General features: G+C 43.3%; 3 protein-coding genes across 3 annotated transcripts; all 3 read left to right on the forward strand.

Moving 5' to 3' along the window:
* Positions 1 to 1,936: 1,936 nt before the first annotated feature.
* Positions 1,937 to 5,058, forward strand: LOC142861022 (disintegrin and metalloproteinase domain-containing protein 20-like). The gene has a single exon (XM_076003622.1). It carries the CDS (start codon positions 2,198 to 2,200, stop codon positions 4,694 to 4,696), a length of 2,499 nt encoding a protein of 832 aa, XP_075859737.1. The 5' UTR covers positions 1,937 to 2,197; the 3' UTR covers positions 4,697 to 5,058.
* Positions 5,059 to 35,616: 30,558 nt separating this feature from the next.
* On the forward strand, positions 35,617 to 38,042 carry LOC142861059 (disintegrin and metalloproteinase domain-containing protein 20-like). The gene is made up of 3 exons (XM_076003904.1): positions 35,617 to 36,385; positions 36,732 to 36,801; positions 37,975 to 38,042. The coding sequence occupies exons 1-3, from the start codon at positions 35,648 to 35,650 to the stop codon at positions 38,028 to 38,030; spliced, it is 864 nt and encodes a 287-aa protein (XP_075860019.1). The 5' UTR covers positions 35,617 to 35,647; the 3' UTR covers positions 38,031 to 38,042.
* A 15,753-nt stretch (positions 38,043 to 53,795) lies between these two features.
* Positions 53,796 to 56,025, forward strand: LOC105880282 (disintegrin and metalloproteinase domain-containing protein 20-like). The gene is made up of 2 exons (XM_020285704.2): positions 53,796 to 54,355; positions 55,945 to 56,025. Exons 1-2 carry the CDS (start codon positions 53,798 to 53,800, stop codon positions 56,023 to 56,025), a joined length of 639 nt encoding a protein of 212 aa, XP_020141293.2. The 5' UTR covers positions 53,796 to 53,797.
* Positions 56,026 to 60,948: the final 4,923 nt, after the last annotated feature.

Here is a 60,948-nt window from a genome sequence, read left to right on the forward strand (position 1 = left end):
TGTTTTGGGAGAGGAAATAGGGAGATCTATGAAGGGAAGAAGATAGGCACAAATGGAATTTTTCATCTATGATCTTGGGGAAAACTGCCAACTGTTGGGGTGAAGGGAAAACTTCCCCTTCGCCCTCAGAGGTTCACCGAAAAATCAACGCACAGAAAAGCAGATTTAATAAGAGAAAAGTTATGAAATTTATTTTAATGTATATACATGGGAGCCCTCGTAATATGGAGATGCAACTCCCCAGTGGAGTTCAGAAGTTTATATGCCTTTCTGATAAAATGTGTTATGGGAGGGGGAGAAGAGAAATTCTGTTGAGGGGCAATAAAGGGTTACTAGGGAGGATGAGTGGATGGGGGAGGAAGATTAAGTATAGTTCCCTTAAAATTTAAAGGAGCCTGAGAGATGGGCCATTGTCTTCTTAAAAAGTCTGTTCAGGTATGGTCACATTCCCAGTCTTACAGGGAGGGGAAGAAAAGAACAATTGCTCTCCTGGGTGGGTCTGGATCTCAGGCAGATAAAGAAACTTCAGTGAGGGGCGGGCAGCGGAAGCGAGAAGGTCAGAGAGATGTTGAGGCTTCTTTATTCAGTCCAGAATATCAAAATGCCATGAATGCCATATTTTGGGGTGAAAATATTTCTAATTTCCTTCACTACCATGAAGAAAAGGTATCCATTTCTGGGGCCTGGGAATTGGCCCTGGAAATCTTTACTTTAAGGCCACCTGTAGGGATGGTTTTCCAATTATCCTGGGAGTGCTGAGGGCCCTCTACCTTGGTGTGTCTAGCATAAGCCCAGTAGCATTTTTCTTTCATTTTGATGGCAGTGTAGACGGTTTGTGTTGGGGTTTAGAAAACAGTACCCCAAAATAAAGGCCTCAGTAGGGGCCTCAGAAGCAAAAGTTTTTCTCTGACCTTCTTTAGCTTCCTATCTCTTAGTTTCATTCTCCCCTGAGGCTACCCACTGAAAGTGTTAATGGGATCTGTCTTCCCCATGCCAGGTCATAGAAACCAGAGCCTCTTTTCTCAAAAGCTAACTATGAGACCTGACATCATTGTGTGCAAAAATTGGCCATAACGAAGTTATCTGACCTATCTGGCTTGTCTGTAGGTCATAAGACACCCATTCCAGAAAGGGCTCTGCCCTACATCCAGGAGAAAGGAATGCATGCCCGGAGAGGCCAAGAAGAAAGTAGACTGACAGGGCTCGCTGGGTATCCCCACTCAGCCCGTTAGCACTAGATCATACATACCCTTTCTGTCCAAACGTATTTCTACATGGCTGCCTACACTTTATTGAAGCGAAGCACAAAAATGGACAATTTCCCCTGTATCTTTGGGTGTGTGTTCTCAAGGCTCCCATGTATACACAGTAAATAAGTTTGTATGCTTTTTCTCCTATTAATCGAACTGCCTCATGTAAGTCAACTGGCGTAAGTGAAACTGCTGATTATATTTCCATTCCCTCAGATTCCTTTGGAATATTCGAGAACGTCATACAAAGTAAATTATACTTTACCTCATTGGGTCTGGTATCTTTGTCTCATAATTTCTGTGAAATTCATCCATGTTCTTGCATGTTTTAGTATTTTGTTCATATTATTATTGAGTATTTTTCCACTGAACGAATATAAATTTGTTTACCCATTAAGCTATTAAGGATTAGTTCTCGGTTTCTAGGTTGTGGAATAAACTTATCAATAATGCTGCTATGAACATTCATTGGCACGACTGTGGACTGTGACTAAGTTCCTAGGACTGGAATTGCTTGACCATAAGGTAAGCAACAGTTTAACTCGATAATAAACTATTATTACACATCCTAATTTTTCTATTGTTGACATCACTTTACTCTTAAAATCCATCAATCACACCCAACTCCATCTAGTTTCTATAAAGTGCACTTCTACCCTCAGAATTCCTTTAAGGAATTGAGCTTCCCTCTCCTTACCATTTGTTTACAATTCCCTCTTTTAATTTCATGTTGAATCGTTTCCTCATTTAGGATTAAGAAATAAGTGATTAGCTACCCCTGGTTTGCACCAATGCCATTTGTTCTTCCCCCATTTACGACTCCCCTTAGAGAACACGAACTTTTAAGCCCAATTCTACAACAGTTTTCTTAATTCCTTCTATTTTGTCCCCCTCTTGCCTAGGTCCCCAGGCCTGGGTCCTCAGCTCACTGAGCACAGCCTCCCCTGATGAGCACACCATTGTTATGTAATAGTCTAACCCTGCCCATTCAGCTGTCAGGAAGCCCCAAGCCTGCAACCTCACTCTGCTTTCTTCATGGGTGCCCTGGTGAGAAGGTTGATGTTTTGGGGGTAGTCTTGCCTACCTCCCACTTGACTGCATTTTTCTGGGCAAAGGCGCTCTTACTCATGGGGCCTGCCTGGCTCCAGGTCCCCCTGACGGGTACTCTCTGGTTACTGGTGCTCTGGGCATTTCTATCCCCTGTCTGCTGCTCCCATGATCCACCAGTATGGCGCTTCGCTTCCTCTGAAATTGTGATCCCCAGGAAAGTGCCCCCTAGGAGGGGTGGAGTTGAGACGCCAGACCAGCTCTCCTACAGCATACGCTTCCAGGGCAGAAGGCATGTGATCCACATGAAGCTGAAGAAGGCCTTGCTGCCCAGACATTTTCCTATTATTACTAATAATGACCAAGGGGCCATGCAGGAGGACTATCCCTTTGTTCCCCGAGACTGTTACTACTACAGCTACCTGGAAGGAGTTCCGGGGTCCATGGCCACACTGGACACTTGCTATGGAGGTCTGCGTGGCATGATACAGGTGGATGACTCCACTTACGAAATCAAACCTCTGGAGGCTTCTTCCAAATTTGAACACCTGGTATCTTTGCTTGTGTCAGAAGAAAGACCAGGAGAGGCTCAAAAGTGTAACATTGACGACGAACAGGCGGATGAAGCATTTGAAAAGGTAAAACTTGCTGAAATTCCTAGAGCAGGCCCCGCTTATTTCTGGAGGCTTCATAAGAAACATATAAAAATTCACTACACAATTTCTAGTTCATTATCTTCAAACATGGGTAAGAATATGACACTCATGATAGAGAATGCAATGATTATCAACAGCATACTACATACCATTTTCAAACAAGTTGATCTAAATGTCTTCATACGTGTTTTGTGCATATGGAGGGATTGGGATGGAGTACCCCTTGATGAATTCCCTAATATCCACGACTCTGTATCTGATTTTGGTGTGTGGAAAGAACATGGTATTTATAAGGAGGCTAGCCACGATACTTCAATTCTTTTAACAGGACATGCAGTTAAAGGCGCCCACTATTTTGCCTTCCAGAACGCAATGTGCAATGCCAACTGGGGAGTAGTGTATGTATTTGTAACAAGGGTTCACATATTTTTTGCTGCAACTGTTGCAGCACATTCACTAGGTCATAACATGGGTGCAGAACATGATGAGCAGTATTGTGTTTGTTTTCGAAGAAGCCACTGTCTCATGAGCAGTCCTGCCGGTCTTAGAGATCTAATGAGTAATTGTAGTTATTATGCTATTCATCGAAGACTACTTGAATGGGATCCTTGTTTAAGTAGTCCAAACCCTCCTCCATATAAAAATTTTCCTTATGTAGCACCCCGCTGTGGAGACAAGATCAAAAATGCGCAAGAAGAGTGTGATTGTGGCTCATTTAAAGACTGTGTTAATGATAGGTGTTGCGAAACCAATTGTGTCCTCAGAGGCAGCAGTCAATGTAATACAGGAGCTTGTTGCCAGAGGTGTAAACATGCTCCTTCTGGAATGATTTGCAGGGAAGCACTTGGTATTTGTGATCTACCGGAATACTGTACTGGGCAAAACGAGACGTGTCCACCTGACGTCTACATTCAGGATGGAACTCCATGTTCAGCAGTAGCTGTTTGTGTGAGCGGAAACTGCAGTGACCGTGACTTGCAGTGTCAAGCCCTTTTTGGCTTTGAAGTAAAAGATAGTAAACCAGTATGCTATCAAAAATTGAATATCATGGGTGACCGATTTGGAAACTGTGGGGTTAGGGTAGAACGAGGGGGAGGTCAATCTGTGAGGTGTGAAGAAAAGGACGTTTTTTGTGGAATGTTGCACTGTAGAGGTGTCAAAACTCTTCCGGGTGGAGGTGAACACACTACCTTTCATAGAATAATAGTGCACGATGCTCAAGAAGAAGAATGCTCTGGATATGATGCACACTTCGGAACAGAATTGCCAGAAATTGGGCTTGTAGTGGATGGTGCAACGTGTGGCCCAGGAAGCTACTGTGTACGACAGAATTGTACGTTTTATCAGGACATGAATTTTGACTGTGATGTGAAGACATGCAATTTCAGAGGAGTGTGCAACAACAAAAAACATTGTCACTGTATTCGTGGTTGGAAACCACCAACTTGTGAAGTGAGAGGAGTAGGTGGCAGTTTAGATAGTGGCCCTCCACCTAATACTGAAGCTGGTTTTCGAGCCAGCATACGTGTGAATATAAACCATTTGCTAATTTTTGTCTTGATTCGTTTCAGTCTTTTTCTGTTTATACTTATCATCGGTTGCCTTACACAAGCAACGCGATCTGTAGAAGAGGTAACAGTGGAAGCTACTGAAGCACCTATAGCACCTGAAGCACCTATAGCACCTGAAGCACCTAAAGCACATAAAGCACATAAAGACTTGGTAAAGTCTCCCAAGAAATAATAATGAAAGCCCATGCAGAGGGGAAACTCACATTGGCACTTATTGTGAGAAATGATCAATAATCACTCTGACAACAACAGAATCTTTTGGCAATTCTGACGTCATCTGGCAATAAAATCACTTTGCAATTTGTGTCTGCTCGTGTCCTTAATACTCCCGTAGATGAGGGCATAAACCCTTAGACACTAACAAGAGGACCTGTACTTATTTACCATTTGGTGTCTAATATTTTCTAGATACCCCTGTAGCAAGTCTTGTGTGCAGTTGTATGTGCTTGTTTTTAACACTCTTAAGGTCTTTTTCTGATTGGTTATGTACGAGATTTCTGTTATTTGTCCATATCATTGTTAGTGCTAAACAAATAAGCATAGAAAGTAATTTTGGCAGAGGTGCAACAGGAAGATTAAAGATCTTTTGCGTCACAGGTGCCTTGAATCTCAGCAGTGGTCAGGCCACCTGCTGACTGTGAGATCATCCGCACAGTCTTAATAGTCCAGAGTTTCAAGGTGCACATTTTACCGTCGGAGATGAAATGTACTTTCCCAACGCTTCTGTGGCAATTAAAAGTAAGCACTTAAGAAAGGCCCGGGACAATTTAGGCACTTAGTATGTGCTATCTGCTATCATTCTCATTATTATTCTTGTGTCGCGCTGTACCTGGGGTATTCCACATGTAATGTCTTTGGCATGTTATCTTTATTTTTAAGTCAGGACCTAAGGAGTCATTCTTCACTGATACATCACTTCTTAACGTCTCTGCTTGTCGAAGTCATAGGATCTCATTTTTTAAATCTCAGGAAGTGCCTAAGTACAGCCTGCCTATAAATCCTAGGATGAAGCTGAAACCTGATGTATGTACAGACATAAAATTTTAGCTAAAGGGAATCGGGAAGAATCACTTCAGAAACAGTGCACTAGAACAGGATCCGATACCCAGGAATGATTACATTCCTTCTGTTTAAACAACTCAGGTCTGAGATCAAATCTCTGTATGCAAATAGCAAATCTCTTTCTGAAAATGTCAAATCTGAATGCAGGTAGCCAGCAAAGGAGAGAGGAAGGATGTAGAACTAGAGAATCAATAGGGTTGCTGCCTAAGACATTGTAGTTTGTCCATCTTTTGTATAGCTCTGTTGGCCCCCATGTTTTGTCCAGTTGGCTTAACTGGAAAAGTCACCCGGGTCTTCCTCCAGGGATGGGTTTGATCCCCTGTTACTGTGTCCTTGTCAAACATCAGTAGGTGCATTTGCACCTGGCACCACTGCCTACTAACAACCAGGCTGGATGACCATTTACTAAACCGGGTTCTATATCCGTGACCCAAAGGCAATTATTGAAAGTACAGTGTGTCGTCCAACAAGGAGAGTCATTTTGTTACTGTTTGAGCAGACCATTTGTCAAAGTATTATAACTGTACGGCCTCGTGGCCTGTTTTTCTCTGTCTCTCTTTTTTCCTCCTGTCCAATATCTGCTCATATCCTTTCTGGTCTGTTTTGTATTTGTGAAGCAGTTTTGTTTTCCCCAAGCTGTTTCATCTGTAGTTCCATCAGTTCGAATGTGTGTGGTTTTCGCTGTGTTCATGTTGCTATGTTGAAAGTACTGAACTGTGTGTTTCAACTGGAGAAGAGGTCTGGTGTGACAGACAACTTGATTATTTCTGAATAGCATCTGATAATTCAGGTTAAAGGCCCTAAACAAAGAGGTGTTCATGTCAGCATTAAGGCCTAATATGAGTGTTCATTAAAAGCGGCCCCTCGTTGGTGCCAGAGATTTGAGACAGGCTCATCACACCCGTGTAACCTTGATGGCATTAACTCAGTCAACATAAGGGCAGAAAACTTCAGAGTCACCTTTAAGACGTTTCCCTCCTATTTTTAGAACATCCGTGTGTCAAAGGGAGGTGGTATTCCAGGTCAAACGGTAAGTGCTAGCTGGAGAGTGGAGGAGGAGCAAGGGGCCCCAAAAGAAGACAGGGATCCGGATAGAAGGCAGATGAGACAAGGGCGGGGTTATAACAGACAGGAAGGGGAAGGTCTTTGGGAAGGGAAGAACATTGAGGTTGTTGAAAAGAGGCCTCAAAAAGGCTAGAGTCTGTTCAAAAGGTTTCTTTTCTTGATTTCTTCATGCCAACGGGAGTAATCTATCCCTGGCGTGTCAGGTATTCCATTATCCTTCTTTTCTAAGATGCCACAAAAATGCACAAGTTTGACATGTCCCAAGTTACCCAGAGGCCACTGCTGTTCAAAATTATACTTTCTGGAATCATGCCACTGATGACTTTAATGGATTTACAAACTTTGTGCCGATGATATACCCAGCACAGATCTGGCCAGGGGTTTAGGTTGAACAGGAGTTTGCATAGTAAGAGACGTCTGAGAGAGCCTTGCCCTATCTTAGGAAAATCGCCTAAATCCTGCACTCATCCAAAGAATTGCAAAAGACAAAAGGAAAATTCTGACTTCACTCTCACAAAAAGTTGGCCTACAAAAGAATCAAGGCCTGCAAACTCCATGCTATGAGGAAAACAAATCATAGAACAGGAACAGGACTCACCTCTCCACTCCAGGAAATCAGGATTTTTTGATACATGCTGTCTTTGACCCACAACTGGGCAGTGTTGGGGGTTTGTCCAAAACTATCCCAAGTAACAACACAAGACTATCAAATGTATATGTGTATGCGTGCACACACACACACACACACACACACACACACACACACACACACAGAGATATTGAAGTGACTCAAGAAGGCTTTAAAGGCTTTATTCAGTTGAGGCATATCAGGGGACTACCTGAAGGCTAGGTGACATCACAAGCGAACCAGGATCAGGGTTTTTACAAGCTAGGAAGGATTTGAATAAGTGTCCTTGTCATTTCAACCGTAGCAGCGGTTTTCACCTTGATCAAAACTTGTGGATGCGTTTGTTCCTGTTTTCCTGCCCCTTGATTGGAGTCCAATAACCAACAAAATGGTACTTCTGAGAACTGTTTTTACAAACCTTGGGATGTTTTTTGGATAGTCATGGAATGTGGGAGGTATATAGTAAACACAAAAAAGAAAGAAAGGAAAAATATAAAGGGATAAATGTAGAAGGAAGCAGGGACCCAGAGCACTTGCTGTCACGTTTGTCTTAAGTCTTTTGCACCTTCATTTCACAGGGGTCTGAGACCTCAGGTCAACTTTGCTGTACGCACCCATTCAGTTACCATTGCGTTAGGGTAGTTCCACGTGGCTCCTAAGTCAGTTCCCTAGTTTACCCATATGATTCTCCATGCCTCTACTGAGGATCAGCAATGTTACCACCCCTTGCGATTCCAGGATCTACCACCCCCTCCCCCCAAATGATGACGCCCCACCTGCTGGTCCTTGGATACAAGATGTCTGATGTGGCCTGATGTCAGCCATAGCTTGCAGGTCTATGGGACTCATGCTGTTCCAGGGTGGTCAATGGCAAAGTCTGTCTAATGTTGACTGGACAAATAACTTTCCCCCTTGGTTGTTCAGGGCCTCTCCCAGGGCGGATGGTTCTTGGTGCTACAAGAACCAAGCAAAATCTTCACGCTACAAAAATCTTCATGCTTTCTCACTACCCCATATGTGACGCTACAGATCTCTACCGTAGACCTTCTTTTCGACTCTCCAGTCCTTTTTATCCCAGGCCCCAGACCGGTCAGTAAGGCCACTGGACACATCAGGTGGTATTTCATCAGAGGTCTCATAAGATAAGGTCCACTCTCCTTCCACATAAGGAAGATGACCAAGTGTACTGGTCATAACTCTGGCCGAGACAAACGGTTTTTCCTTTGCACTCTTTTTATACAGTTACCTCTCCAGAGCAATGTTACACAGCCATCTTCCATTTGGGGTTAGAACCCACATACTACCCATCCATAAACCAAATTCGGACATTACATTCTTCCTTCAGCTGGCTAAACAAATCCCCTTGGGGTCATGTATGCAGGCTGAGTGAGGTGCACAGCAAAACAATGGTGAATGATATGGTAACTGCTCACAGAGCTTACACATGCCTTCTCCTCTGCTATGAGCTTGTTATGCGATGTCCCATTTTTATCTTGCTTACTGTTCATTGCTGCCAGACTCCTCTGACTTGAGGTTCTAACAGAACCTGGCTCATACTGGACCATACAGGGCATGTGATCATTTGGAGCCACATGGTCAAAAATCTCATTTTTCCCAGGGCCCAGTTACACACCAAAAGCTACAGTTACACATCCACAGGCAGATGGCAGGGCCTTGCTTCGAAACACCAACGGCCCACATTGTGATTCTCCCTCTGGAGCTGGCCACAGATTCCACGCTGCATCTTTTCCCAGCATGGATACCCTCACAGGGCCAAAGACTGAGGGTGTGACAGGCTTTATGGCCCACGTCATTTGTACCTGTAGCGGAGGCTAGAGATCACCTCTACTCAGGTTGGTTCTTAAATGTGATGTTCAGCTGGGTTTAGGAACCAAATTGCCACGAGATAGATTAACGAGAGAAAAGCATACATGTCTTACTTAAGTTTTACATGGACATGGGGTTTCTCACAAGAATGTAAAGACCCAAATTAATGGGGCCAAGGCAGAAAGCTTTTGTAATTTTTAGACAAAAAAATGATGCCTTTGTGAAGAAATGCCAGGACTGAGGGATCTGGGACAGGGGCAGTAAATCCCAGGGAGATCACTAGGAGATCTGTTGGGGGTGGGAGTTATAAAGGTAGTGGGAGGTAAGGGTTACTTCAGTAAGTATATCTGTACAGGACTATTGCAGCAACAATTTCAAGTCTCTGCCGATAGGGTTATCTTCTCATCCTGCTGCAGAGAAGGCATCTGTCCCAAAGAAGGCGTTTTTATGGCTTGCAACATGTAAGGAAGGGCAGGTCAGATCGCTCCCTCTGCAATCACAGTTTCTGAAGAGCTTCCAGCGTGAATAATCGATATACCAATTTGGCAGATTTTGGAGTTGCATATTTTTAACTCCTTTATTTCCCCAGTCTGAAACTTCCCTAACAGTTTCAAACATGAAAAGCTAGTTGGTATTATGGAGAGAAGAATTGGGTTAGGACCTGATTGGTGAGGGATTTGCAAAGGGAGAGGAGAACACAGATTACAGCGCGAATGGGCCAGCAGTAAAGAACAAATAAATACAAGAACATTTCCCCATATCCCATTAAACCAATCTCCTATCCCTAGGAATAGGCCAGTCCAATTGAACGGTTCAGCCTCATTTATATGACGAAGAGTGTTTACCTTGGCCTTCCTAAAGAGCAGATTAGACTCAATTTGTCCCCAACAATTTACATAGAAGCAGCACTCCTCGCCAAAGATTGCACAAGCGCCTCCTTGCACACTGGCTGTCAGGGTATCCAGAACTCGGAGAATTTGAAGTACCAGAGAGGCTAAACTGTTAACTTCTTACTGAGGTGTTCTCAATGCTTGCACAATAATGCCGAACTCTTGTTCTATTTCTGTGGAAAGACTGAGAATTTCCCTTTCCGTTTCGTAAGTTCCAGCCCCGGAAAATGGATCCCAGCACCGAAACGAACTTACAGTTGTAATACACAAGTGGGTTTTCTATAACATCTTGTCCTGTACATTTGTGTGTCACCACTTTATGAATAAAGGAGCCCACATTTGTGATTTGGCATTTAGGAGGAGTACCTGACGACAGAGGTGTTAGATATCTAAGCCTGTGTACTTCTGACCATCTAGGTGAGAGCCCGTCATACACCTTGTCTCCGCGCAAGATCAAAAGACCAGTGTGGTCCACAAATAAGGTCAGAGTGAAATTTGTGATCCACCAGATTGGGGTTTGTTGTGCCTTGTCCTCCGTTATATTGGTATCTGTGCATCTCTGTGTGTCCCTGTCAGTCCATGGGAGCAGAACAGGTTGCACGATATCTGCCATAGGAGATCACCGGTAGTTTGGTTTTGGCAGATATGGGGCTTGATTTTGTCCTCTGGCCAAAATAATCTAGATTTTTGGTCTATCTGTATATCATCTTTGGTGTCTGTTGGTCTCATGAGGGGAGAGGGAGCAACTCCAAGTTGCACAGGGCTGGTTTGTGGGTGATTTGGCAAGTGTCTGTACCATAAGAGTCCGTGTGAGGACCATTGATGACCTTCGGTGAGAGGCTTAAGGGTGCCATCTGTGCAATCAGATCCCAGGGTTGGAGTGTAGCACCACCTCGGCATGTTTTCTAAGAACGGCCCAGCACCATCTCTGCTTTCAGTGTCGAGGGAGGAGTTCTAACGACTTTACCTTGAGCTCTAACAGAGGCTTCTCTGTGTCCGGTAAACTCACCATAAACAGAAGCGGTGTGATGTTATTTTCTCAGCCGTAGATGCCATACCATTGTCATACATCCACAATCCAAACTTGGTCCACCAGGCACTTGCATCAGCAGGAATAAAATAAGCTCAGGTTCTTTTGCATAATCTAGATGTTGACATAACCAGCAAGCAGATCAGTGAGTTAACGTGGCCAGAGTTCGGAAGAATCGTGCAAGGTGGTGTCGGGTCTGTGTCTAACCGATTGAGAGAACAGTAAGGGTTAATAATAGCAAGACAGAGCTTGAAACTAAGTCCATAGCCAAGGATCAGAAGGAGAATAGAATAGACTGAGACAGTCTCTACTCAGACTTTTAACAGGTGGTCAAAGAGCGGGGAAAGCTTCATTAAAAAGAGAAGGGGGGGTGTGAGGATCAAGATGGCGGACGAGAAACACTGCCAGACAGAGTGTCTCTGCAGAAATGACAGATTCTAGCAGAAACTAGAAAAAAGAAACAAGAAGATGAGCATACAGCGGACGATGGCCGGAAGGAGGGGTACCTGAGACCCCGGGAGACTCCACGGGACGAGGCTACGGAGGAGAACCGGAAGCTGAGACCGCCGGAGCGGCCCAGGGACAAGCGGGAAGGGTAGGTGGATCAGTCACCTTTCCCCTCCCCTGCATATGGGACTGCTGGTGGGCTCCCCAGCGGGTGGAGAGACTTCCGGACACCAGCCCGAGGGCGGCCGCTGCCAGCTACCGGTGAGCCTGTGGCCGACACGGCACCAGGCTCCCAACTCCCTCCGGGCACCTCCGTGTGCACAGACCCGAGCTACGCGACAGGCGCCATATTGCCTCCTCCTCCCCTCCCCCGACCCTACCCGCAGCTGCCCAGAGAGACAATACAGCCCCTGGCCAGAGGCACCTCCAGGGAACGGGACCTTCCCTTTTGGGACCCTACAGTTGACTAAGGGGAACTCAGACTGTGAGCTCCCTACCCGCCAGCCCTCCCAGGTGCTGCTGGCCCGGTGTTCCCAGGAGAATGGTGCAGACTCAGAGGCTGAGAGACATAGACCCAGCTTGGGCTCCCTGTGGGTGAATTGGGACCGGAACTCCTCTCCCTGGTGGGGATACAGTTTAAACTCTGGGACCCAGAGGTCGGACCTACAGACCAGATCCCGTGCACCCAGGTCTAGCATTGCCTGGGGCACAGAAGGGATATATGTGAACAGCCTACTGAGGTGTGTGTGCCTTCAGGGGCAGATCAGCGTCCTAGAGGGCAACCCTCCTCCCAAAAGGAGGCCGTACACCCAGCCCAGGTGGCGTCTCTGCGCAGGGAACCTCCCCGCCGGCATCACAATCCGGGGAGGCCTGGTGGCGTGTGGTCTGGCCCGCTGGCAGAGGCCCAGGAGTAGCTGCGGAGTTGGGGAGGGTGGAAAGAAGCGAGGCCCACTCGAGACTGCCGGTCTCAGACAGCCCCACCCCCCACAAGCAGACTTTCTGGCTGAGCGGGGCCATTCCAGCCCCGCCCTGACAGCTTTTCCTGGAAGCAGAGGACAGAACTTTGACCCCTGCTAACGGCATTGGTGGTGCCTGAGGACAGGCTTACCCAACCCAGCTCTGCCCAGAACAAGAGCTGATAACAGGACACAAAAACAATAGCATAGCCTGTTCCTCCAAGCAAGCGCCACCTACTGACAGGGACAGCATCCTGCACAGCCTTTTCACGGCACCCACTGACTCGTTATACAGGGAGTGGTCGAATCTCACCCACAGACACCACCTAACGGCTCAGAAACTAAACAAGGCGTGTGAATACCCAAACAACAACCTAAAGGAAAGAAACAACAACTGATCGACATGGGAAGAAATCAGCGAAGGAACTCAGGAAATATGAAGAACCAAACGGAAAACACACCCCCAAAGAGGAGCACCAGCACCCTAGAAACGGACACCAACCAAAATCAGGCAACCAAAAAGACAGAAGAGGAATTTCGTATGTGGATCATAAGAACACTCACCGACCTGCAACAACAACTCAATAACCAACACAAAGAAACCACAAAAAGCCTCCAGGACCTAGAAGAATAGTTCACTAAAGAAATAGACACAATGAGGAAAAGTTTAACCGAACTCCTGGAAATGAAGAATCAATTCAGGGAACTACAAAATACAGTGGAAAGTCTCAAGAACAGGGTAGATCAAACAGAAGAAACAATCTCACAGCTTGAAGATAACACCCTCCAACTAACTAAAACCGTCACAGAGATAGAGCAGAGAAACAAGAGAAAAGAGCATAGCCTACAAGAGCTGTGGGATTATGTGAAGAAACCTAATGTGAGGGTCATAGGGTTACCAGAAGGGGAAGAAGACAACACTCAAGGGTTGGACAAGCTATTTGAAGATATAATAGAGGAAAATTTCCCAGGCCTTGCTCAAAATCTCGATATACAAGTTCAAGAAGCTCAGAGGACCCCGGGGAGATTCAATGCAAACAGGAAGACGTCACGACATGCAGTCATCAGACTGACCAAAATATCAACTAAAGAGGCCCTTCTAAGAGCTGTAAGACGAAAGAAGCAAGTGACATACAAGGGAAAGCCAATTCGAATAACACCAGACTTCTCTACTGAGACTTTACAAGCAAGGAGAGACTGGGGCCCCATTCTCACTCTTCTGAAACAAAACAATGCCCAGCCTAGAATCTTATTCCCTGCAAAACTAAGCTTCGTATGTGAAGGAGAAATAAAGACATTCTCAGACAACCAAAGTCTCAGAGAATTCACCAAGACGAGACCAGCCTCACAACGAGTACTCAAAACAGTGCTACGCACAGAACACCATAATAAAAACTCGCGAATATAAAAACAACCAAAACCCAAAGATTAAAGGCCAGATAATACAATGGCTCAAGAGAGAAATCAAAGCAACAACATCCAACCCAACAGAATGAACAGTAATCTACCTTACCTATCAGTTCTCTCAATAAATGTGAATGGCTTAAACTCTCCACTCAAGAGACATAGGCTGGCTGAATGGATAAGAAAATGCAGGCCAAGTATATGGTATCTTCAGGAAACACATCTAACCTGCAAGGATGCATATAGACTAAAAGTAAAAGGTTGGAGATCAGTATTCCAGGCAAGTGGAAGCCAAAAGAAGGCTGGCGTGGAAGTTCTAATTCCAGACGATTTAGTTTTTAAACCAACAAAAGTAGTGAAAGACAAAGAGGGTCATTATATAATGGTGAAGGGCACACTTCAACAAGAAGAGATAACAATTTTAAGTATATATGCACCCAACTTAGGTGCACCCAGTTTCATAAAGCAAACCTTACTGGAGCTAAGCAAATGGATTAATAGCAACTCCATAATCACCGGAGATTTCAACACCCCACTGACGGCACGAGACAGGTCCTCCAAACAGAAAATTAATAAAGAAATAATGAACTTAAACAAAACCTTGGAACAACTGGGTCTGACTGACATCTACAGGACATTCTACCCAAAATCCACTGAATATACGTTCTTCTCATCAGCTCACGGGGCATTCTCTAAGATTGACCATATCCTAGCACACAAAGTAAATCTCAAGAAATTTAAAAAAATAGATATCATACCATGTACCTTCTCAGATCACAGTGGAATAAAAGTAGAAATCAACCCTAACACAAACTCACATTTCTACACAAAAACGTGGAAATTAAACAACCTCCTACTAAATGATTACTTCATAAATGAAGAAATCAAGATGGAAATAAAAAAATTCTATGAAGAAAACGACAATGGAGAGACAAGTCATCAAATCCTCTGGGACACAGCTAAGGCAGTTCTGAGAGGAAAGTTTATCTGCATAAATGCCTATAACCAAAAGACAAAAAGATCACAAATAGACAATCTAACGAAACGACTCAAAGAGCTGGAAAAAGAAGGACAGACCAACCCCAAACCCAGCAGAAGAAGTGAAATCAACAAGATCAAATCAGAAGTAAACGAAATTGAAAACAGGGAAGCTATTCAGGAGATTAATAAAGCAAAAAGTTGGTTCTTTGAAAAAATAAACAAAATTGACACACCATTGGCTAAGCTAACGAAAAGCAGAAAAGAGAAATCTCTAAGAAGCTCCATCAGGAACACAAAAGGAGATAGCACAGCTGATCCCAAAGAGATACAAGATATAATTTATGAATACTACAAAAATATTTATGCACGCAAACTGGAAAATGTGGAGGAAATGGACAAATTTCTGGAAACATACAGCCTCCCTAGGCTCAACCAGGAAGAAATAGATTCCCTGAACAGACCAATCTCAACAGCTGAAATAGAAACAGCAATTAAAAATCTCCCTAAAAAGAAAAGTCCCGGTCCAGATGGCTTCACACCCGAATTTTACCACACTTACAAAGAAGAACTAGTACCTATCCTGCAGAAACTATTCCGCAACATCGAGAAGAATGGAAACCTCCCCAACACCTTTTATGAAGCGAATATTACTCTGATACCAAACCCAGGAAAGGATGCAACAATAAAAGGAAACTACAGACCAATATCCCTAATTGATACAGATGCAAAAATTTTCAACAAAATATTAGCTAACCGAACCCAGACACTTACCAAAAAAATAATCCATCACGACCAAGTGGGCTTCATCCCAGGGATGCAGGGATGCTTCAACAGACGTAAATCTATAAATGCAATTCACCACATAAACAGAAGCAAAAACAAAGACCACATGATTCTTTCAATAGATGCAGAAAAAGCTTTTGACAAAATTCAACACCCTTTCATGATACGAACACTTACTAAAATATGCATAGGACGTAGGACATACCTAAAACTGTTATAAGCCATATATGACAGACCCATAGCCAACATCATACTGAATGGGGAAAAATGGAAAGCATTCCCACTTAGAACTGGAACCAGACAAGGCTGCCCACTATCTCCACTTCTGTTCAACATAGTGCTGGAAGTCCTGGCTACAGCAATCAGACAGGAAAATGGAATTAAAGGTATCCAAATAGGGGCAGAAGAGATCAAACTTTCACTGTTTGCTGATGATATGATATTATATCTAGAAAACCCCAAAGATTCAACCAAGAAACTCCTGGAACTGATCAATGAATTTCGTAAAGTCTCAGGATACAAAATCAATACACAGAAATCAGAGGCATTCCTATACGCCAACAACAATCCAATTGAGAACCAAATCAAAGACTCAATTCCCTTCACAATAGCAACAAAGAAATTAAAGTACCTAGGAATATACTTAACCAAGGAGGTAAAAGACCTTTACAGGGAGAACTATGAAACACTGAGGAAGGAAATAGCAGAGGATGTAAACAGATGGAAATCCATACCATGCTCGTGGATCGGCAGACTCAACATCATCAAAATGTCTATACTAACCAAACCGATCTACAGATTTAATGCAATACCTATTAAAATCCCATCAGCATTCTTCACAGATATAGAAAAAATAATTTTACGCTTCGTATGGAACCAAAGAAGACCCCGAATATCAAGAGCAATTCTAGGCAACAAAAACAAAATGGGAGGCATTAAAAGGCCAGATATCAAACTATACTAGAAAGCTCTAGTAATTAAATCAATATGGTATTGGCACAAAAATAGGAATATTGACCAGTGGAACAGATGTGAGAATCCTGATATAAAACCATCCTCATATAGCCATCTAATCTTTGACAAAGCAGACGAAAACCTACGCTGGGGAAAAGAATCCCTTTTCAATAAATGGTGCTGGGAAAACTGGATAGCCACCTGTAGAAGGCTAAAACAGGACCCACACCTTTCACCTCTCACAAAAATCAACTCACGCTGGATAACAGACTTAAACCTAAGGTATGAAACTATTAGAATTCTAGAGGAAAATGTTGGAAACACTCTCCTAGACATCGGCCTAGGCAAAGAGTTTATGAAGAAGTCCCCAAAGGCAATCACAGCAGCAAGAAAAATAAATAAATGGGACATGATCAAACTACAAAGCTTCTGCACAGCCAAAGAAATAGTCATGAAAGTAAACAGACAACCTACAGAATGGGAGAAAATTTTTGCATCCTATGCATCCGATAAGGGACTGATAACTAGAATATACTTAGAACTCACGAAAATCAGGAAGAAAAAAATCAAATAACCCTATTAAAAAGTGGGCAAAGGATTTGAACAGAAACTTTTCTAAAGAAGACAGAAGAATGGCCAACAAACATATGAAAAAATGCTCAACATCTCTAATCATCAGGGAAATGCAAATCAAAACCACAATGAGATATCACTTAACTCCAGTGAGAATGGCCTTTATCAAAAAGTCTCCGAACCATAAATGCTGGCGTGGATGCGGAGAGAGAGGAACACTCCTACACTGCTGGTGGGACTGCAAACTAGTTCAACCTTTGTGGAAAGCAATATGGAGATACCTTAAAGCGATACAAGTGAATCTACCATTTGATGCAGCAATCCCATTGCTGGGCATCTACCCAAAAGATCCAATGACACTCTACAAAAAAGACACCTGCACTCGAATGTTTATAGCAGCACAATTCATAATTGCAAGGCTGTGGAAACAGCCCAAGTGCCCATCAATCCAAGAATGGATTAATAAAATGTGGCATATGTATACCATGGAGTACTATTCAGCTCTAAGAAACAATGGTGATATAGCATACTTTATATTTTCCTGGTTAGAGCTGGAACCCATACTATTTAGTGAAGTTTCCCAAGAATGGAAAAACAAGCACCACATATACTCACCAGCAAATTGGTATTAACTGAACAGCACCTAAGTGGTCACATAGGTACTACAGTAATAGGGTGTTGGGCAGGTGGGAGGGGGGCGGAGGGGCAGGTATATACATATATAATGAGTGAGATGTGCACCATCTGGGGGATGGTCATGCTGGAGACTCAGACTTGTGGGGGGAGTGGAGGAAATGGGCATTTATTGAAACCTTAAAATCTGTACCCCCATAATATGCTGAAATAAAAAAAATCCTTTCAATTAAAAAAAAAAGAGAGAGGAGGGTTTTTTTCTTTGTTCGTTTGTTTTGGGAGAGGAAATAGGGAGATCTATGAAGGGAAGAAGATAGGCACAAATGGAATTTTTCATCTATGATCTTGGGGAAAACTGCCAACTGTTGGGGTGAAGGGAAAACTTCCCCTTCGCCCTCAGAGGTTCACCGAAAAATCAACGCACAGAAAAGCAGATTTAATAAGAGAAAAGTTATGAAATTTATTTTAATGTATATACATGGGAGCCCTCGTAATATGGAGATGCAACTCCCCAGTGGAGTTCAGAAGTTTATATGCCTTTCTGATAAAATGTGTTATGGGAGGGGGAGAAGAGAAATTCTGTTGAGGGGCAATAAAGGGTTACTAGGGAGGATGAGTGGATGGGGGAGGAAGATTAAGTATAGTTCCCTTAAAATTTAAAGGAGCCTGAGAGATGGGCCATTGTCTTCTTAAAAAGTCTGTTCAGGTATGGTCACATTCCCAGTCTTACAGGGAGGGGAAGAAAAGAACAATTGCTCTCCTGGGTGGGTCTGGATCTCAGGCAGATAAAGAAACTTCAGTGAGGGGCGGGCAGCGGAAGCGAGAAGGTCAGAGAGATGTTGAGGCTTCTTTATTCAGTCCAGAATATCAAAATGCCATGAATGCCATATTTTGGAGTGAAAATATTTCTAATTTCCTTCACTACCATGAAGAAAAGGTATCCATTTCTGGGGCCTGGGAATTGGCCCTGGAAATCTTTACTTTAAGGCCACCTGTAGGGATGGTTTTCCAATTATCCTGGGAGTGCTGAGGGCCCTCTACCTTGGTGTGTCTAGCATAAGCCCAGTAGCATTTTTCTTTCATTTTGATGGCAGTGTAGATGGTTTGTGTTGGGGTTTAGAAAACAGTACCCCAAAATAAAGGCCTCAGTAGGGGCCTCAGAAGCAAAAGTTTTTCTCTGACCTTCTTTAGCTTCCTATCTCTTAGTTTCATTCTCCCCTGAGGCTACCCACTGAAAGTGTTAATGGGATCTGTCTTCCCCATGCCAGGTCATAGAAACCAGAGCCTCTTTTCTCAAAAGCTAGCTATGAGACCTGACATCATTGTGTGCAAAAATTGGCCATAACGAAGTTATGAAGTTATCTGACCTATCTGGCTTGTCTGTAGGTCATAAGACTCCCATTCCAGAAAGGGCTCTGCCCTACATCCAGGAGAAAGGAATGCATGCCCGGAGAGGCCAAGAAGAAAGTAGACTGACAGGGCTCGCTGGGTATCCCCACTCAGCCTGTTAGACCTAGATCATACATACCCTTTCTGTCCAAACGTATTTCTACATGGCTGCCTACACTTTATTGAAGCGAAGCACAAAAATGGACAATTTCCCCTGTATCTTTGGGTGTGTGTTCTCAAGGCTCCCATGTATACACAGTAAGTAAGTTTGTATGCTTTTTCTCCTATTAATCGAACTGCCTCATGTAAGTCAACTGGCGTAAGTGAAACTGCTGATTATATTTCCATTCCCTCAGATTCCTTTGGAATATTCGAGAACGTCATACAAAGTAAATTATACTTTACCTCATTGGGTCTGGTATCTTTGTCTCATAATTTCTGTGAAATTCATCCATGTTCTTGCATGTTTTAGTATTTTGTTCATATTATTATTGAGTATTTTTCCACTGAACGAATATAAATTTGTTTACCCATTAAGCTATTAAGGATTAGTTCTCGGTTTCTAGGTTGTGGAATAAACTTATCAATAATGCTGCTATGAACATTCATTGGCACGACTGTGGACTGTGACTAAGTTCCTAGGACTGGAATTGCTTGACCATAAGGTAAGCAACAGTTTAACTCGATAATAAACTATTATTACACATCCTAATTTTTCTATTCTTGACATCACTTTACTCTTAAAATCCATCAATCACACCCAACTCCATCTAGTTTCTATAAAGTGCACTTCTACCCTCAGAATTCCTTTAAGGAACTGAGCTTCCCTCTCCTTACCATTTGTTTACAATTCCCTCTTTTAATTTCATGTTGAATCGTTTCCTCATTTAGGATTAAGAAATAAGTGATTAGCTACCCCTGGTTTGCACCAATGCCATTTGTTCTTCCCCCATTTACGACTCCCCTTAGAGAACACGAACTTTTAAGCCCAATTCTACAACAGTTTTCTTAATTCCTTCTATTTTGTCCCCCTCTTGCCTAGGTCTCCAGGCCTGGGTCCTCAGCTCACTGAGCACAGCCTCCCCTGATGAGCACACCATTGTTATGTAATAGTCTAACCCTGCCCATTCAGCTGTCAGGAAGCCCCAAGCCTGCAACCTCACTCTGCTTTCTTCATGGGTGCCCTGGTGAGAAGGTTGATGTTTTGGGGGTAGTCTTGCCAACCTCCCACTTGACTGCATTTTTCTGGGCAAAGGCGCTCTTACTCATGGGGCCTGCCTGGCTCCAGGTCCCCCTGACGGGTACTCTCTGGTTACTGGTGCTCTGGGCATTTCTATCCCCTGTCTGCTGCTCCCATGATCCACCAGTATGGCGCTTCGCTTCCTCTGAAATTGTGATCCCCAGGAAAGTGCCCCCTAGGAGGGGTGGAGTTGAGACGCCAGACCAGCTCTCCTACAGCATACGCTTCCAGGGCAGAAGGCATGTGATCCACATGAAGCTGAAGAAGGCCTTGCTGCCCAGACATTTTCCTATTATTACTAATAATGACCAAGGGGCCATGCAGGAGGACTATCCCTTTGTTCCCCGAGACTGTTACTACTACAGCTACCTGGAAGGAGTTCCGGGGTCCATGGCCACACTGGACACTTGCTATGGAGGTCTGCGTGGCATGATACAGGTGGATGACTCCACTTACGAAATCAAACCTCTGGAGGCTTCTTCCAAATTTGAACACCTGGTATCTTTGCTTGTGTCAGAAGAAAGACCAGGAGAGGCTCAAAAGTGTAACATTGACGACGAACAGGTGGATGAAGCATTTGAAAAGGTAAAACTTGCTGAAATTCCTAGAGCAGGCCCCGCTTATTTCTGGAGGCTTCATAAGAAACATATAAAAATTCACTACACAATTTCTAGTTCATTATCTTCAAACATGGGTAAGAATATGACACTCATGATAGAGAATGCAATGATTATCAACAGCATACTACATACCATTTTCAAACAAGTTGATCTAAATGTCTTCATACGTGTTTTGTGCATATGGAGGGATTGGGATGGAGTACCCCTTGATCAATTCCCTAATATCCACGAGTCTGTATCTGATTTTGGTGTGTGGAAAGAACATAGAATTTATAAGGAGGCTAGCCACGATACTTCAATTCTTTTAACAGGACATGCAGTTAAAGGAGCCCACTATTATACCAACAGGAACGCAATGTGCAATGCCAACTGGGGAGTAGTGTATGTATTTGTAACAAGGGTTCACATATTTTTTGCTGCAACTGTTGCAGCACATTCACTAGGTCATAACATGGGTGCAGACCATGATGCGGAGTATTGTGTTTGTTTTCGAAGAAGCCACTGTCTCATGAGAAATCCTGCCGGTCTTAGAGATCTAATGAGTAATTGTAGTTATTATGCTATTCATCGAAGACTACTTGAATGGGATCCTTGTTTAAGTAGTCCAAACCCTCCTCCATATAAAAATTTTCCTTATGTAGCACCCCGCTGTGGAGACAAGATCAAAAATGCGCAAGAAGAGTGTGATTGTGGCTCATTTAAAGACTGTGTTAATGATAGGTGTTGCGAAACCAATTGTGTCCTCAGAGGCGGCAGTCAATGTAACACAGGAGCTTGTTGCCAGAGGTGTAAACATGCTCCTTCTGGAATGATTTGCAGGGAAACACTTGGTATTTGTGATCTACCGGAATACTGTACTGGGCAAAACGAGACGTGTCCACCTGACGTCTACATTCAGGATGGAACTCCATGTTCAGCAGTAGCTGTTTGTGTGAGCGGAAACTGCAGTGACCGTGACTTGCAGTGTCAAGCCCTTTTTGGCTTTGAAGTAAAAGATAGTAAACCAGTATGCTATCAAAAATTGAATATCATGGGTGACCGATTTGGAAACTGTGGGGTTAGGGTAGTACGAGGGGGAGGTAAATCTGTGAGGTGTGAAGAAAAGGACGTTTTTTGTGGAATGCTGCACTGTAGTGGTGTCAAAACTCTTCCGGGTGGAGGTGAACACACTACCTTTCATAGAATAATAATGCACGATGCTCAAGAAGAAGAATGCTCTGGATATGATACACACTTCGGAACAGAATTGCCAGAAATGGGGCTTGTAGTGGATGGTGCAACATGTGGCCCAGGAAGCTACTGTGTACAACAGAATTGTACGTTTTATCAGGACATGAATTTTGACTGTGATGTGAAGACATGCAATTTCAGAGGAGTGTGCAACAACAAAAAACATTGTCACTGTATTCGTGGTTGGAAACCACCAACTTGTGAAGTGAGAGGAGTAGGTGGCAGTTTAGATAGTGGCCCTCCACCTAATACTGAAGCTGGTTTTCGAGTCAGCATACGTGTGAATATAAACCATGCGCTAATTTTAGTCTTGATTCGTTTCAGTCTTTTTCTGTTTATACTTATCATCGGTTGCCTTACACAAGCAACGCGATCTGTAGAAAAGGTAACAGTGGAAGCTACTGAAGCACCTAAAGCTACCAAGTCTCCCAAGAAATAATAATGAAAGCCCATGCAGAGGGGAAACTCACATTGGCACTTATTGTGAGAAATGATCAATAATCACTCTGACAACAACAGAATCTTTCGGCAATTCTGACGTCATCTGGCAATAAAATCACTTTGCAATTTGTGTCTGCTCGTGTCCTTAATACTCCCGTAGATGAGGGCATAAACCCTTAGACACTAACAAGAGGACCTGTACTTATTTACCATTTGGTGTCTAATATTTTCTAGATACCCCTGTAGCAAGTCTTGTGTGCAGTTGTATGTGCTTGTTTTTAACACTCTTAAGGTCTTTTTCTGATTGGTTATGTACGAGATTTCTGTTATTTGTCCATATCATTGTTAGTGCTAAACAAATAAGCATAGAAAGTAATTTTGGCAGAGGTGCAACAGGAAGATTAAAGATCTTTTGCGTCACAGGTGCCTTGAATCTCAGCAGTGGTCAGGCCACCTGCTGACTGTGAGATCATACGCACAGTCTTAATAGTCCAGAGTTTCAAGGTGCACATTTTACCGTCGGAGATGAAATGTACTTTCCCAAGGCTTCTGTGGCAATTAAAAGAAAGCACTTAAGAAAGGCCCGGGACAGTTTAGGCACTTAGTATGTGCTATCTGCTATCATTCTCATTATTATTCTTGTGTCGCGCTGTACCTGGGGTATTCCACATGTAATGTCTTTGGCATGTTATCTTTATTTTTAAGTCAGGACCTAAGGAGTCATTCTTCACTGATACATCACTTCTTAACGTCTCTGCTTGTCGAAGTCATAGGATCTCATTTTTTAAATCTCAGGAAGTGCCTAAGTACAGCCTGCCTATAAATCCTAGGATGAAGCTGAAACCTGATGTATGTACAGACATAAAATTTTAGCTAAAGGGAATCGGGAAGAATCACTTCAGAAACAGTGCACTAGAACAGGATCCGATACCCAGGAATGATTACATTCCTTCTGTTTAAACAACTCGGGTCTGAGATCAAATCTCGGTATGCAAATAGCAAATCTCTTTCTGAAAATGTCAAATCTGAATGCAGGTAGCCAGCAAAGGAGAGAGGAAGGATGTAGAACTAGAGAATCAATAGGGTTGCTGCCTAAGACATTGTAGTTTGTCCATCTTTTGTATAGCTCTGTTGGCCCCCATGTTTTGTCCAGTTGGCTTAACTGGAAAAGTCGCCCGGGTCTTCCTCCAGGGATGGGTTTGATCCCCTGTTACTGTGTCCTTGTCAAACATCAGTAGGTGCATTTGCACCTGGCACCACTGCCTACTAACAACCAGGCTGGATGACCATTTACTAAACCGGGTTCTATATCTGTGACCCAAAGGCAATTATTGAAAGTACAGTGTGTCGTCCAACAAGGAGAGTCATTTTGTTACTGTTTGAGCAGACCATTTGTCAAAGTATTATAACTGTACGGCCTCGTGGCCTGTTTTTCTCTGTCTCTCTTTTTTCCTCCTGTCCAATATCTGCTCATATCCTTTCTGGTCTGTTTTGTATTTGTGAAGCAGTTTTGTTTTCCCCAAGCTGTTTCATCTGTAGTTCCATCAGTTCGAATGTGTGTGGTTTTCGCTGTGTTCATGTTGCTATGTTGAAAGTACTGAACTGTGTGTTTCAACTGGAGAAGAGGTCTGGTGTGACAGACAACTTGATTATTTCTGAATAGCATCTGATAATTCAGGTTAAAGGCCCTAAACAAAAAGGTGTTCATGTCAGCATTAAGGCCTAATATGAGTGTTCATTAAAAGCGGCCCCTCGTTGGTGCCAGAGATTTGAGACAGGCTCATCACACCCGTGTAACCTTGATGGCATTAACTCAGTCAACATAAGGGCAGAAAACTTCAGAGTCACCTTTAAGACGTTTCCCTCCTATTTTTAGAACATCCGTGTGTCAAAGGGAGGTGGTAATCCAGGTCAAACGGTAAGTGCTAGCTGGAGAGTGGAGGAGGAGCAAGGGGCCCCAAAAGAAGACAGGGATCCGGATAGAAGGCAGATGAGACAAGGGCGGGGTTATAACAGACAGGAAGGGGAAGGTCTTTGGGAAGGGAAGAACATTGAGGTTGTTGAAAAGAGGCCTCAAAAAGGCTAGAGTCTGTTCAAAAGGTTTCTTTTCTTGATTTCTTCATGCCAACGGGAGTAATCTATCCCTGGCGTGTCAGGTATTCCATTATCCTTCTTTTCTAAGATGCCACAAAAATGCACAAGTTTGACATGTCCCAAGTTACCCAGAGGCCACTGCTGTTCAAAATTATACTTTCTGGAATCATGCCACTGATGACTTTAATGGATTTACAAACTTTGTGCCGATGATATACCCAGCACAGATCTGGCCAGGGGTTTAGGTTGAACAGGAGTTTGCATAGTAAGAGACGTCTGAGAGAGCCTTGCCCTATCTTAGGAAAATCGCCTAAATCCTGCACTCATCCAAAGAATTGCAAAAGACAAAAGGAAAATACTGACTTCACTCTCACAAAAAGTTGGCCTACAAAAGAATCAAGGCCTGCAAACTCCATGCTATGAGGAAAACAAATCATAGAACAGGAACAGGACTCACCTCTCCACTCCAGGAAATCAGGATTTTTTGATACATGCTGTCTTTGACCCACAACTGGGCAGTGTTGGGGGTTTGTCCAAAACTATCCCAAGTAACAACACAAAACTATCAAATGTATATGTGTATGCGTGCACACACACACACACACACACACACACACACACACACACACACACAGAGATATTGAAGTGACTCAAGAAGGCTTTAAAGGCTTTATTCAGTTGAGGCATATCAGGGGACTACCTGAAGGCTAGGTGACATCACAAGCGAACCAGGATCAGGGTTTTTACAAGCTAGGAAGGATTTGAATAAGTGTCCTTGTCATTTCAACCGTAGCAGCGGTTTTCACCTTGATCAAAACTTGTGGATGCGTTTGTTCCTGTTTTCCTGCCCCTTGATTGGAGTCCAATAACCAACAAAATGGTACTTCTGAGAACTGTTTTTACAAACCTTGGGATGTTTTTTGGATAGTCATGGAACGTGGGAGGTATATAGTAAACACAAAAAAGAAAGAAAGGAAAAATATAAAGGGATAAATGTAGAAGGAAGCAGGGACCCAGAGCACTTGCTGTCACGTTTGTCTTAAGTCTTTTGCACCTTCATTTCACAGGGGTCTGAGACCTCAGGTCAACTTTGCTGTACGCACCCATTCAGTTACCATTGCGTTAGGGTAGTTCCACGTGGCTCCTAAGTCAGTTCCCTAGTTTACCCATATGATTCTCCATGCCTCTACTGAGGATCAGCAATGTTACCACCCCTTGCGATTCCAGGATCTACCACCCCCTCCCCCCAAATGATGACGCCCCACCTGCTGGTCCTTGGATACAAGATGTCTGATGTGGCCTGATGTCAGCCATAGCTTGCAGGTCTATGGGACTCATGCTGTTCCAGGGTGGTCAATGGCAAAGTCTGTCTAATGTTGACTGGACAAATAACTTTCCCCCTTGGTTGTTCAGGGCCTCTCCCAGGGCGGATGGTTCTTGGTGCTACAAGAACCAAGCAAAATCTTCACGCTACAAAAATCTTCATGCTTTCTCACTACCCCATATGTGACGCTACAGATCTCTACCGTAGACCTTCTTTTCGACTCTCCAGTCCTTTTTATCCCAGGCCCCAGACCGGTCAGTAAGGCCACTGGACACATCAGGTGGTATTTCATCAGCGGTCTCATAAGATAAGGTCCACTCTCCTTCCACATAAGGAAGATGACCAAGTGTACTGGTCATAACTCTGGCCGAGACAAACGGTTTTTCCTTTGCACTCTTTTTATACAGTTACCTCTCCAGAGCAATGTTACACAGCCATCTTCCATTTGGGGTTAGAACCCACATACTACCCATCCATAAACCAAATTCGGACATTACATTCTTCCTTCAGCTGGCTAAACAAATCCCCTTGGGGTCATGTATGCAGGCTGAGTGAGGTGCACAGCAAAACAATGGTGAATGATATGGTAACTGCTCACAGAGCTTACACATGCCTTCTCCTCTGCTATGAGCTTGTTGTGCGATGTCCCATTTTTATCTTGCTTACTGTTCATTGCTGCCAGACTCCTCTGACTTGAGGTTCTAACAGAACCTGGCTCATACTGGACCATACAGGGCATGTGATCATTTGGAGCCACATGGTCAAAAATCTCATTTTTCCCAGGGCCCAGTTACACACCAAAAGCTACAGTTACACATCCACAGGCAGATGGCAGGGCCTTGCTTCGAAACACCAACGGCCCACATTGTGATTCTCCCTCTGGAGCTGGCCACAGATTCCACGCTGCATCTTTTCCCAGCATGGATACCCTCACAGGGCCAAAGACTGAGGGTGTGACAGGCTTTATGGCCCACGTCATTTGTACCTGTAGCGGAGGCTAGAGATCACCTCTACTCAGGTTGGTTCTTAAATGTGATGTTCAGCTGGGTTTAGGAACCAAATTGCCACGAGATAGATTAACGAGAGAAAAGCATACATGTCTTACTTAAGTTTTACATGGACATGGGGTTTCTCACAAGAATGTAAAGACCCAAATTAATGGGGCCAAGGCAGAAAGCTTTTGTAATTTTTAGACAAAAAAAATGATGCCTTTGTGAAGAAATGCCAGGACTGAGGGATCTGGGACAGGGGCAGTAAATCCCAGGGAGATCACTAGGAGATCTGTTGGGGGTGGGAGTTATAAAGGTAGTGGGAGGTAAGGGTTACTTCAGTAAGTATATCTGTACAGGACTATTGCAGCAACAATTTCAAGTCTCTGCCGATAGGGTTATCTTCTCATCCTGCTGCAGAGAAGGCATCTGTCCCAAAGAAGGCGTTTTTATGGCTTGCAACATGTAAGGAAGGGCAGGTCAGATCGCTCCCTCTGCAATCACACTTTCTGAAGAGCTTCCAGCGTGAATAATCGATATACCAATTTGGCAGATTTTGGAGTTGCATATTTTTAACTCCTTTATTTCCCCAGTCTGAAACTTCCCTAACAGTTTCAAACATGAAAAGCTAGTTGGTATTATGGAGAGAAGAATTGGGTTAGGACCTGATTGGTGAGGGATTTGCAAAGGGAGAGGAGAACACAGATTACAGCGCGAATGGGCCAGCAGTAAAGAACAAATAAATACAAGAACATTTCCCCATATCCCATTAAACCAATCTCCTATCCCTAGGAATAGGCCAGTCCAATTGAACGGTTCAGCCTCATTTATATGACGAAGAGTGTTTACCTTGGCCTTCCTAAAGAGCAGATTAGACTCAATTTGTCCCCAACAATTTACATAGAAGCAGCACTCCTCGCCGAAGATTGCACAAGCGCCTCCTTGCACACTGGCTGTCAGGGTATCCAGAACTCGGAGAATTTGAAGTACCAGAGAGGCTAAACTGTTAACTTCTTACTGAGGTGTTCTCAATGCTTGCACAATAATGCCGAACTCTTGTTCTATTTCTGTGGAAAGACTGAGAATTTCCCTTTCCGTTTCGTAAGTTCCAGCCCCGGAAAATGGATCCCAGCACCGAAACGAACTTACAGTTGTAATACACAAGTGGGTTTTCTATAACATCTTGTCCTGTACATTTGTGTGTCACCACTTTATGAATAAAGGAGCCCACATTTGTGATTTGGCATTTAGGAGGAGTACCTGACGACAGAGGTGTTAGATATCTAAGCCTGTGTACTTCTGACCATCTAGGTGAGAGCCCGTCATACACCTTGTCTCCGCGCAAGATCAAAAGACCAGTGTGGTCCACAAACAAGGTCAGAGTGAAATTTGTGATCCACCAGATTGGGGTTTGTTGTGCCTTGTCCTCCGTTATATTGGTATCTGTGCATCTCTGTGTGTCCCTGTCAGTCCATGGGAGCAGAACAGGTTGCACGATATCTGCCATAGGAGATCACCGGTAGTTTGGTTTTGGCAGATATGGGGCTTGATTTTGTCCTCTGGCCAAAATAATCTAGATTTTTGGTCTATCTGTATATCATCTTTGGTGTCTGTTGGTCTCATGAGGGGAGAGGGAGCAACTCCAAGTTGCACAGGGCTGGTTTGTGGGTGATTTGGCAAGTGTCTGTACCATAAGAGTCCGTGTGAGGACCATTGATGACCTTCGGTGAGAGGCTTAAGGGTGCCATCTGTGCAATCAGATCCCAGGGTTGGAGTGTAGCACCACCTCGGCATGTTTTCTAAGAACGGCCCAGCACCATCTCTGCTTTCAGTGTCGAGGGAGGAGTTCTAACGACTTTACCTTGAGCTCTAACAGAGGCTTCTCTGTGTCCGGTAAACTCACCATAAACAGAAGCGGTGTGATGTTATTTTCTCAGCCGTAGATGCCATACCATTGTCATACATCCACAATCCAAACTTGGTCCACCAGGCACTTGCATCAGCAGGAATAAAATAAGCTCAGGTTCTTTTGCATAATCTAGATGTTGACATAACCAGCAAGCAGATCAGTGAGTTAACGTGGCCAGAGTTCGGAAGAATCGTGCAAGGTGGTGTCGGGTCTGTGTCTAACCGATTGAGAGAACAGTAAGGGTTAATAATAGCAAGACAGAGCTTGAAACTAAGTCCATAGCCGAGGATCAGAAGGAGAATAGAATAGACTGAGACAGTCTCTACTCAGACTTTTAACAGGTGGTCAAAGAGCGGGGAAAGCTTCATTAAAAAGAGAAGGGGGGGTGTGAGGATCAAGATGGCGGACGAGAAACACTGCCAGACAGAGTGTCTCTGCAGAAATGACAGATTCTAGCAGAAATTAGAAAAAAGAAGCAAGAAGATGAGCATACAGCGGACGATGGCCGGAAGGAGGGGTACCTGAGACCCCGGGAGACTCCACGGGACGAGGCTACGGAGGAGAACTGGAAGCTGAGACCGCCGGAGCGGCCCAGGGACAAGCGGGAAGGGTAGGTGGATCAGTCACCTTTCCCCTCCCCTGCATATGGGACTGCTGGTGGGCTCCCCAGCGGGTGGAGAGACTTCCGGACACCAGCCTGAGGGCGGCCGCTGCCAGCTAGCGGTGAGCCTGTGGCGGACACGGCACCAGGCTCCCAACTCCCTCCGGGCACCTCCGTGTGCACAGACCCGAGCCGCGCGGCAGGCACCATATTGCCTCCTCCTCCCCTTCCCCGACCCTACCCGCGGCTGCCCAGAGACACAATACAGCCCCTAGCCAGAGGCACCTCCAGGGAACGGGACCTTCCCTTTTGGGACCCTACAGTTGACTAAGGGGAACTCAGACTGTGAGCTCCCTACCCGCCAGCCCTCCCAGGTGCTGCTGGCCCGGTGTTCCCAGGAGAATGGTGCAGACTCAGAGGCTGAGAGACATAGACCCAGCTTGGGCTCCCTGTGGGTGAATTGGGACCGGAACTCCTCTCCCTGGTGGGGATACAGTTTAAACTCTGGGACCCAGAGGTCGGACCTACAGACCAGATCCCGTGCACCCAGGTCTAGCATTGCCTGGGGCACAGAAGGGATATATGTGAACAGCCTACTGAGGTGTGTGTGCCTTCAGGGGCAGATCAGCGTCCTAGAGGGCAACCCTCCTCCCAAAAGGAGGCCGTACACCCAGCCCAGGTGGCGTCTCTGCGCAGGGAACCTCCCCGCCGGCATCACAATCCGGGGAGGCCTGGTGGCGTGTGGTCTGGCCCGCTGGCAGAGGCCCAGGAGTAGCTGCGGAGTTGGGGAGGGTGGAAAGAAGCGAGGCCCACTCGAGACTGCCGGTCTCAGACAGCCCCACCCCCCACAAGCAGACTTTCTGGCTGAGCGGGGCCATTCCAGCCCCGCCCTGACAGCTTTTCCTGGAAGCAGAGGACAGAACTTTGACCCCTGCTAACGGCATTGGTGGTGCCTGAGGACAGGCTTACCCAACCCAGCTCTGCCCAGAACAAGAGCTGATAACAGGACACAAAAACAATAGCATAGCCTGTTCCTCCAAGCAAGCGCCACCTACTGACAGGGACAGCATCCTGCACAGCCTTTTCACGGCACCCACTGACTCGTTATACAGGGAGTGGTCGAATCTCACCCACAGACACCACCTAACGGCTCAGAAACTAAACAAGGCGTGTGAATACCCAAACAACAACCTAAAGGAAAGAAACAACAACTGATCGACATGGGAAGAAATCAGCGAAGGAACTCAGGAAATATGAAGAACCAAACGGAAAACACACCCCCAAAGAGGAGCACCAGCACCCTAGAAACGGACACCAACCAAAATCAGGCAACCAAAATGACAGAAGAGGAATTTCGTATGTGGATCATAAGAACACTCACCGACCTGCAACAACAACTCAATAACCAACACAAAGAAACCACAAAAAGCCTCCAGGACCTAGAAGAATAGTTCACTAAAGAAATAGACACAATGAGGAAAAGTTTAACCGAACTCCTGGAAATGAAGAATCAATTCAGGGAACTACAAAATACAGTGGAAAGTCTCAAGAACAGGGTAGATCAAACAGAAGAAACAATCTCACAGCTTGAAGATAACACCCTCCAACTAACTAAAACCGTCACAGAGATAGAGCAGAGAAACAAGAGAAAAGAGCAAAGCCTACAAGAGCTGTGGGATTATGTGAAGAAACCTAATGTGAGGGTCATAGGGTTACCAGAAGGGGAAGAAGACAACACTCAAGGGTTGGACAAGCTATTTGAAGATATAATAGAGGAAAATTTCCCAGGCCTTGCTCAAAATCTCGATATACAAGTTCAAGAAGCTCAGAGGACCCCGGGGAGATTCAATGCAAACAGGAAGACGTCACGACATGCAGTCATCAGACTGACCAAAATATCAACTAAAGAGGCCCTTCTAAGAGCTGTAAGACGAAAGAAGCAAGTGACATACAAGGGAAAGCCAATTCGAATAACACCAGACTTCTCTACTGAGACTTTACAAGCAAGGAGAGACTGGGGCCCCCTTCTCACTCTTCTGAAACAAAACAATGCCCAGCCTAGAATCTTATTCCCTGCAAAACTAAGCTTCGTATGTGAAGGAGAAATAAAGACATTCTCAGACAACCAAAGTCTCAGAGAATTCACCAAGACGAGACCAGCCTCACAACGAGTACTCAAAACAGTGCTACGCACAGAACACCATAATAAAAACTCGTGAATATAAAAACAACCAAAACCCAAAGATTAAAGGCCAGATAATACAATGGCTCAAGAGAGAAATCAAAGCAACAACATCCAACCCAACAGAATGAACAGTAATCTACCTTACCTATCAGTTCTCTCAATAAATGTGAATGGCTTAAACTCTCCACTCAAGAGACATAGGCTGGCTGAATGGATAAGAAAATGCAGGCCAAGTATGTGCTATCTTCAGGAAACACATCTAACCTGCAAGGATGCATATAGACTAAAAGTAAAAGGTTGGAGATCAGTATTCCAGGCAAGTGGAAGCCAAAAGAAGGCTGGCGTGGAAGTTCTAATTTCAGATGATTTAGTTTTTAAACCAACAAAAGTAGTGAAAGACAAAGAGGGTCATTATATAATGGTGAAGGGCACACTTCAACAAGAAGAGATAACAATTTTAAGTATATATGCACCCAACTTAGGTGCACCCAGTTTCATAAAGCAAACCTTACTGGAGCTAAGCAAATGGATTAATAGCAACTCCATAATCACCGGAGATTTCAACACCCCACTGACGGCACGAGACAGGTCCTCCAAACAGAAAATTAATAAAGAAATAATGAACTTAAACAAAACCTTGGAACAACTGGGTCTGACTGACATCTACAGGACATTCTACCCAAAATCCACTGAATATACGTTCTTCTCATCAGCTCACGGGGCATTCTCTAAGATTGACCATATCCTAGCACACAAAGTAAATCTCAAGAAATTTAAAAAAATAGATATCATACCATGTACCTTCTCAGATCACAGTGGAATAAAAGTAGAAATCAACCCTAACACAAACTCACATTTCTACACAAAAACGTGGAAATTAAACAACCTCCTACTAAATGATTACTTCATAAATGAAGAAATCAAGATGGAAATAAAAAAATTCTATGAAGAAAACGACAATGGAGAGACAAGTCATCAAATCCTCTGGGACACAGCTAAGGCAGTTCTGAGAGGAAAGTTTATCTGCATAAATGCCTATAACCAAAAGACAAAAAGATCACAAATAGACAATCTAACGAAACGACTCAAAGAGCTGGAAAAAGAAGGACAGACCAACCCCAAACCCAGCAGAAGAAGTGAAATCAACAAGATCAAATCAGAAGTAAACGAAATTGAAAACAGGGAAGCTATTCAGGAGATTAATAAAGCAAAAAGTTGGTTCTTTGAAAAAATAAACAAAATTGACACACCATTGGCTAAGCTAACGAAAAGCAGAAAAGAGAAATCTCTAAGAAGCTCCATCAGGAACACAAAAGGAGATAGCACAGCTGATCCCAAAGAGATACAAGATATAATTTATGAATACTACAAAAATATTTATGCACGCAAACTGGAAAATGTGGAGGAAATGGACAAATTTCTGGAAACATACAGCCTCCCTAGGCTCAACCAGGAAGAAATAGATTCCCTGAACAGACCAATCTCAACAGCTGAAATAGAAACAGCAATTAAAAATCTCCCTAAAAAGAAAAGTCCCGGTCCAGATGGCTTCACACCCGAATTTTACCACACTTACAAAGAAGAACTAGTACCTATCCTGCAGAAACTATTCCGCAACATCGAGAAGAATGGAAACCTCCCCAACACCTTTTATGAAGCGAATATTACTCTGATACCAAACCCAGGAAAGGATGCAACAATAAAAGGAAACTACAGACCAATATCCCTAATTGATACAGATGCAAAAATTTTCAACAAAATATTAGCTAACCGAATCCAGACACTTATCAAAAAAATAATCCATCACGACCAAGTGGGCTTCATCCCAGGGATGCAGGGATGGTTCAACAAACGTAAATCTATAAATGCAATTCACCACATAAACAGAAGCAAAAACAAAGACCACATGATTCTTTCAATAGTTGCAGAAAAGGCTTTTGAGAAAATTCAACACCCTTTCATGATACGAACACTTACTTAAATATGCATAGGACATAGGACATACCTAAAACTGATATAAGCCATATATGACAGACCCATAGCCAACATCATACTGAATGGGGAAAAATGGAAAGCATTCCCACTTAGAACTGGAACCAGACAAGGCTGCCCACTATCTCCACTTCTGTTCAACATAGTGCTGAAAGTCCTGGCTACAGCAATCAGACAGGAAAATGGAATTAAAGGTATCCAAATAGGGGCAGATGAGATCAAATTTTCACTGTTTGCTGATGATATGATATTATATCTAGAAAACCCCAAAGATTCAACCAAGAAACTCCTGGAACTGATCAATGAATTTCGTAAAGTCTCAGGATACAAAATCAATACACAGAAATCAGAGGCATTCTTATACGCCAACAACAATCCAATTGAGAACCAAATCAAAGACTCAATTCCCTTCACAATAGCAACAAAGAAATTAAAGTACCTAGGAATATACTTAACCAAGGAGGTAAAAGACCTCTACAGGGAGAACTATGAAACACTGAGGAAGGAAATAGCACAGGATGTAAACAGATGGAAATCCATACCATGCTCGTGGATCGGCAGACTCAACATCATCAAAATGTCTATACTGCCCAAACTGACCTACAGATTCAATGCAGTACCTATTAAAATCCCATCAGCATTCTTCACAGATATAGAAAAAATAATTTTACGCTTCGTATGGAACCAAAGAAGACCCCGAATATCAAGAGCAATTCTAGGCAACAAAAACAAAATGGGAGGCATTAAAAGGCCAGATATCAAGCTATACTAGAAAGCTCTAGTAATTAAATCAATATGGTATTGGCACAAAAATAGGAATATTGACCAGTGGAACAGATGTGAGAATCCTGATATAAAACCATCCTCATATAGCAATCTAATCTTTGACAAAGCAGACGAAAACCTACGCTGGGGAAAAGAATCCCTTTTCAATAAATGGTGCTGGGAAAACTGGATAGCCACCTGTAGAAGGCTAAAACAGGACCCACACCTTTCACCTCTCACAAAAATCAACTCACGCTGGATAACAGACTTAAACCTAAGGTATGAAACTATTAGAATTCTAGAGGAAAAAGTTAATCGAACTGCCTCATGTAAGTCAACTGGCGTAAGTGAAACTGCTGATTATATTTCCATTACCTCAGATTCCGTTGGAATATTCGAGAACTTCATACAAAGTAAATTATACTTTACCTCATTGGGTCTGGTATCTTTGTCTCACAATTTCTGTGAAATTCATCCATGTTCTTGCATGTTTTAGTATTTTGTTCATATTATTATTGAGAATTTTTCCACTGAACGAATATAAATTTGTTTACCCATTAAGCTATTGAGGATTAGTTCTCGGTTTCTAGGTTGTGGAATAAACTTATCAATAATGCTGCTATGAACATTCATTGGCACGACTGTGGACTGTGACTAAGTTCCTAGGACTGGAATTGCTTGACCATAAGGTAAGCAAAAGTTTAACTCGATAATAAACTATTATTACACATCCTAATTTTTCTATTCTTGACATCACTTTACTCTTATAATCCATCAATCACACCCAACTCCATCTAGTTTCTATAAAGTGCACTTCTACCCTCAGAATTCCTTTAAGGAATTGAGCTTCCCTCTCCTTACCATTTGTTTACAATTCCCTCTTTTAATTTCATGTTGAATCGTTTCCTCATTTAGGATTAAGAAATAAGTGATTAGCTACCCCTGGTTTGCACCAATGCCATTTGTTCTTCCCCCATTTACGACTCCCCTTAGAGAACATGAACTTTTAAGCCCAATTCTACAACAGTTTTCTTAATTCCTTCTATTTTGTCCCCTTCTTCCCTAGGTCCCCAGGCCTGGGTCCTCAGCTCACTGAGCACAGCCTCCCCTGATGAGCACACCATTGTTATGTAATAGTCTAACCCTGCCCATTCAGCTGTCAGGAAGCCCCAAGCCTGCAACCTCACTCTGCTTTCTTCATGGGTGCCCTGGTGAGAAGGTTGATGTTTTGGGGGTAGTCTTGCCTACCTCCCACTTGACTGCATTTTTCTGGGCAAAGGCGCTCTTACTCATGGGGCCTGCCTGGCTCCAGGTCCCCCTGACGGGTACTCTCTGGTTACTGGTGCTCTGGGCATTTCTATCCCCTGTCTGCTGCTCCCATGATCCACCAGTATGGCGCTTCGCTTCCTCTGAAATTGTGATCCCCAGGAAAGTGCCCCCTAGGAGGGGTGGAGTTGAGACGCCAGACCAGCTCTCCTACAGCATACGCTTCCAGGGCAGAAGGCATGTGATCCACATGAAGCTGAAGAAGGCCTTGCTGCCCAGACATTTTCCTATTATTACTAATAATGACCAAGGGGCCATGCAGGAGGACTATCCCTTTGTTCCCCGAGACTGTTACTACTACAGCTACCTGGAAGGAGTTCCGGGGTCCATGGCCACACTGGACACTTGCTATGGAGGTCTGCGTGGCATGATACAGGTGGATGACTCCACTTACGAAATCAAACCTCTGGAGGCTTCTTCCAAATTTGAACACCTGGTATCTTTGCTTGTGTCAGAAGAAAGACCAGGAGAGGCTCAAAAGTGTAACATTGACGACGAACAGGTGGATGAAGCATTTGAAAAGGTAAAACTTGCTGAAATTCCTAGAGCAGGCCCCGTTTATTTGTGGAGGCGTCATAAGAAACATATAAAAATTCACTACACAATTACTAGTTCATTATCTTCAAAGATGGGTAAGAATATGACATTCATGATAGAGAATGTACTGATTATCAACAGCATACTACATACCATTTTCAAACAAGTTGATATGAATGTCTTCATACGTGTTATGTGCATATGGAGGGATGAGGATCCAGTACCCCTTGATAAATTCCCTAATATCCACGAGTCTGTATCTGATTTTGGTTTGTGGAAATCTAAAGGAATTTTTCGGGTAGCTTCACATGATACTTCACTTCTTTTAACAGGACATGCAGTTAAAGGAGCCCACTATTATACCAACAGGGATTCAATATGCAATCCCAACTGGGGAGCAGTGTATGTATTTGTAACAAGGGTTCACATATTTTTTGCTGCAACAGTTGCAGCACATTCAATATGTCATCACATGGGTGTAGCACATGATGCGGAGTATTGTGTTTGTTTTCGAAGAAGCCACTGTCTCATGAGAAATCCTGCCGGTCTTAGAGATCTAATGAGTAATTGTACTTTCTATCGTATTCATCGAAGAGTACATGAATGGGATGCTTGTTTAGGTTGGCCAAACCCTACTCCGTATAAAAATTTTCCTTATGTAGCACCCCGCTGTGGAGACAAGATCAAAAATGCGCAAGAAGAGTGTGATTGTGGCTCATTTAAAGACTGTGTTAATGATAGGTGTTGCGAAACCAATTGTGTCCTCAGAGGCGGCAGTCAATGTAACACAGGAGCTTGTTGCCAGAGGTGTAAACATGCTCCTTCTGGAATGATTTGCAGGGAAACACTTGGTATTTGTGATCTACCGGAATACTGTACTGGGCAAAACGAGACGTGTCCACCTGACGTCTACATTCAGGATGGAACTCCATGTTCAGCAGTAGCTGTTTGTGTGAGCGGAAACTGCAGTGACCGTGACTTGCAGTGTCAAGCCCTTTTTGGCTTTGAAGTAAAAGATAGTAAACCAGTATGCTATCAAAAATTGAATATCATGGGTGACCGATTTGGAAACTGTGGGGTTAGGTTAGTACGAGGGGGAGGTAGAACTGTGAGGTGTGAAGAAAAGGACGTTTTTTGTGGAATGCTGCACTGTAGAGGTGTCAAAACTCTTCCGGGTGGAGGTGAACACACTACCTTTCATAGAATAATAATGCACGATGCTCAAGAAGAAGAATGCTCTGGATATGATGCACACTTTGGAACAGAATTGCCAGAAATGGGACTTGTAGTGGATGGTGCAACATGTGGCCCAGGAAGCTACTGTGTACAACAGAATTGTACGTTTTATCAGGACATGAATTTTGACTGTGATGTGAAGACATGCAATTTCAGAGGAGTGTGCAACAACAAAAAACATTGTCACTGTATTCGTGGTTGGAAACCACCAACTTGTGAAGTGAGAGGAGTAGGTGGCAGTTTAGATAGTGGCCCTCCACCTAATACTGAAGCTGGTTTTCGAGCCAGCATACGTGTGAATATAAACCATGCGCTAATTTTTGTCTTGATTCGTTTCAGTCTTTTTCTGTTTATACTTATCATCGGTTGCCTTACACAAGCAACGCGATCTGTAGAAGAGGTAACAGTGGAAGCTACTGAAGCACCTAAAGCTACCAAGTCTGCCAAGAAATAATAATGAAAGCCCATGCAGAGGGGAAACTCACATTGGCACTTATTGTGAGAAATGATCAATAATCACTCTGACAACAACAGAATCTTTTGGCAATTCTGACGTCATCTGGCAATAAAATCACTTTGCAATTTGTGTCTGCTCGTGTCCTTAATACTCCCGTAGATGAGGGCATAAACCCTTAGACACTAACAAGAGGACCTGTACTTATTTACCATTTGGTGTCTAATATTTTCTAGATACCCCTGTAGCAAGTCTTGTGTGCAGTTGTATGTGCTTGTTTTTAACACTCTTAAGGTCTTTTTCTGATTGGTTATGTACGAGATTTCTGTTATTTGTCCATATCATTGTTAGTGCTAAACAAATAAGCATAGAAAGTAATTTTGGCAGAGGTGCAACAGGAAGATTAAAGATCTTTTGCGTCACAGGTGCCTTGAATCTCAGCAGTGGTCAGGCCACCTGCTGACTGTGAGATCATCCGCACAGTCTTAATAGTCCAGAGTTTCAAGGTGCACATTTTACCGTCGGAGATGAAATGTACTTTCCCAAGGCTTTTGTGGCAATTAAAAGAAAGCACTTAAGAAAGGCCCGGGACAATTTAGGCACTTAGTATGTGCTATCTGCTATCATTCTCATTATTATTCTTGTGTCGCGCTGTACCTGGGGTATTCCACATGTAATGTCTTTGGCATGTTATCTTTATTTTTAAGTCAGGACCTAAGGAGTCATTCTTCACTGATACATCACTTCTTAACGTCTCTGCTTGTCGAAGTCATAGGATCTCATTTTTTAAATCTCAGGAAGTGCCTAAGTACAGCCTGCCTATAAATCCTAGGATGAAGCTGAAACCTGATGTATGTACAGACATAAAATTTTAGCTAAAGGGAATCGGGAAGAATCACTTCAGAAACAGTGCACTAGAACAGGATCCGATACCCAGGAATGATTACATTCCTTCTGTTTAAACAACTCGGGTCTGAGATCAAATCTCGGTATGCAAATAGCAAATCTCTTTCTGAAAATGTCAAATCTGAATGCAGGTAGCCAGCAAAGGAGAGAGGAAGGATGTAGAACTAGAGAATCAATAGGGTTGCTGCCTAAGACATTGTAGTTTGTCCATCTTTTGTATAGCTCTGTTGGCCCCCATGTTTTGTCCAGTTGGCTTAACTGGAAAAGTCGCCCGGGTCTTCCTCCAGGGATGGGTTTGATCCCCTGTTACTGTGTCCTTGTCAAACATCAGTAGGTGCATTTGCACCTGGCACCACTGCCTACTAACAACCAGGCTGGATGACCATTTACTAAACCGGGTTCTATATCTGTGACCCAAAGGCAATTATTGAAAGTACAGTGTGTCGTCCAACAAGGAGAGTCATTTTGTTACTGTTTGAGCAGACCATTTGTCAAAGTATTATAACTGTACGGCCTCGTGGCCTGTTTTTCTCTGTCTCTCTTTTTTCCTCCTGTCCAATATCTGCTCATATCCTTTCTGGTCTGTTTTGTATTTGTGAAGCAGTTTTGTTTTCCCCAAGCTGTTTCATCTGTAGTTCCATCAGTTCGAATGTGTGTGGTTTTCGCTGTGTTCATGTTGCTATGTTGAAAGTACTGAACTGTGTGTTTCAACTGGAGAAGAGGTCTGGTGTGACAGACAACTTGATTATTTCTGAATAGCATCTGATAATTCAGGTTAAAGGCCCTAAACAAAGAGGTGTTCATGTCAGCATTAAGGCCTAATATGAGTGTTCATTAAAAGCGGCCCCTAGTTGGTGCCAGAGATTTGAGACAGGCTCATCACACCCGTGTAACCTTGATGGCATTAACTCAGTCAACATAAGGGCAGAAAACTTCAGAGTCACCTTTAAGACGTTTCCCTCCTATTTTTAGAACATCCGTGTGTCAAAGGGAGGTGGTATTCCAGGTCAAACGGTAAGTGCTAGCTGGAGAGTGGAGGAGGAGCAAGGGGCCCCAAAAGAAGACAGGGATCCGGATAGAAGGCAGATGAGACAAGGCCGGGGTTATAACAGACAGGAAGGGGAAGGTCTTTGGGAAGGGAAGAACATTGAGGTTGTTGAAAAGAGGCCTCAAAAAGGCTAGAGTCTGTTCAAAAGGTTTCTTTTCTTGATTTCTTCATGCCAACGGGAGTAATCTATCCCTGGCGTGTCAGGTATTCCATTATCCTTCTTTTCTAAGATGCCACAAAAATGCACAAGTTTGACATGTCCCAAGTTACCCAGAGGCCACTGCTGTTCAAAATTATACTTTCTGGAATCATGCCACTGATGACTTTAATGGATTTACAAACTTTGTGCCGATGATATACCCAGCACAGATCTGGCCAGGGGTTTAGGTTGAACAGGAGTTTGCATAGTAAGAGACGTCTGAGAGAGCCTTGCCCTATCTTAGGAAAATCGCCTAAATCCTGCACTCATCCAAAGAATTGCAAAAGACAAAAGGAAAATTCTGACTTCACTCTCACAAAAAGTTGGCCTACAAAAGAATCAAGGCCTGCAAACTCCTTGCTATGAGGAAAACAAATCATAGAACAGGAACAGGACTCACCTCTCCACTCCAGGAAATCAGGATTTTTTGATACATGCTGTCTTTGACCCACAACTGGGCAGTGTTGGGGGTTTGTCCAAAACTATCCCAAGTAACAACACAAAACTATCAAATGTATATGTGTATGCGTGCACACACACACACACACACACACACACACACACACACACACACAGAGATATTGAAGTGACTCAAGAAGGCTTTAAAGGCTTTATTCAGTTGAGGCATATCAGGGGACTACCTGAAGGCTAGGTGACATCACAAGCGAACCAGGATCAGGGTTTTTACAAGCTAGGAAGGATTTGAATAAGTGTCCTTGTCATTTCAACCGTAGCAGCGGTTTTCACCTTGATCAAAACTTGTGGATGCGTTTGTTCCTGTTTTCCTGCCCCTTGATTGGAGTCCAATAACCAACAAAATGGTACTTCTGAGAACTGTTTTTACAAACCTTGGGATGTTTTTTGGATAGTCATGGAATGTGGGAGGTATATAGTAAACACAAAAAAGAAAGAAAGGAAAAATATAAAGGGATAAATGTAGAAGGAAGCAGGGACCCAGAGCACTTGCTGTCACGTTTGTCTTAAGTCTTTTGCACCTTCATTTCACAGGGGTCTGAGACCTCAGGTCAACTTTGCTGTACGCACCCATTCAGTTACCATTGCGTTAGGGTAGTTCCACGTGGCTCCTAAGTCAGTTCCCTAGTTTACCCATATGATTCTCCATGCCTCTACTGAGGATCAGCAATGTTACCACCCCTTGCGATTCCAGGATCTACCACCCCCTCCCCCCAAATGATGACGCCCCACCTGCTGGTCCTTGGATACAAGATGTCTGATGTGGCCTGATGTCAGCCATAGCTTGCAGGTCTATGGGACTCATGCTGTTCCAGGGTGGTCAATGGCAAAGTCTGTCTAATGTTGACTGGACAAATAACTTTCCCCCTTGGTTGTTCAGGGCCTCTCCCAGGGCGGATGGTTCTTGGTGCTACAAGAACCAAGCAAAATCTTCACGCTACAAAAATCTTCATGCTTTCTCACTACCCCATATGTGACGCTACAGATCTCTACCGTAGACCTTCTTTTCGACTCTCCAGTCCTTTTTATCCCAGGCCCCAGACCGGTCAGTAAGGCCACTGGACACATCAGGTGGTATTTCATCAGCGGTCTCATAAGATAAGGTCCACTCTCCTTCCACATAAGGAAGATGACCAAGTGTACTGGTCATAACTCTGGCCGAGACAAACGGTTTTTCCTTTGCACTCTTTTTATACAGTTACCTCTCCAGAGCAATGTTACACAGCCATCTTCCATTTGGGGTTAGAACCCACATACTACCCATCCATAAACCAAATTCGGACATTACATTCTTCCTTCAGCTGGCTAAACAAATCCCCTTGGGGTCATGTATGCAGGCTGAGTGAGGTGCACAGCAAAACAATGGTGAATGATATGGTAACTGCTCACAGAGCTTACACATGCCTTCTCCTCTGCTATGAGCTTGTTATGCGATGTCCCATTTTTATCTTGCTTACTGTTCATTGCTGCCAGACTCCTCTGACTTGAGGTTCTAACAGAACCTGGCTCATACTGGACCATACAGGGCATGTGATCATTTGGAGCCACATGGTCAAAAATCTCATTTTTCCCAGGGCCCAGTTACACACCAAAAGCTACAGTTACACATCCACAGGCAGATGGCAGGGCCTTGCTTCGAAACACCAACGGCCCACATTGTGATTCTCCCTCTGGAGCTGGCCACAGATTCCACGCTGCATCTTTTCCCAGCATGGATACCCTCACAGGGCCAAAGACTGAGGGTGTGACAGGCTTTATGGCCCACGTCATTTGTACCTGTAGCGGAGGCTAGAGATCACCTCTACTCAGGTTGGTTCTTAAATGTGATGTTCAGCTGGGTTTAGGAACCAAATTGCCACGAGATAGATTAACGAGAGAAAAGCATACATGTCTTACTTAAGTTTTACATGGACATGGGGTTTCTCACAAGAATGTAAAGACCCAAATTAATGGGGCCAAGGAGAAAGCTTTTGTAATTTTTAGACAAAAAAATGATGCCTTTGTGAAGAAATGCCAGGACTGAGGGATCTGGGACAGGGGCAGTAAATCCCAGGGAGATCACTAGGAGATCTGTTGGGGGTGGGAGTTATAAAGGTAGTGGGAGGTAAGGGTTACTTCAGTAAGTATATCTGTACAGGACTATTGCAGCAACAATTTCAAGTCTCTGCCGATAGGGTTATCTTCTCATCCTGCTGCAGAGAAGGCATCTGTCCCAAAGAAGGCGTTTTTATGGCTTGCAACATGTAAGGAAGGGCAGGTCAGATCGCTCCCTCTGCAATCACAGTTTCTGAAGAGCTTCCAGCGTGAATAATCGATATACCAATTTGGCAGATTTTGGAGTTGCATATTTTTAACTCCTTTATTTCCCCAGTCTGAAACTTCCCTAACAGTTTCAAACATGAAAAGCTAGTTGGTATTATGGAGAGAAGAATTGGGTTAGGACCTGATTGGTGAGGGATTTGCAAAGGGAGAGGAGAACACAGATTACAGCGCGAATGGGCCAGCAGTAAAGAACAAATAAATACAAGAACATTTCCCCATATCCCATTAAACCAATCTCCTATCCCTAGGAATAGGCCAGTCCAATTGAACGGTTCAGCCTCATTTATATGACGAAGAGTGTTTACCTTGGCCTTCCTAAAGAGCAGATTAGACTCAATTTGTCCCCAACAATTTACATAGAAGCAGCACTCCTCGCCAAAGATTGCACAAGCGCCTCCTTGCACACTGGCTGTCAGGGTATCCAGAACTCGGAGAATTTGAAGTACCAGAGAGGCTAAACTGTTAACTTCTTACTGAGGTGTTCTCAATGCTTGCACAATAATGCCGAACTCTTGTTCTATTTCTGTGGAAAGACTGAGAATTTCCCTTTCCGTTTCGTAAGTTCCAGCCCCGGAAAATGGATCCCAGCACCGAAACGAACTTACAGTTGTAATACACAAGTGGGTTTTCTATAACATCTTGTCCTGTACATTTGTGTGTCACCACTTTATGAATAAAGGAGCCCACATTTGTGATTTGGCATTTAGGAGGAGTACCTGACGACAGAGGTGTTAGATATCTAAGCCTGTGTACTTCTGACCATCTAGGTGAGAGCCCGTCATACACCTTGTCTCCGCGCAAGATCAAAAGACCAGTGTGGTCCACAAATAAGGTCAGAGTGAAATTTGTGATCCACCAGATTGGGGTTTGTTGTGCCTTGTCCTCCGTTATATTGGTATCTGTGCATCTCTGTGTGTCCCTGTCAGTCCATGGGAGCAGAACAGGTTGCACGATATCTGCCATAGGAGATCACCGGTAGTTTGGTTTTGGCAGATATGGGGCTTGATTTTGTCCTCTGGCCAAAATAATCTAGATTTTTGGTCTATCTGTATATCATCTTTGGTGTCTGTTGGTCTCATGAGGGGAGAGGGAGCAACTCCAAGTTGCACAGGGCTGGTTTGTGGGTGATTTGGCAAGTGTCTGTACCATAAGAGTCCGTGTGAGGACCATTGATGACCTTCGGTGAGAGGCTTAAGGGTGCCATCTGTGCAATCAGATCCCAGGGTTGGAGTGTAGCACCACCTCGGCATGTTTTCTAAGAACGGCCCAGCACCATCTCTGCTTTCAGTGTCGAGGGAGGAGTTCTAACGACTTTACCTTGAGCTCTAACAGAGGCTTCTCTGTGTCCGGTAAACTCACCATAAACAGAAGCGGTGTGATGTTATTTTCTCAGCCGTAGATGCCATACCATTGTCATACATCCACAATCCAAACTTGGTCCACCAGGCACTTGCATCAGCAGGAATAAAATAAGCTCAGGTTCTTTTGCATAATCTAGATGTTGACATAACCAGCAAGCAGATCAGTGAGTTAACGTGGCCAGAGTTCGGAAGAATCGTGCAAGGTGGTGTCGGGTCTGTGTCTAACCGATTGAGAGAACAGTAAGGGTTAATAATAGCAAGACAGAGCTTGAAACTAAGTCCATAGCCGAGGATCAGAAGGAGAATAGAATAGACTGAGACAGTCTCTACTCAGACTTTTAACAGGTGGTCAAAGAGCGGGGAAAGCTTCATTAAAAAGAGAAGGGGGGGTGTGAGGATCAAGATGGCGGACGAGAAACACTGCCAGACAGAGTGTCTCTGCAGAAATGACAGATTCTAGCAGAAATTAGAAAGAAGAAACAAGAAGATGAGCATACAGCGGACGATGGCCGGAAGGAGGGGTACCTGAGACCCCGGGAGACTCCACGGGACGAGGCTACGGAGGAGAACTGTAAGCTGAGACCACCGGAGCGGCCCAGGGACAAGCGGGAAGGGTAGGTGGATCAGTCACCTTTCCCCTCCCCTGCATATGGGACTGCTGGTGGGCTCCCCAGCGGGTGGAGAGACTTCCAGACACCAGCCCGAGGGCGGCCGCTGCCAGCTAGCGGTGAGCCTGTGGCAGACACGGCACCAGGCTCCCAACTCCCTCCGGGCACCTCCGTGTGCACAGACCCGAGCCGCGCGGCAGGCGCCATATTGCCTCCTCCTCCCCTTCCCCGACCCTACCCGCGGCTGCCCAGAGAGACAATACAGCCCCTAGCCAGAGGCACCTCCAGGGAACGGGACCTTCCCTTTTGGGACCCTACAGTTGACTAAGGGGAACTCAGACTGTGAGCTCCCTACCCGCCAGCCCTCCCAGGTGCTGCTGGCCCGGTGTTCCCAGGAGAATGGTGCAGACTCAGAGGCTGAGAGACATAGACCCAGCTTGGGCTCCCTGTGGGTGAATTGGGACCGGAACTCCTCTCCCTGGTGGGGATACAGTTTAAACTCTGGGACCCAGAGGTTGGACCTACAGACCAGATCCCGTGCACCCAGGTCTAGCATTGCCTGGGGCACAGAAGGGATATATGTGAACAGCCTACTGAGGTGTGTGTGCCTTCAGGGGCAGATCAGCGTCCTAGAGGGCAACCCTCCTCCCAAAAGGAGGCCGTACACCCAGCCCAGGTGGCGTCTCTGCGCAGGGAACCTCCCCGCCGGCATCACAATCCGGGGAGGCCTGGTGGCGTGTGGTCTGGCCCGCTGGCAGAGGCCCAGGAGTAGCTGCGGAGTTGGGGAGGGTGGAAAGAAGCGAGGCCCACTCGAGACTGCCGGTCTCAGACAGCCCCACCCCCCACAAGCAGACTTTCTGGCTGAGCGGGGCCATTCCAGCCCCGCCCTGACAGCTTTTCCTGGAAGCAGAGGACAGAACTTTGACCCCTGCTAACGGCATTGGTGGTGCCTGAGGACAGGCTTACCCAACCCAGCTCTGCCCAGAACAAGAGCTGATAACAGGACACAAAAACAATAGCATAGCCTGTTCCTCCAAGCAAGTGCCACCTACTGACAGGGACAGCATCCTGCACAGCCTTTTCACGGCACCCACTGACTCGTTATACAGGGAGTGGTCGAATCTCACCCACAGACACCACCTAACGGCTCAGAAACTAAACAAGGTGTGTGAATACCCAAACAACAACCTAAAGGAAAGAAACAACAACTGATCGACATGGGAAGAAATCAGCGAAGGAACTCAGGAAATATGAAGAACCAAACGGAAAACACACCCCCAAAGAGGAGCACCAGCACCCTAGAAACGGACACCAACCAAAATCAGGCAACCAAAATGACAGAAGAGGAATTTCGTATGTGGATCATAGGAACACTCACCGACCTGCAACAACAACTCAATAACCAACACAAAGAAACCACAAAAAGCCTCCAGGACCTAGAAGAATAGTTCACTAAAGAAATAGACACAATGAGGAAAAGTTTAACCGAACTCCTGGAAATGAAGAATCAATTCAGGGAACTACAAAATACAGTGGAAAGTCTCAAGAACAGGGTAGATCAAACAGAAGAAACAATCTCACAGCTTGAAGATAACACCCTCCAACTAACTAAAACCGTCACAGAGATAGAGCAGAGAAACAAGAGAAAAGAGCAAAGCCTACAAGAGCTGTGGGATTATGTGAAGAAACCTAATGTGAGGGTCATAGGGTTACCAGAAGGGGAAGAAGACAACACTCAAGGGTTGGACAAGCTATTTGAAGATATAATAGAGGAAAATTTCCCAGGCCTTGCTCAAAATCTCGATATACAAGTTCAAGAAGCTCAGAGGACCCCGGGGAGATTCAATGCAAACAGGAAGACGTCACGACATGCAGTCATCAGACTGACCAAAATATCAACTAAAGAGGCCCTTCTAAGAGCTGTAAGACAAAAGAAGCAAGTGACATACAAGGGAAAGCCAATTCGAATAACACCAGACTTCTCTACTGAGACTTTACAAGCAAGGAGAGACTGGGGCCCCCTTCTCACTCTTCTGAAACAAAACAATGCCCAGCCTAGAATCTTATTCCCTGCAAAACTAAGCTTCGTATGTGAAGGAGAAATAAAGACATTCTCAGACAACCAAAGTCTCAGAGAATTCACCAAGACGAGACCAGCCTCACAACGAGTACTCAAAACAGTGCTACGCACAGAACACCATAATAAAAACTCGCGAATATAAAAACAACCAAAACCCAAAGATTAAAGGCCAGATAATACAATGGCTCAAGAGAGAAATCAAAGCAACAACATCCAACCCAACAGAATGAACAGTAATCTACCTTACCTATCAGTTCTCTCAATAAATGTGAATGGCTTAAACTCTCCACTCAAGAGACATAGGCTGGCTGAATGGATAAGAAAATGCAGGCCAAGTATATGCTATCTTCAGGAAACACATCTAACCTGCAAGGATGCATATAGACTAAAAGTAAAAGGTTGGAGATCAGTATTCCAGGCAAGTGGAAGCCAAAAGAAGGCTGGCGTGGCAGTTCTAATTTCAGACGATTTAGTTTTTAAACCAACAAAAGTAGTGAAAGACAAAGAGGGTCATTATATAATGGTGAAGGGCACACTTCAACAAGAAGAGATAACAATTTTAAATATATATGCACCCAACTTAGGTGCACCCAGTTTCATAAAGCAAACCTTACTGGAGCTAAGCAAATGGATTAATAGCAACTCCATAATCACCGGAGATTTCAACACCCCACTGACGGCACGAGACAGGTCCTCCAAACAGAAAATTAATAAAGAAATAATGAACTTAAACAAAACCTTGGAACAACTGGGTCTGACTGACATCTACAGGACATTCTACCCAAAATCCACTGAATATACGTTCTTCTCATCAGCTCACGGGACATTCTCTAAGATTGACCATATCCTAGCACACAAAGTAAATCTCAAGAAATTTAAAAAAATAGATATCATACCATGTGCCTTCTCAGATCACAGTGGAATAAAAGTAGAAATCAACCCTAACACAAACTCACATTTCTACACAAAAACGTGGAAATTAAACAACCTCCTACTAAATGATTACTTAATAAATGAAGAAATCAAGATGGAAATAAAAAAATTCTATGAAGAAAACGACAATGGGGAGACAAGTCATCAAATCCTCTGGGACACAGCTAAGGCAGTTCTAAGAGGAAAGTTTATCTGCATAAATGCCTATAACCAAAAGACAAAAAGATCACAAATAGACAATCTAACAAAACGACTCAAAGAGCTGGAATAAGAAGGACAGACCAACCCCAAACCCAGCAGAAGAAGTGAAATCAACAAGACCAACTCAGAACTAAATGAAATTGAAAACAGGGAAGCTATTCAGGAGATTAATAAAGCAAAAAGTTGGTTCTTTGAAAAAATAAACAAAATTGACACACCATTAGCTAAGCTAACGAAAAGCAGAAAAGAGAAATCTCTAATAAGCTCCATCAGGAACAAAAAAGGAGATAGCACAACTGATCCCAAAGAGATGCAAGATATAATTTATGAATACTATAAAAATATTTATGCACGCAAACTGGAAAATGTGGAGGAAATGGACAAATTTCTAGAAACATACAGCCTCCCTAGGCTCAACCAGGAAGAAATAGATTCCCTGAACAGACCAATCTCAACAGCTGAAATAGAAACAGCAATTAAAAATCTCCCTAAAAAGAAAAGTCCCGGTCCAGATGGTTTCACACCCGAATTTTACCACATTTACAAAGAAGAACTAGTACCTATCCTGCAGAAACTATTCCACAACATCGAGAAGAATGGAAACCTCCCCGACACCTTTTATGAAGCGAATATTACTCTGATACCAAACCCAGGAAAGGATGCAACAATAAAAGGAAACTACAGACCAATATCCCTAATGCATACAGATGCAAAAATTTTCAACAAAATCTTAGCTAACCGAATCCAGACACTTATCAAAAAAAGAATCCATCACGACCAAGTGGGCTTCATCCCAGGGATGCAGGGATGGTTCAACATACGTAAATCTATAAATGCAATTCACCACATAAACAGAAGCAAAAACAAAGACCACATGATTCTTTCAATAGATGCAGAAAAAGCTTTTGACAAAATTCAACACCCTTTCATGATACGAACACTTACTAAAATATGCATAGGACATAGGACATTCCTAAAACTGTTATAAGCCATATATGACAGACCTATAGCCAACATCATACTGAAAGGGGGAAAATGGAAAGCATTCCGACTTAGAACTGGAAGCAGACACGGCTGCCCACTATCTCCACTTCTGTTCAACATAGTGCTGGAAGTCCTGGCTACAGCAATCAGACAGGAAAATGGAATCAAAGGTATCCAAATAGGGGCAGAAGAGATCAAACTTTCACTGTTTGCTGATGATATGATATTATATCTAGAAAACCCCAAAGATTCAACCAAGAAACTCCTGGAACTGATCAATGAATTTCGTAAAGTCTCAGGATACAAAATCAATACACAGAAATCAGAGGCATTCCTATACGCCAACAACAATCCAATTGAGAACCAAATCAAAGACTCAATTCCCTTCACAATAGCAACAAAGAAATTAAAGTACCTAGGAATATACTTAACCAAGGAGGTAAAAGACCTCTACAGGGAGAACTATGAAACACTGTGGAAGGAAATAGCAGAGGATGTAAACAGATGGAAATCCATACCATGCTCGTGGATCGGCAGACTCAACATCATCAAAATGTCTATACTAACCAAACCGATCTACAGATTCAATGCAATACCTATTAAAATCCCATCAGCATTCTTCACAGATATAGAAAAAATAATTTTACGCTTCGTATGGAACCAAAGAAGACCCCGAATATCAAGAGCAATTCTAGGCAACACAAACAAAATGGGAGGCATTAAAAGGCCAGATATCAAACTATACTAGAAAGCTCTAGTAATTAAATCAATATGGTATTGGCACAAAAATAGGAATATTGACCAGTGGAACAGATGTGAGAATACTGATATAAAACCATCTTCATATAGCCATCTAATCTTTGACAAAGCAGACGAAAACCTACGCTGGGGAAAAGAATCCCTTTTCAATAAATGGTGCTGGGAAAACTGGATAGCCACCTGTAGAAGGCTAAAACAGGACCCACACCTTTCACCTCTCACAAAAATCAACTCACGCTGGATAACAGACTTAAACCTAAGGTATGAAACTATTAGAATTCTAGAGGAAAATGTTGGAAACACTCTCCTAGACATCGGCCTAGGCAAAGAGTTTATGAAGAAGTCCCCAAAGGCAATCACAGCAGCAAGAAAAATAAATAAATGGGACATGATCAAACTACAAAGCTTCTGCACAGCCAAAGAAATAGTCATGAAAGTAAACAGACAACCTACAGAATGGGAGAAAATTTTTGCATCCTATGCATCCGATAAGGGACTGATAACTAGAATATACTTAGAACTCACGAAAATCAGGAAGAAAAAAATCAAATAACCCTATTAAAAAGTGGGCAAAGGATTTGAACAGAAACTTTTCTAAAGAAGACAGAAGAATGGCCAACAAACATATGAAAAAATGCTCAACATCTCTAATCATCAGGGAAATGCAAATCAAAACCACAATGAGATATCACTTAACTCCAGTGAGAATGGCCTTTATCAAAAAGTCTCCGAACCATAAATGCTGGCGTGGATGCGGAGAGAGAGGAACACTCCTACACTGCTGGTGGGACTGCAAACTAGTTCAACCTTTGTGGAAAGCAATATGGAGATACCTTAAAGCGATACAAGTGAATCTACCATTTGATGCAGCAATCCCATTGCTGGGCATCTACCCAAAAGATCCAATGACACTCTACAAAAAATACACCTGCACTCGAATGTTTATAGCAGCACAATTCATAATTGCAAGGCTGTGGAAACAGCCCAAGTGCCCATCAATCCAAGAATGGATTAATAAAATGTGGCATATGTATACCATGGAGTACTATTCAGCTCTAAGAAACAATGGTGATATAGCATACTTTATATTTTCCTGGTTAGAGCTGGAACCCATACTATTTAGTGAAGTTTCCCAAGAATGGAAAAGAAGCACCACATATACTCACCAGCTAATTGGTATTAACTGAATAGCACCTAAGTGGTCACGTAGGTACTACAGTAATAGGCTGTTGGGCAGGTGGGGGGGGCGGGGGGGGCGGGTATATACATATATAATGAGTGAGATGTGCACCATCTGGGGGATCTTCATGCTGGAGACTCAGACTTGTGGGGGGAGTGGAGGAAATGGGCATTTATTGAAACCTTAAAATCTGTACCCCCATAATATGCTGAAATAAAATAAAAATCCTTTGAATTAAAAAAAAAAGAGAGAGGAGGGTTTTTTTCTTTGTTCGTTTGTTTTGGGAGAGGAAATAGGGAGATCTATGAAGGGAAGAAGATAGGCACAAATGGAATTTTTCATCTATGATCTTGGGGAAAACTGCCAACTGTTGGGATGAAGGGAAAACTTCCCCTTCGCCCTCAGAGGTTCACCGAAAAATCAACCCACAGAAAAGCAGATTTAATAAGAGAAAAGTTATGAAATTTATTTTAATGCATATACATGGGAGCCCTCGTAATATGGAGATGCAACTCCCCAGTGGAGTTCAGAAGTTTATATGCCTTTCTGATAAAATGTGTTATGGGAGGGGGAGAAGAGAAATTCTGTTGAGGGGCAATAAAGGGTTACTAGGGAGGATGAGTGGATGGGGGAGGAAGATTAAGTATAGTTCCCTTAAAATTTAAAGGAGCCTGAGAGATGGGCCATTGTCTTCTTAAAAAGTCTGTTCAGGTATGGTCACATTCCCAGTCTTACAGGGAGGGGAAGAAAAGAACAATTGCTCTCCTGGGTGGGTCTGGATCTCAGGCAGATAAAGAAACTTCAGTGAGGGGCGGGCAGCGGAAGCGAGAAGGTCAGAGAGATGTTGAGGCTTCTTTATTCAGTCCAGAATATCAAAATGCCATGAATGCCATATTTTGGGGTGAAAATATTTCTAATTTCCTTCACTACCATGAAGAAAAGGTATCCATTTCTGGGGCCTGGGAATTGGCCCTGGAAATCTTTACTTTAAGGCCACCTGTAGGGATGGTTTTCCAATTATCCTGGGAGTGCTGAGGGCCCTCTACCTTGGTGTGTCTAGCATAAGCCCAGTAGCATTTTTCTTTCATTTTGATGGCAGTGTAGACGGTTTGTGTTGGGGTTTAGAAAACAGTACCCCAAAATAAAGGCCTCAGTAGGGGCCTCAGAAGCAAAAGTTTTTCTCTGACCTTCTTTAGCTTCCTATCTCTTAGTTTCATTCTCCCCTGAGGCTACCCACTGAAAGTGTTAATGGGATCTGTCTTCCCCATGCCAGGTCATAGAAACCAGAGCCTCTTTTCTCAAAAGCTAGCTATGAGACCTGACATCATTGTGTGCAAAAATTGGCCATAACGAAGTTATCTGACCTATCTGGCTTGTCTGTAGGTCATAAGACTCCCATTCCAGAAAGGGCTCTGCCCTACATCCAGGAGAAAGGAATGCATGCCCGGAGAGGCCAAGAAGAAAGTAGACTGACAGGGCTCGCTGGGTATCCCCACTCAGCCTGTTAGACCTAGATCATACATACCCTTTCTGTCCAAACGTATTTCTACATGGCTGCCTACACTTTATTGAAGCGAAGCACAAAAATGGACAATTTCCCCTGTATCTTTGGGTGTGTGTTCTCAAGGCTCCCATGTATACACAGTAAATAAGTTTGTATGCTTTTTCTCCTATTAATCGAACTGCCTCATGTAAGTCAACTGGCGTAAGTGAAACTGCTGATTATATTTCCATTCCCTCAGATTCCTTTGGAATATTCGAGAACGTCATACAAAGTAAATTATACTTTACCTCATTGGGTCTGGTATCTTTGTCTCATAATTTCTGTGAAATTCATCCATGTTCTTGCATGTTTTAGTATTTTGTTCATATTATTATTGAGTATTTTTCCATTGAACGAATATAAATTTGTTTACCCATTAAGCTATTAAGGATTAGTTCTCGGTTTCTAGGTTGTGGAATAAACGTATCAATAATGCTGCTATGAACATTCATTGGCACGACTGTGGACTGTGACTAAGTTCCTAGGACTGGAATTGCTTGACCATAAGGTAAGCAAAAGTTTAACTCGATAATAAACTATTATTACACATCCTAATTTTTCTATTCTTGACATCACTTTACTCTTATAATCCATCAATCACACCCAACTCCATCTAGTTTCTATAAAGTGCACTTCCACCCTCAGAATTCCTTTAAGGAATTGAGCTTCCCTCTCCTTACCATTTGTTTACAATTCCCTCTTTTAATTTCATGTTGAATCGTTTCCTCATTTAGGATTAAGAAATAAGTGATTAGCTACCCCTGGTTTGCACCAATGCCATTTGTTCTTCCCCCATTTACGACTCCCCTTAGAGAACACGAACTTTTAAGCCCAATTCTACAACAGTTTTCTTAATTCCTTCTATTTTGTCCCCCTCTTGCCTAGGTCCCCAGGCCTGGGTCCTCAGCTCACTGAGCACAGCCTCCCCTGATGAGCACACCATTGTTATGTAATAGTCTAACCCTGCCCATTCAGCTGTCAGGAAGCCCCAAGCCTGCAACCTCACTCTGCTTTCTTCATGGGTGCCCTGGTGAGAAGGTTGATGTTTTGGGGGTAGTCTTGCCAACCTCCCACTTGACTGCATTTTTCTGGGCAAAGGCGCTCTTACTCATGGGGCCTGCCTGGCTCCAGGTCCCCCTGACGGGTACTCTCTGGTTACTGGTGCTCTGGGCATTTCTATCCCCTGTCTGCTGCTCCCATGATCCACCAGTATGGCGCTTCGCTTCCTCTGAAATTGTGATCCCCAGGAAAGTGCCCCCTAGGAGGGGTGGAGTTGAGACGCCAGACCAGCTCTCCTACAGCATACGCTTCCAGGGCAGAAGGCATGTGATCCACATGAAGCTGAAGAAGGCCTTGCTGCCCAGACATTTTCCTATTATTACTAATAATGACCAAGGGGCCATGCAGGAGGACTATCCCTTTGTTCCCCGAGACTGTTACTACTACAGCTACCTGGAAGGAGTTCCGGGGTCCATGGCCACACTGGACACTTGCTATGGAGGTCTGCGTGGCATGATACAGGTGGATGACTCCACTTACGAAATCAAACCTCTGGAGGCTTCTTCCAAATTTGAACACCTGGTATCTTTGCTTGTGTCAGAAGAAAGACCAGGAGAGGCTCAAAAGTGTAACATTGACGACGAACAGGTGGATGAAGCATTTGAAAAGGTAAAACTTGCTGAAATTCCTAGAGCAGGCCCCGTTTATTTGTGGAGGCGTCATAAGAAACATATAAAAATTCACTACACAATTACTAGTTCATTATCTTCAAAGATGGGTAAGAATATGACATTCATGATAGAGAATGTACTGATTATCAACAGCATACTACATACCATTTTCAAACAAGTTGATATGAATGTCTTCATACGTGTTATGTGCATATGGAGGGATGAGGATCCAGTACCCCTTGATAAATTCCCTAATATCCACGAGTCTGTATCTGATTTTGGTTTGTGGAAATCTAAAGGAATTTTTCGGGTAGCTTCACATGATACTTCACTTCTTTTAACAGGACATGCAGTTAAAGGAGCCCACTATTATACCAACAGGGATTCAATATGCAATCCCAACTGGGGAGCAGTGTATGTATTTGTAACAAGGGTTCACATATTTTTTGCTGCAACAGTTGCAGCACATTCAATATGTCATCACATGGGTGTAGCACATGATGCGGAGTATTGTGTTTGTTTTCGAAGAAGCCACTGTCTCATGAGAAATCCTGCCGGTCTTAGAGATCTAATGAGTAATTGTACTTTCTATCGTATTCATCGAAGAGTACATGAATGGGATGCTTGTTTAGGTTGGCCAAACCCTACTCCGTATAAAAATTTTCCTTATGTAGCACCCCGCTGTGGAGACAAGATCAAAAATGCGCAAGAAGAGTGTGATTGTGGCTCATTTAAAGACTGTGTTAATGATAGGTGTTGCGAAACCAATTGTGTCCTCAGAGGCGGCAGTCAATGTAACACAGGAGCTTGTTGCCAGAGGTGTAAACATGCTCCTTCTGGAATGATTTGCAGGGAAACACTTGGTATTTGTGATCTACCGGAATACTGTACTGGGCAAAACGAGACGTGTCCACCTGACGTCTACATTCAGGATGGAACTCCATGTTCAGCAGTAGCTGTTTGTGTGAGCGGAAACTGCAGTGACCGTGACTTGCAGTGTCAAGCCCTTTTTGGCTTTGAAGTAAAAGATAGTAAACCAGTATGCTATCAAAAATTGAATATCATGGGTGACCGATTTGGAAACTGTGGGGTTAGGTTAGTACGAGGGGGAGGTAGAACTGTGAGGTGTGAAGAAAAGGACGTTTTTTGTGGAATGCTGCACTGTAGAGGTGTCAAAACTCTTCCGGGTGGAGGTGAACACACTACCTTTCATAGAATAATAATGCACGATGCTCAAGAAGAAGAATGCTCTGGATATGATGCACACTTTGGAACAGAATTGCCAGAAATGGGGCTTGTAGTGGATGGTGCAACATGTGGCCCAGGAAGCTACTGTGTACAACAGAATTGTACGTTTTATCAGGACATGAATTTTGACTGTGATGTGAAGACATGCAATTTCAGAGGAGTGTGCAACAACAAAAAACATTGTCACTGTATTCGTGGTTGGAAACCACCAACTTGTGAAGTGAGAGGAGTAGGTGGCAGTTTAGATAGTGGCCCTCCACCTAATACTGAAGCTGGTTTTCGAGCCAGCATACGTGTGAATATAAACCATGCGCTAATTTTTGTCTTGATTCGTTTCAGTCTTTTTCTGTTTATACTTATCATCGGTTGCCTTACACAAGCAACGCGATCTGTAGAAGAGGTAACAGTGGAAGCTACTGAAGCACCTAAAGCTACCAAGTCTGCCAAGAAATAATAATGAAAGCCCATGCAGAGGGGAAACTCACATTGGCACTTATTGTGAGAAATGATCAATAATCACTCTGACAACAACAGAATCTTTTGGCAATTCTGACGTCATCTGGCAATAAAATCACTTTGCAATTTGTGTCTGCTCGTGTCCTTAATACTCCCGTAGATGAGGGCATAAACCCTTAGACACTAACAAGAGGACCTGTACTTATTTACCATTTGGTGTCTAATATTTTCTAGATACCCCTGTAGCAAGTCTTGTGTGCAGTTGTATGTGCTTGTTTTTAACACTCTTAAGGTCTTTTTCTGATTGGTTATGTACGAGATTTCTGTTATTTGTCCATATCATTGTTAGTGCTAAACAAATAAGCATAGAAAGTAATTTTGGCAGAGGTGCAACAGGAAGATTAAAGATCTCTTGTGTCACAGGTGCCTTGAATCTCAGCAGTGGTCAGGCCACCTGCTGACTGTGAGATCATCCGCACAGTCTTAATAGTCCAGAGTTTCAAGGTGCACATTTTACCGTCGGAGATGAAATGTACTTTCCCAACGCTTCTGTGGCAATTAAAAGAAAGCACTTAAGAAAGGCCCGGGACAGTTTAGGCACTTAGTATGTGCTATCTGCTATCATTCTCATTATTATTCTTGTGTCGCGCTGTACCTGGGGTATTCCACATGTAATGTCTTTGGCATGTTTATCTTTATTTTTAAGTCAGGACCTAAGGAGTCATTCTTCACTGATACATCACTTCTTAACGTCTCTGCTTGTCGAAGTCATAGGATCTCATTTTTTAAATCTCAGGAAGTGCCTAAGTACAGCCTGCCTATAAATCCTAGGATGAAGCTGAAACCTGATGTATGTACAGACATAAAATTTTAGCTAAAGGGAATCGGGAAGAATCACTTCAGAAACAGTGCACTAGAACAGGATCCGATACCCAGGAATGATTACATTCCTTCTGTTTAAACAACTCGGGTCTGAGATCAAATCTCGGTATGCAAATAGCAAATCTCTTTCTGAAAATGTCAAATCTGAATGCAGGTAGCCAGCAAAGGAGAGAGGAAGGATGTAGAACTAGAGAATCAATAGGGTTGCTGCCTAAGACATTGTAGTTTGTCCATCTTTTGTATAGCTCTGTTGGCCCCCATGTTTTGTCCAGTTGGCTTAACTGGAAAAGTCACCTGGGTCTTCCTCCAGGGATGGGTTTGATCCCCTGTTACTGTGTCCTTGTCAAACATCAGTAGGTGCATTTGCACCTGGCACCACTGCCTACTAACAACCAGGCTGGATGACCATTTACTAAACCGGGTTCTATATCCGTGACCCAAAGGCAATTATTGAAAGTACAGTGTGTGGTCCAACAAGGAGAGTCATTTTGTTACTGTTTGAGCAGACCATTTGTCAAAGTATTATAACTGTACGGCCTCGTGGCCTGTTTTTCTCTGTCTCTCTTTTTTCCTCCTGTCCAATATCTGCTCATATCCTTTCTGGTCTGTTTTGTATTTGTGAAGCAGTTTTGTTTTCCCCAAGCTGTTTCATCTGTAGTTCCATCAGTTCGAATGTGTGTGGTTTTCGCTGTGTTCATGTTGCTATGTTGAAAGTACTGAACTGTGTGTTTCAACTGGAGAAGAGGTCTGGTGTGACAGACAACTTGATTATTTCTGAATAGCATCTGATAATTCAGGTTAAAGGCCCTAAACAAAGAGGTGTTCATGTCAGCATTAAGGCCTAATATGAGTGTTCATTAAAAGCGGCCCCTAGTTGGTGCCAGAGATTTGAGACAGGCTCATCACACCCAAGTAACCTTGATGGCATTAACACATAAACTGTGTGTTTCTTTTTTTTATAATTTATAATTTTTATTTTTTATATTTTAGGAAAATGTGGGGATACAAGCGTTGAGGATACATATATTGCCCATACTCCCTCTCCCCTCTTGAGTTCGAGCTTCCAGCGTTTCCATCCCCCAAACGTTGCCCTTCCTACTGGTTGTGGTTGTATATATCCATCTCCTCCTCCCCCCTCCCACCTGCCTGACATCCAATATATGTTATTCCTATATGTACACTTAGGTGTTTATCCATTAATACCAATTTGCTGGTGAGTACATGTGGTGTTTGTTTTTCCATTCTTGAGATACTTCACTTAGTAGAATGGGTTCCAGCTCTATCCAGGAATATACAAGAGGTGCTATATCACCATTGTTTCCTAAAGCAGTAGTACTCCAAGGTATACATATACCACATTTTATTAATACATTCTTGAATTGATGGGCATTCGGGTTGTTTCCACAGCTTTGCAATTGTCAATTATGCTGCTATAAACATTCGAGTGCAGGTGTCTTTTTCATAAAGTGACCTTTGATCTTTTGGGTAGATGCCCAGTAGTGGAATTGCTGGATCAAATGGTAAATCTACTTGTATCACTTTGAGGTATCTCCATATTACTTTCCAAAGAGGTTGAACTAGTTTGCAGTCTCACCAGCAGTGTAGGAGTATTCCTCTCTTTGTGCATCCACGCCAGCATTTATTGTTTGGGGACTTTTTGATTAAGGCCATTCTCACTGGAGTTTAGTGGTTTTGATTTGCATTTCTCTCATGATTAGAGATGTTGAGCATTTTTTCATATGTTTGTTGGCCATTATTCTGTCTTCTTTTGAGAAGTTTCTGTTCATGTCCTTTGCCCATTTTTTTGATAGGGTTGTTTGATTTTTTCTTGCTGATTTTCCTGAGTTCTAAATAGATTCTAGTTATCAGCCCTTTATCGGGTGTGTAGCTTGGGAAAATTTTCTCCCATTCTGTGGGTTGTCTGTTTGCTTTCCTTGACAGTTTCTTTTACTGTGCTGAAGCTTTTTAATTTGATCAGGTCCCATTTGTTTATTTTTGTTGCTGTTGTGATTGCCTTTGGGGTCTTCTTTATAAATTCTTTGCCTAGGCCAATGTCTAGAAGAGTGTTTCCAATATTTTCCTCTAGAATTCTAATAGTTTCACACCTAAGGTTCAAGTCTGTTACCCAGCATGAGTTGATTTTTGTGAAGGGTGAAAGGTGTAGGTTTTGTTTCAGTCTTCTACATGTGGCTATCCAGTTTTCCCAGCACCATTTATCGAATAAGGATTCTTTTCCCCAATGTATGTTTTTGTCTGGTTTTTCGAAGATTAATTGGCTATATGAGGATAGTTTTATATCTGGGTTCTCTGTTCTGTTCCACTATTCAATGTCCCTGCTCTTGTGCCAGTCCCAAGCTGTTTTAATGACTATATCCTTGTAGTATAGTTTGAAGTCTGGTCAATTGATACCTTCCATTTTATTTTTAGTGCCTAGGATTGATTTTGCTATACGGGGTCTTCTCTGGTTCCAATGAAGCATAATATTATTTTTCTATATCTGTGAAAAATGATGATGGTATTTTGATAGGGATTGCGTTGACTTTGTAGGTCACTTCGGTACTATAGACATTTTAACAATGTTGATTGTGCCGACCCATGAGCATGGTATATTCTTCCATCTGTTTACGTCCTCTGCTATTTCCTTCTTCAGTGTTTCATAGTTCTCCCTGTAGATGTCTTTTACCTCCTTAGTTAAATATATTCCAAGGTACTTTATTTTCTTTGTTGCTATTTTGAAGGAAATTAGGTCTTTGATTTGGTTCTCACATTTATTGTTGTTGGCATATATGAATGCCTCTGCTTTCTGTGTATTGATTTTGTATCCTGAGACTTTACCAAATTCATTTATCAATTCAAGGAGTCTCTTGGTTGAATCCTTGGGGTTTTCTAGGTATGATATCATGTCATCAGCAAAGAGTGACACTTTGCTCCCATTTTGACGCCCTTAATTCTGCTCTCTTGTCTGATTGCTGTAGCGAGGACTTCCAGCACTATGTAGAAGAGAAGTGGAGATAGTGGGCAACCTTGTATAGTTCCAGTTCTAAGTGGGAATGCTTTCAATTTTTCCCCATTCAGTATGATATTGGCTGTGGGTTTGTCATATATGGCTTGTATCATTTTTAGTTAAGCCTCGTCTATGCCTATTTTGTTGAGCATTCTTATCATAAAGGGTGTTGAATTTTGTCGAATGGTTTTTCTGCGTCTATTGAGAGGATCATATGGTCTTTGTTTTTGCTTCTGTTTATATGGTGAATTACATTTATAGATTTGCATATGATGAACCATCCTGCATCCATGGGATGAAACCCACTTGGTTGTGATGGATTATTTTCTTGACAAGTACCTGGATTCAATTGGCTAGGATTTTGTTGAGAATTTTTGCATCTATATTCATAAGGGTATTGGTCTGTAGTTTTCTTTTTTGTTGCATCTTTTCCTGGTTTTGATATCAGGGTTATGTTCGCTCCTAAAATGTGTTGAGGAGGATTCCATCCTTCTCGATGTTGTGGAAAATTTCTGCAGGATAGGCACCAGTTCTTCCTTGTAGGTGTGGTAAAATTTGGGTGTGAAACCATCTGGTCCAGGACTTTTCTTTTTAGGAAGGTTTTTTTATTGCTGTTTCAATTTCAGTACTTGATATTGGTCTGTTCAGGAATTCTAATTCTTCCTGGTTGAGCCTAGGGAGGCTGTGTGTTTCTAAGAAATTGTCCATTTCCTCAACATTTTTCAGTTTGTGTGCATAGAGTTTTTTGTACTATTCATAAATTATATCCTGTATCTCCAGGACATCAGTTGTAATTTCTCCTTTATTGTTCCTGATGGAACTTATTAGAGATTTTTCCTTTCTGCTTTTCATTAGTCTAGCCAATGGTGTGTCAATTTTGTTTATTTTTTCAAAGAACCAACTTTTTATTTTGTTAATTTTCCATATAGTTTCCCTGTTGTCAATTTCGTTCAGTTCTGATTTGATCTTAATTATTTCACTTCTTCTGCTGGGTTTGGGGT

This window comes from Microcebus murinus, chromosome 6, assembly GCF_040939455.1.
Source record: "Microcebus murinus isolate Inina chromosome 6, M.murinus_Inina_mat1.0, whole genome shotgun sequence".
Taxonomy (NCBI): Eukaryota; Metazoa; Chordata; class Mammalia; order Primates; family Cheirogaleidae; genus Microcebus; species Microcebus murinus.

Excerpts from the sequence above, each read along its gene's own strand:
- LOC142861022 (XM_076003622.1), top strand. The coding sequence starts at position 2,198 with ATGAGCACACCATTGTTATGTAATAGTCTAACCCTGCCCATTCAGCTG.
- LOC142861059 (XM_076003904.1), top strand. The coding sequence starts at position 35,648 with ATGAGCACACCATTGTTATGTAATAGTCTAACCCTGCCCATTCAGCTG. Across the intron at positions 36,386-36,731 it reads TGGATGAAGCATTTGAAAAG|GACATGCAGTTAAAGGAGCC; the intron begins GTAAAACTTGCT and ends TTCTTTTAACAG. Across the intron at positions 36,802-37,974 it reads AATCCCAACTGGGGAGCAGT|TCTTTTTCTGTTTATACTTA; the intron begins GTATGTATTTGT and ends GATTCGTTTCAG.
- LOC105880282 (XM_020285704.2), top strand. The coding sequence starts at position 53,798 with ATGGGGCCTGCCTGGCTCCAGGTCCCCCTGACGGGTACTCTCTGGTTA. Across the intron at positions 54,356-55,944 it reads TGGATGAAGCATTTGAAAAG|TCTTTTTCTGTTTATACTTA; the intron begins GTAAAACTTGCT and ends GATTCGTTTCAG.